Source organism: Protopterus annectens, chromosome 4.part0, assembly GCF_019279795.1.
Source record: "Protopterus annectens isolate FY-2018-M chromosome 4.part0, PAN1.0, whole genome shotgun sequence".
NCBI classification, from domain to species: Eukaryota; Metazoa; Chordata; order Ceratodontiformes; family Protopteridae; genus Protopterus; species Protopterus annectens.
In genome coordinates, this window is record NC_056733.1 from 533828444 (window position 1) to 533900532 (window position 72089).

Here is a 72089-nt window from a genome sequence, read left to right on the forward strand (position 1 = left end):
GAACCCCCCTCGGCACCGACAGTGATGGCTCCGAGGCCGATGTCGGAGCCGAACTCACCAGCGCCGAAGCACCGAGAGGGAGAGGGGGTCGGACAAGGGTCCGATGCCACTCACCCCCTCGGAGCCGACGAGGGAAGTCCGGCACCGAGATTCTTCCAAGGAAGAAAATGGAGCCGACGACGGAGCTGAAGACAATTGTATCGGCTCCGACGCTAACACAGTCTCGGTTCCGACACGACCCGGCTCCGAGCTCAAGAGAGTCGAAGGAGGAATATGTTGATGGACCGGGGCAGGCATCGACTGATGAGTCGGGCTCTGAAGCATCTGGGCCAGTGCCTCGGACTTAAGTAGTCGACTCACTACCCTCTGAAGGTCATGATCCGACAGCCTCGATGACCTAGAGGAGTGAGATCTTTGGCTCCGTTCAGACAGCAGGGGAGATCCTGGAGCCGAATGAACGGAGCCAAGAGATGGTGACCTGGACCTCTTCCTAGTTGTCGGCTCCGAAGGTCTGGTCGGAGCCGACACGGGAACTCTACTACCTCGGCTCCGGCCGAGCCGAGGGGCCACAGAAACTGTGGACCGAGACTTATCGGCTCCAGCCGGAGCCGATGAAGGCAGAGGTTGAGAAACCTTAGGTCTCGGCTCAGTTGCGGGCGAAGACCTAGATGCCTTAGAGGGCTTCCCTGTTGAAACAGACAGGGAATCCTCTGGCTTGAGTAAGCCTCTGAGTATCAATTTATTCTTTCTTTCCTGCAGGACCCTGGGGCTGAAGCCATGGCACACAGCACAGGAGTCCTGCAGGTGCAAAGGCCCCAGACAGTAGACACAAGAAGTGTGAGCATCTGTCAGAGACATTTTCTGACAGCACGCATCACACTTCTTGAATCGAGACCTTTGCTTCTTTAGACATTTTTTGAACAGGTGTACACAAACACACACACAAACACACTAGTTACACCCTGTCAAGTTAAAATATAATAAAACCAGTAACTAGGATTTTAAAATAAAATAATACACACACACTCCACTAGGGAAGGAAAGGCCTGTAGGCCCAAGGGAAGAACCTAAGGTTCTTGAGGGAAAAAAACGGAAATTTTTTTAGAAGGGGATAAAATTTTCTCTAAACTAAGGGAATTAAGTAAATATATTAAAATTAAAGGGGTTTTGAAAGACTAATTTCAACAAGAAAAGTCACTCACCAAGAACCGGTAGAAAAACCAACCTCGAAGCTGTAGCGGCAAACGAGATCTGAGGTAACTCTCGCCTAGCATTGTGGGATATAAGGGGAGCCTCGAGCCGGTGGAACCAACTCTCGAGCTTTTAGAGTGGCCGAGTCGGAGCCGAGGTCGGCTCCGAACCCATCCAGCAAGAATGAAGGCGAGATAGACAACTTAACATCTAAAGATTCAAAGCTCCAATGGCAGCGATGAATATCCACATACAAAAGATTAATTTTTAAGCCCTTTCATTCTTTAATTTCATTACAACTTCTGACGAAGTTCTAATGAAATCTGTGGATATTCATCACTACCAGTGGAGTTTGTTTGAGTCTTCATATTACTCTATTTTGCTTAAAAGTTAATAGAACATCACATTTTGCATCAGCATGCATTTTCAAAATTTTAAGATGTTCAAAACTCTAAAGCCTGAACATTATTGCACTGAGGCAAAATTAGAGCCAGTCTGCAAAACTGTGGACAGTTTAGAGGTATGACTACAACCATTTCAACACTCAGCCCACCCCCTCTATTCCCATAAATTTGCCAGAAAACCACATATTTTATAATGAACAGAGCAAAAATAAGAGTCAAAAATCTGGTCTTTTTGCAAAATTCTGGACATTTGAAAGATAGAGTACCAGCATTCATTTAGGAATGCCAACAATGCAAATGCACCATACCTCTCAATATCTTTGCTCAAGACATTTAGACAAAAGAAAATATAATGGGGAACAACTTCCCAAAACTGGGAACAGTTTGTAAAATATTACTTAAATTCACATAAATTTTAATAGAAAGCAGAATTTGCATCAACATGCATTTTCTGAAAAATCTGAAGTATGAAACTCTGAAGTTTGGCATTACTGACTGACTGACTGTAATGCACAAAAATTGACCCTAAAATCAAAAATTCTATGCAGGATAGGGCAACGATATCAGACAAAACCAATGAGGAATCTTCTGCAAAAAAGGGACAGTGGATAGTGTTACATCTATTTTGAAATAACAACACATATAAGTGTCAAAATTAATTTTGTCTAGTAAAATTATTTCAGACATTATAATTGAAAAAATGGATTTCTGTATTTCAGACCAGAGAAGTTTACATCAAACGGTATAATATTCCAAGCTAGATAAGCATCATAGTACTGCTTTGTTCTGAAACAAAGGAATGGCCTTGATATGTTCTCTCACCCATGACGGGTACAGTTTGTTTGTGTAAATATATGAATAAAGTCAAGAGAAAGTGCAGAATATGTGAGGAATATGCTGACCAGCATGTTCTGAATAATAATTTCATATTTGTACTGCCAATCAAGATTGTGAACTATGATTGGAAGGTATGTTCCAGAATGTCTTTATCCATGTGCTTAGTTTTGTAGATTTTTTTATGATAGTGTCCATCTAATCTTGTTATTAGTATAGTTTAGATTTGCTGTTATCTATTCAGAAAATAAATATATTTTTTGCCTAAACTACTTTCATTGTCTTCCTGGTTTTATACTAATGACAGATAGTGATAATAATAAGAAAAGACTTCTTATCATTTGGCAGAAAAAGCAGGAGTTCATGGATGCAATAGCAAAGCATTCCTCTATTGAAGGACTGATGTGTTTACAACAGAATTCAGCCAAAGCACCTCCAGAAATCAGTGGCAAAACAGGAAGGATAAATGGGATACCAATGCTTTAAACTAGCCAAAATAAATAGACCCTGGAGAATCTTTGGTGAAGGTGGATTGAGGGAGGCTAGGGCAGCAGGAAATCAACTCATAAAAGGATGCATCATGAAGAAATGCAACTGTGGTATGGTACCAAAGTTGCAAGGACTGTGTGTCAAAGTTTTGAAAGAGAATTTCCCTTTGAGATAAGAGCCCAATAATTGATGCATTTTGGTCCTAGAGAACATTAATGACATGCTGGATGGTTTAGTACAGTAAATGGTAAAGAAATCCCTGGCAAGCATCAGGAACAATAAGAGGAAAGATATACAAAGAAATCTCTATCATGCAGACAGGAACTAATAAAGCACAAACATACTGATAAATGTAAATGCTCAGGATGCTTAGAAGCTGTTATGTTAAAGACAGTACTCTACCACTGAAGCTATTATGGCAAAAGAAACGTTTTTTTTTTTTTTGCAGTATAGCATTTAGCCATGAACTGGTTAAAAAAAACCTCTAAGCAGTAGGGCATGTGTGAGTTTATCAAGTGATCCTTGTTTTTTTTTTTTTTTTAGTTCCCCAAGGAAGACAAATAAAAATGTGATATAATTTACATAAAGACAGTATTCTGCCTGGAAATCTTCTTCAGTGCTTCTACTCTCAGATAAATTAAAACTGAAATGTGTCTGGACAGTTTAAAAAATCAATCCATTCTACATTCCTTTTTGCAAGAGATAGACAGTGTACCATAAATCCTAAAGCTCTGAACAGATGCAGAGAACTTTTGAAAAACAAGAAAAGAGAACTTTCCACTAATTTTCAGTTTTAAATTCTAAGGCTTCAAACAGGAAAAGTATTTTGTAAAATGCAGCCAAAGAGACATTTGTACTACTTAGAGACTGGTTGTATTTTGGATCAAGGGAAAAGAGAAGAGAAGAGAAGAGAAGAGAAGAGAAGAGAAGAGAAGAGAAGAGAAGAGAAGAGAAGAGAAGAGAAAAATAAAGTTTTGCACAGAAGGAAATTTCAATAATGTTTCTTTCTTTTTACAGATTCTTTGTGTAGTGACATTTTAAAATAATTATATTTAGGTGGGTCTTAATTTTATACAACAAGTCTTTAAGCTAACAGAAATTTTTCCTTCTAGGTTTCCCAAATCATTAGCAAGTAATAATGTCCATATTTGGGCACTTTGCCAAATGTTGTCACAGTTGTAAACCACCAGTAACTCTTCTTGAGTTTAAAAGAAAATTGATCTCATGGATGTTTAAATGTGATATTACAGGATGCTAAATTTAATTACTCACACTTCTATAAAGTTACATTGAGGAACTTTATTTAGTGCAAATGTTGTACTGTTGTCTTAATGACATGGCTACAGTTGCAGAGTGTAAAAGGTATAGCCAGTCACATGGAAAATGCATATTTCATGAAAGCTAATGTGTCCTAATACTTTTAACAGGAATTATTTTGTAAGATATTTAAAAGGCAAATGCACACAGGCATGTATATACATGTACATGCATGCATAGAAATACATGAACTGTTGCTCCCACCCCCATACATTGGAGGAGACAAACTAAGGTTAATAAAGGTATCTTTGAGTTGTGTTTCATGTAACATTTTAGTGCTGAAGACTTCATAAAGAAAATATGAGTTACTTCTACAGATTAATGTTTTTCAATTAAGCACACAATTTAATTGCAAAAATGCATGCACACAAGATTGCTGAGTTATTGATAGAAACTCAGGCATATTTCAAATATGATTTGCTGATTAACATCTGCAATGTATAAAATGTGGAATTTATTAATATTAAACAGTATATCAAATGGTTTTGTCTATTCTGAAAGATGCAACAGGGAAAAGAGGTCCTTTAAATATAACAAAGACATTTGATTTTCATCTGTAGCATTTCCAAAGAGGAAAAAATGAATAGTATTCAGATTTTCTGGTAAAATGTGATTTTCACAAACTGCATTTGTTGATAGGAAAAAATCAACAAGTGGGTTACATGGTTATCACTCACATCTTGGTAAAGACTTTCCAGTTATAGATGCACATTTTATGGTTGCAAGATTTAAAACATGAGAATGTAAAGTTATGTCACATAGTGTAGCCATGGATCAAATTTAACAAAATAGCATTATTTCCAAATGGAAGTAAATGTGAAAATGTTAATTATTTGAAAAAGTTGTTTTGACCAAATTCATAATTTTTCTTATTGTCAGAAGGTAAACATCCCAAATAAACTTAAATCAGCAGTACATTTAATGAAGCATTACAAGAGGGACAAGTTTGTACATATAAAATATGTGGTATTAAAAACAGCAATTTCCTGATATGCCATCACATGGTGGAGGCATAAATACAAGGTAGGCATGTCTCTTGAAAATAATTATTTACTGACCATAACAAAGACTTCACTGACGTTTGGGTGGATTGAAAAGAAATCATGGTTTAACACATTGCACAAACAAAAAATTAAAAAGTCATTAATGTTTAATTTCTAAGAACTGTTTAAAGAAATCAGTGACAACTGTGGAAAAACAGAGGACTGTGATAGGAAAAATTGTTGTTTCTGTTATTTTATTAGCTAGAGTTAAAATCTAAGCAGACAAGAATACGTTGTTATATGGCTGAAATGTTTAAAGCTACAATGTTTTTGTACTTACAGTAAAAAACAAGTGAATCATTTATGGTATGTAAATAGGAAGATTCAGGGTTTGATTCCTGGCTACCTTGTAACTGCTATTCAGACAAATAAGAGCTGAGGTATTTAGCAGTGTATAGCAAGTTTCAGTAAATTTATTTATTTTGTGTAAGGAAACTACAAAAAATGTTTTCTTGTTTTTCTTTCCATGGTTTTTGAAGAGAGATTGAAATGAAATTTGTAAAATGATTTAAACTTTGGTAAAAATGTGGGAAGACATATGGAAACCTTCATTTGTGTAGAGAGTGGTAAACAACAAGAACTGGTAATTAGTTCAAACCAATAGTAATCAGTGTATTTTAACTGTGCCTAATCATCTTACAGATATGCACGTGTACATTTTAAAAAAAGTAATTTTCCTAAAATTATATAAAACTAGATAACATTCAAAAAGCAGTTTTCATGTTCAGATTTTTTTCATGCAGGACTTTGTGTTATTAGTAATTCTCAAATCCTTGTGAAAAAATATAAGTAAAATAAGACCAATTAATTGATTAGTTTGTTAATCAATTAATTAATCAATTAATTAGAATCAAAGAGAGAAAGAGTAAGCTAGTTGCAAATGACTGGGAAAATAATGAAAAATACAATGAAAATCAGGAGACAAAAAGGTAGCAGCACTATTTTCAGAGTTGAATGTGATGCATCAGACAGCAAAAAGGATATTTTTATTGTCTGTGCATCAGGTGAAGAATTATTTAAGAAAATACGAGGCACATTTAGTGGTTCCAGATTTATTTGATAGTGACATTAATAAAGGGGATTAATTCATTTTTAAAACAGAGTTGATTTTTTTTTTCTTTTGAAGAAAAGGGCATCATGAATAAGTCTAGAAGTTAGCAGAGAGGGTTAAGGCTATGAATTGCAGTTCTTTTGGTACAGGGTTTGATTTCCATAATTTTCATTTTTCTACTGTGTAACTTTGAGCAAGTCACTTAACCAGACATTGCTTTCTGGTTGTTAATAGAAGGAACTGTGTCTCCAGTGAAACTATCTGTTCAACAAATGGGTGTTATTAGGACATAACAAGATTTTGGTATAATTCTATTAGGAGAAAATATGGTTATTTTATAGGTTCATAATTTCATAGGAGGTTACTAGGCTATTGGCCCTATGGCATTTATAAGCCTAGCCATGTTACACCTTGTTCTCTTATTGACCAAGTTGTATGGTCTATATTTGCAGCATGATTCTATGATCATCACTGACTGCCCTTATCCAAGAGGGACACAGATGACACCCCCAGGGTAAATGTACAGTCTCGCATCCAGTTGTCTAAGTTACACTTAAACAGGGTCATTGAGGAGCTCTGTTTTACATGAATTGAGAGTTTGTTCCAGAGGACTGGCAGTCTCTGAGAGACACATCTGTCTCTCCAGCATCTCCTGTTAATGTCACAGGCTAGGTTACGATCCCTAGAGTGAGTGAATCTTGTCCCATTTGACTTGTGGATGTGCTACACTTCCATTAGGGCAGGGACTGAGACTGTTCTGTAGGCCAGGCACAAATCACCTCTCAGCAGCTTATAAGATACAGAGAATAGTCACAGTGCCTTCAGTCTGTCCATAAAGGTCATGTGTTGAAGGCTCTGAATTTTCTTGGTGAGAAACCTCTGGGGTCTCTCCAGCTGTTGCAGGTGTCTGGTGAGGTACATACAGAAGGGAGCATTGTACTCTATTAGTGGTCTGATGAGAGATGAATACAGGGAAGTTATAACATCCTTAACTCTGGATGTGATGCTCTTACTTATGAAATGTGCAACATAGAAGGCCTTCCATACCACTGTAGATACATGGTGATCGAAGCTAAGATTGCTATCAACTTGAATTCCCAAATCTCTCACTACAGGGTTTAAGCTGAGGGGGGTACTGTTAATATTTTAATTTGCAGGGACTTCCCATTTATTTATTTTATTTATTTATTACAGTTTGATGACCAGGATAGTCCCTTGGGCCTGGAGGAGCCCGTTTTCAGTTGAGGCCCGAGGAGAAAAGCTCCACAGAATATAGGCAATTTTACAATAGTTATACAAAAGTATAACTTTATAACCATTCACCAGAAGGGATGATAATGCATTGTTTTGTGTTTATTTGAAGTTCATGGGTTTGGCACCAGTCATTTGTCTGTTTAAGCCCTTTTTGTAGTATGTCAACATTATTGAGAGACTCAGTGTTTGCACCAAGTTTGCAGTCATCGGTGAACTAGGAAAGCCACAGGCCATTTTCTTTCACCTGGACTTCTGAGAAATAGATTCCAAACATTAGGAGGCCCAGCACAGATCCTTGTGGTACACCACTGGTAACTTGTCTGCTGGTGGAGGTCCAATCCCCAACTTTGACTATATGCATTCTGTTGGTGAGCCAGTTGGCTACCCATCTAGTTACATATGGGTTAATTCCCAGCTGGGTGAGTTTCTCAATGATGCCTAAGTGGAGGATTGTGTCAAAAGCCTTGGCTAAGTTAAGATAGGCTGTGTGCAATGTTTTGTCTTTATCCAGGGATTTGGTGACATTCTCAAAGAAGTCCACCAGGTTTAATAAGCATGATCTACCCTTAATGATGTAAATTGGGTCAGGTCAACAGTTTTAAGGTCACCTATGTCTTTGTTGATAAAGTCCATAATGAGTCTCTCCATGGACTTGCAGATGAGGCTGGTTAGACTTATGGGTCTATAGTTCCCAGAGTCTGTTGATGGACCCCCTTTGTGCAAGGGAATTACTGTTGTTGTTTTCCACTCTCCTGGCACAAAGTTAGGACTTAGACTGTGGTTGAAGAGAGTGCCAAGTGTTTCCACTAGGTCCTGTTATAAACCATTTAGTAGGCAGACTGGAATATTATCTAGTCCCATATAGGCTTTGTTTTTGGCCATGGAGATTGTGGTTATGACCGTGTCTTTGGTGATACTATGTAGAGGGCTTGTGACATGTATACTTTGGGAGATGTCTGGTGAGGACAGGGGAGTAAAGTTTGTCCCACATCTGTCTACTAGTAGGTTGGTGATGTCCTCAGGGTCAGTATGAGTGGTACCGTCCACTACCAGTTTGGCACAAAGCTGGGCCTTCCGTTTTAGATCACTGACATAACTAAAGAATGCTTTGCAATTATCCTTATCTAGGGATGCTATTTTAAATTTGTAGTTAGCTTTAGAGGGCTTTACTATATATCTAATTTGCTTGTTCAAGCTCTGGAGGGTGCCCTTACTCTGCAGAGTCAGTTCCCTCTTGTTCTTAGACATTAGTTTCTTCATCTTGTTGTATAACCTATTTACGTGTGATGTCCACCAGGGTGATTTGTTTTTTTTTTTGTGTGGACCTTGTTTTGATCCATTCAGGTACAGTTGAGTCTATAGATTTGCATAGGTGTTTATATAGGGTATTTGTGTACACCTCTGTATAGGAGTAATTGATGACAGTGGTAGCATGGGGTTTGAAACTATTTATGCCATCACTTAGGAGGCTATAGTTTGCTTTGGAGAATTTTTTTGTCCTTTTTGTTTGGGGGGAGGGTCAGGTATGATTGTTGGTTCGAATGAGACTGATTTATGATCAGACCTTACCAGGTAGGGCAACGTACATGGGGTAGTGCAGAGACCAGCTTTGTTCATGAGTAGTAAGTCTAAGACATTCGAGCCCCTTATGGGGTGCAGACTATCTGTTCCAGAGCATTTGTTAATAAAGTCCAGAAACCTCAGAGCAAGTGTGTTTGTGCTCAGATATGACTCCCAATTGATGGAAGGATAGTTGAAATCACCCATGATGAAGGTGTTTGGCTGTATAGTGAGTGACTCAAGTAGGTCCAGTTAGGCAGAGTGGTTCTTGTGGTTATGGTCGGGGACCTATAGCTAATAATGATATGGAAGGGGGACTTGTAGTAGCTCTAGGGAGTACTACTTCCAAAGACATGCATCTGGAGCATTTCTCCCCGGGCCTCCGCTGAAAACAGGCTCTGAGGAACCTAGTCGGACTTTCCCGGTCAACAAATGATAAATAAATAAATAAAAATACTGTTTGACCAGTTTTAAGGTTTGTCTATAATGAAGAAGAATACACCTCTGCCTTTGGTTCTTTCATGCTCATTTTGAGGTCTGAATGTGTGGAAGGCATTGTAGCTTTGCATGGCTGGGGTGCTCTCTGTGGCCTTGAACCATGTCTCTGTGACTGCACAGATCTACATCTTCCAAGGAAAGGAGTGCTTCCAGTGAGTTCTGTTTCCATTTTAGACTCCTAGCATTAAGCAGCGTAACCTTGAGTCTGTCTCTAGTGGATTTTTTACCTTGGGGATTTTGTTGCTATGACATTACCTAAAAAAAGCACTATGGGGGAGGCAAGTACCTTTGCCAGTAGCCAAAAGCCAAGAGACAACAGATGAGGAGCATCTCTGGCAAAGCAGTGTGGATTGCCGGCCATATCTTCCCAGGCTGACAGACACTGGATCTCCCTGGATCTACACCAGCAGCTAAGCCAATTATTGAAGTCAGCCATTTTTTTGTTAATGTTGAGCCATCATCCTGGGGGAAGGTCGAATGCTGCACAGAGTTAGGGACATACCTGCCTGGGACACATAATCTGAGAGCTCAGTCATATCTCTCTTCATATAATCAAGTGAGGTATGTTTCAAGTCATTCACTCCAACATGGACAGTGACAGAGTAATAATTGTACTTATTGTTGAGACACTTGAGTGTGTGAGTGATCTGATGGATCCTGGCACCTGACAGGCAGCTAACCACAGTCTTCTGCTTGTCCAGCCTGGTGAGAGGGACATTTGTGAGTCTCACTATGGAGTTGCCTATGACCAAGATATTTGGTTTTGAGTTATTTTGCCTTAGAGGCTTGTTGGCTGAGACAAGATTGTGTCTATTATTATGTATAGTGGATCCTGTTGGGTCTGCAGTGCCCTTGGGAGGTCTGTGATCTTTAGGTAGGTTTCTAGTAAGTACCTCCACATATGTGGGTTTATGTGTTGTGAGCTTGTTATGTCCAAGACGTGAAATGTCTGCTGACAATGTGTTTGATATCTGGTTTGTTGTTATGTGAGAGAATTGATTCAAAATTCATAGTATAGGTACATCTCTCACATGTTGTATTTGTTTGTTTTAGGAGTAACTGGCTGTCAGTATACATGAGGCAATTGCTACATTGCCTCAGGATGCCCATGTCAATCAGGCTGGCTGGAGAAATGGTGGGAAACTGTCCTTCCATTATGGCAGGTATATACTGTAGTAACTAGTAAGGATTGGGTTAGATGGACCAGATTTTGCTGTAAGACTAACAAAAGGTGGCTATTCTATGAAGATCAAGGGTAGAAAACTGTGTCAGTGTTTCACAGTGCACAACCGAGTTGCTTGCAGGGCAGCATTGCAGTCTCTGAGCAGCTCCAGTAAACTGAGTGCAAACACAATGTGTAAATATAAGTGAAGTTAAATGATTTTAAACAAAGTAACCAAAGGGAAAGCCCAAGACTGAGCCTTATTCCAGCAATCTCCAGCTCAGGTGGGTCTTCCGCTGCACTTGTTTGTTACAAGGGTGCAGGGGGTCTTTTTAACGTAAGATGGGTGGTTTTAGTGCTCAAATTATACCAAGTAGTCTAGATTCAGCAATCCTGAATCTAGCCTATGCTATAAAATGCAGAAGTACTAGAAATTCAAAGTGCAGAAAACCAAAGTCACAACAGCAAAAAATATTTAAATAAAGCAGTAATTCAGTAGAATACTCCCAGAAGAATGTAGATCCCAAACCTTCCTAGTGTGAAATAACTGGTCTGGAGCCCACGTGCTTAAACCAGAGCAAAGACACTTAGAATAGCAGGCAAAATAAGCCTTCACTAGCAATTCCTAGCTTAGAAGGGTGCAGACTACACTTTCTTACCACAAAAGTCTAGACCACAAACCTTACTAATGTAAAATAACAAGTTTGGAGCCCAAGTGCTTAAACCAGAACTAAGACACTTTCAGAATAACAGAGGCAATAAGCCTTCATCCAGCAATTCCCAGCTTAGAAGGGTGATAGGCTATCCTTTCCTGCCACAAGAGTTTAGACCACACATTTACCAGATATTTTTCACAATATGCACTTTATGTGTATATAATTTCCACAAACTGCACTATTTGTGTATATGTTTTTTACAATAAGCACAGAATGTGCACATGATTTTTACAATATGCACAAGAAGTGTATATGATTTTCATGATATGCATAGCATGGGTGTGTGGCCAAACAGCTTAATAGCTGACAGTATTCAAATGTCAGTTTGAAGAGTAGAAACTTGTTCATTGTAATATGTTGGTTAAAATGGAGAAAATTCACCCCTGGGATAACTCCAGTAGCTCTACTCAACAGAAGCACTGGCAAATAAGGTCGGGTGGCACGATGCAAGGGTAATCCTATGGCTAGGCTTGTAAAGGCCCCAGGGTCATTAGCCTAGTACACACCTATGTGCTATTACTACCTGAGGAACCAAGCTATAAAGTTTATTTAATGACATTCAGAATATTGTAGACTGCGCTTCAATGTGTAAAATATCATATGGAAATAAGATAATACTAATAGGATACAAAAGACATTATTTTAACACATGGAAGGACAAAAAAAGTAAGATATACATTGCAGAGTGGCTAGTGGAAGAGACGAAATGTGGGGTGTATGCAAAATGGTTGTTACAAGCAACAAGATTCATGGCGGTTAAGGCTTGACCATGGTGACATGATTTCAGATAGACAGGTACTTCTGGAGTTAGCAAAGATAAATAAAATGTATTATTTCACAAAGAGAAAGGGGTGAATATGTGAGAAAATACTGTACAGCTATTTCAGGTAGTGAAGTGAAATTTGAAGATCATTTGGATACATTAAAGTTGTAAATGTTCTATATGCAAAATGAGGTTATGACTCACTATGGCATGGCTAACCAATCTATTTCCATGTTGGGGGAATGCTATTTTAAATGGATATTACTTGCAGTATTTATGACTCTAACCTTGCTAAGCTTCATGTGTAGGACATTGATAAAATAGTATAAAACAGGGACTAGTGAATTAATGATAATAATGGAATGGTTTACTATCAAAATATCGTATAACAATTGCATTTCCAGTCATAAACATGAAAGGAATGCCCAAATTCAAAATAAAGTCTGCTCACAACATCCACTCAAATACACGACAACTACAGAGTCGATGTTAATGTTGAACATAAAACACTACAGTGCAAACATTCAGTCCATCTTCACAGGGGAGGCAAGCCCCACTGCACCCCCCACACTCTCTGCTAACTATATATTCCAACTCCGAGATATCACTACAGTGAGGAAAGGGATGAATGTCCTAGTCTGCACTGTACTGCATTCTCTACCCCTTAGATTGACTTTATATCAGTGAATGCACAGTGGCATTCGCTGATATGAACTACCGACGGTCAGCAACATGGCAATTGCCCATCTGCCATCCGATATCCCGTTTGCAGAGCATCTGCATTCGGGATTTTTATAGTAAACCATGTAGAATATATATGCATATAAATGCATGGAGTTAGTGCTACCGTTCAAGCATGCTACCTAGTAAGTGTGTTTCTGACCTGATGTTCATTTTTCCTATACCTCATGTCTATCCTACTGAGTTATTTGTCACTTTCAGTCTGAAGAAAGAATAATCAAATGGGAATCTTAAGTAGTGTAGACTCACATCTCTTATACCCACTTTCTTAAGGAGATACAAGTTTGATTTATTGATAAAGGATAAATCAAAGGGAGAAGTGTTACACCTATACTGAAATATCAGAAAATATAATTGTCAAAACTGATTTTCTCTAGTATAATTATTTCAAACATTACAACTGATAAAATGGATTTCTTTATTTCAGACCAGAAATGTTTACACCAAATTGCATAATGCAAGATAGATAAGACCCATAGTACTGCTTGTTCTAAAATCAAAGGAATGGCCTCTGTCTGTTCTTTATTCCATGTTGGGTACAGTTTGCTTGGGAAACTACGCGAATGAAGTAATGAGAAAGTGCAGAGGATATGAGAAATATCTGACCAACATGTTCTGAATAATAATTGCACATTTCTACTCCTTATTAAGGCTGCAAACTATGATTAGAAGGAATGTTCCAGAATGCCTTTGTCAATGTGTTTTATTCTGTTGTTCTGCTATGTTAGCATTCATCAAAGCTTGCTATTTGCATAGTTTAGATATGCTGCAATCTGTCAGAAAATACATATGTTTCTGCTTAAACTGCTTTCAGTGTCTTAGTGGCTATATACTAATGACAGATGATGATAAGAAGAAGAGTAAATTTCTTAAGATATGGCACTTTAAATGTCACAAGCTACTTGTTACATTTGAATAAAACAGCCTGTTATGGTTTCAGAGTACAGGAGGTTTTTTTTAACTTTATCCAGGTGAAGAACTTTTTCTGTGTGTTTTTTTTTTTCTCACTCCTGAAGCTGTCAGGGGCTGCAAATGGCAGGTACTGATGGTACAGAATAGTAGTGTTGGTATTTATTGATGAAATGCCAGTATTTTAACAAAAGCCAATATTGCATTTGTGGTCATGGCAGAAGAGCTAAAGTGCTCAATGTACGTCAGATTGACTGTAGAAAGATGCTTGTTGCATTTGTAGCAAGCTGCTTGCTATAGTCTCAAGAAAAAACTTTTTTTGCCTTCATAATGAAGGTTTTTTTTTTTAGCTATGATTCTGGCAAGTGTGGTGGCCCTCCTTAGATGTGGGGCCCTATTGTGCCTAGTCAATTCAATCAGACTAAGGCCTGCCCTGAACTTAGAAACATTCTTATACCTTCTCATTGTAGTTATTCACAGCAGAAACCCTGGTTTGACAAAAATTATAGAAATGTCTCAGCAAGCATACACAGAATTTCTTCTCTGTGTGGGTGGGTATTCACTTTATAATCTCAAAGTACATAAATATTGAATTTCAGTAGCTCGAGAATATAAAGCCGAAAAACCAAAACGACACCCCAAAACCGCGAAAGTCAAAACAGCGAACGTAAACACACCATACACCACACAAGACATACACCAACCTCCCCACATTACAACAAATAAACAAAACACACACAAACAAAAAATACAAATAAATAAACCTACCCTACATCTAAGCAGGGGGGCAAGCCCCCTTACACCTCCCATGTGATGGGCTGTGCACCCCACACCCCCACTACTTATATATACTAACTCCGAGGTCGCACCAAACAGAAAAAGACAGTAAACTCACCACTACAAACTCTACAGTCCCCACGCACACACAACACAAATGTACAAACACTACCACTTTCAACACTTACACACTCATACTCTGACCTACCTACCCTAACCCACACCTACAACTTCCGAACACACTCACATACACTCAAATCCCTACCCAAAACCCTAAAAAAAATATTCGCTTACCTGAATCTCCAACCATATCCACATACCAAACCGTAAATCAGGCACACAGTACATCCCACATCACGTAGCACACCACCACAACTGCGAATTCGACATTTCCAGATTCACGGTTATGGGGTTTCTCTATTTCAGAAGTTCGGCTTTATAATCTTGAAATACTGACATTCGATATTTCAGTATTTCGAGATTATAAAGTGAATCCGTGGGTGGGTATAACATCCATTGTGGAAACTATCTCACTAGGTATTAGCCTTGCAGGTAGCAATAAAGAAAAACATAATATTGTAGTTTGGTATAACCTCAGCCAAACTGTGCCCACTGAAGCAATGCCAGTGCAGTATATACTGTATGTATATAAAGTAATACTGGACACTATGCAATAGAATAAGTGCACTTTTATTTACAGTGAGGAATAATAATAATAATAATAATAATAAAATAATAATAATAATAATAATAATAATAATAATAATAAAATGAAAGCAGGCTTAACTCTTCAATAAGAAAACAAAATAAAGGGATGAATAAAGCCTGCACATTTTTTTTTCCATGTAGGCATCACCCTGCGATGTTAACATGGAGGCAAAAATTTTGAAATTCAGTAAATGCTGCTGAGTGGCATGCACACACATGAAAACACAGAAACTTCCATGGCACGCAAATCACCTCATAAGCAGGTGAATCTCATGCAAAGGAGGCAGGTAGAGTGATCCAACAAGCAGAAAGGTATCTGTTCAGACCCCATGTCAGTGTCCATATTGTATGCAGAAAAAATCCATGTACAAAAGTGCAGACAGACAAAAGGGGGTGTAAAACTGTAGATATATGGACATAAATCTCCTGAAAATGTAATACCACATACAATCATATATGAGCAAAACTATTATCCTGTATGTCAGAAAGAGTAAAGGACATAAGTTAAATTACATTTTTTTTAATAATCATGGCATATTTTGCACTGTGCTCTGCAGTGTGCAAACATGTTTTATAGAAAAATAAAAAAAAATAATTGGAAAACAAAATGTAATATGATGTGACAGAAATGTATTATAGGACCTTGTTGTGCAGGGTCCCTACAATGGTGCATTGTTGTTGTTGCTAATGTGATAAGACTATGAAGCATGTAGTTTTCTGGCTGTAAGCATGGATATGTATGCAAATGAAGTGGAGTTACTGAATAACAGAAAGGAGTAATCACATCCACATATCCCCTTCGTGTAGGCTCTTAGACCTATGTTGATGTTTACACAGCATGTAGCTGACATCAGGAGGGAGGTGTCCACTGACATCTAAGCTCTTTTAAGCTTTGGTGTGCATGTTTGCATGGCACACCACCTTGCTGAGTGTATCTGAAAAACGGATGTATTCAATTACAAGTTTTGACTTGTTTAAGCTATGTTGCACACTGTGGCGCTGTGCTAAGCCTATTCTAAATTCCTAGAGTATTTCTACATTTAGTGTATTTAATGTTCCTAAGAATGGCATTAGTTCAGACTTTAGAAGCACCTTTCCTTTACCCATTACTGTAGATATGGGTATAATTAAGAATATTATTTTTAATAATTGGAAAGTTATTTTAGGGAACAAAGACATGACCGATATATTGGGTAGTAGACTATTGGGTAGAAGGCCTTAACATTCAAACATTATTAGAAAGACTGAAACATTGCAGGAACACTAACAGTAATAGATTAGGGACATTTAAGTGTGGCAAGGGTAGGTACTGCTGCTTCATAGATAACTGTTCCATTATCCACACTGAAGTTATAGGACTATCACATCCAAGGGTAGTCACATATGAGTCCTGTGGAGTTGTGTATATTGCACGGTATGAGACTTGTTCAAGGTACTACATTGCGAAAACACTATGTAGGCTAAATAAAAGAATATACAGACGTTGGCCATTCATAAAAAATATTTAAATAATGCTTTAGCCAAGTACTCCTTAAATTGTAACAATTTTAGGAAGTTTAGTTTTTTTTGTTTTAGATCAGGTAGAGTTACAAGACTTAATTAGTAATCACAATGTATTGTTGGAATGTTGTGAAGCAGAATGGCAACTGCACCTACGTGCTGATATGAAACTAGGTCTTAATGAGCACATCAATTTGAAATGTTTTCTATTAGCACAAAAGTTATAAAATTATTTAAATTTATTTTTAATTTTCATTCATTTATTTTTTATTGTGATTTTGCAGTTTAAATGCACTAATTGAGTTTCATGCACTTTTATATGTCTTAGAACCTTTAGTTATGTAAATGATGTACATTGTTTTATTTTATTGGATGATGGTCAAGTGATTTTGTGTGACTCTCCTTTTAAATGTGGTTTAACATTTTGTGCTTTGTTTTCTGAAGAAGTTCTGGTATAAAGAATTAAAGAACAAAAGCGCTTAAAGCTACACTGGTCACTGAGTTCTGCCTTCCTTTGTTTTTTTTTGTTGTTACACAGGATGTAGCTGACATCAGGGGGATTGTCCACTGACTTCTAAGTTCTTTATAGCTTTGGTGTGCATGTTTGCATGGAGCACCACCTTGCTGAGCATGCCTGAAAACTGGGTGTATTCAATTAGAAGTTTTGACTTGTTTAAGCTATGCTACATGCTATGGCACTGTGCATGGCATCACACACTTAAACAGGGACATTAAAATGTGATGTTAAGTTGTCAATCTCGCCTTCATTCTTGCTGGATGGGTTCGGAGCCGAACCTCGGCTCTGACTCGGCCGAATACTAAAGCTTGAGAGCTATTTTTTACCGGCTTGAGGCTATCCTATGTCCCATAATGCTAGGTGAAATATACCCAGATCTCGTTTGTCACTTCAGCTACGAGGTTCCGTTTTCACTGGCTCCAGGTCATATATTATTATTAATAACTTTTGAGATAGTTTTTTAGTCAGTTTTTTTCCCTCTTTTGTCCCTTTAGTATTAGTGAAGTTAGCGACTAGTCTTTACCCCCTTTTTAGTTGCTAATTTCCCTTTTTTTCCACCCTTAAGGTGGTTGGGCCTCTGACCCTCCACCTTAGTAGTACAGATTTCCCTTAGTTGTTCTGTGTGTGTGGAATTCTGTCCCTCTGTTTAGCGGTAGTTCCCCCTCTTTTCTGCTTATTGTAATTGTTATTATAAATTAGTGTATTGTGTATTTTTTTTACATTAGTATGTCTAAGGATACTAAGGTATTGGGTTTCAAGAAGTGTGACTCGTGTGTCAGAAGATGTCTCTGACAGATGGTCACACTTCTTGTGTGTATTGTTTGGGCCCTCTGCACCTGCAGGACTCTTGTTCCATCTGCCATGCTTTTAGCCCTAGAGTCCTGCAGGAGTGCAGAAACAAACTCATTCTTAGAGGCTTGTTAAATCCTGAAGGTTCCCCGGCTAAGACCATGACTGGGAAACCTTCAAAGCCCACCAAATCATCAGCTCCATGTTCTGAACCGGCGCTGAGCGGTGCTCTTGCTGCCTCGTCGGTTTCGGCCGGAACTGAGGCATCTAGACCTCAGTCGGCTTCAACTTTAGTGTCGGAGCCGTCCCCGAGCAGAAAGCCCTCCAGGTCTCCGTCTCTCGAGTCGGTTAGATCGGTTCTGAAGTCTCCACTCTTGTTGGAGTGGAGCCATAGATCTCATTCCTCTAGGTCTTCCAGGCTTTCGGACCATGACCTTGAGAGGGTAGTCAGCCAACTTTTGAAGTCACAGGCACTGGCCCAGTTGCAACATAGCCCATCTCAACAGACAGGGGCTACCCTTACACCTGCTCAAGTTCCTCCTCTGACTATTCTGCTGAGTTTGAAGCCGGAGGTCATCGAGGTGAGTACTGTGGGGGCATCGGAATCGATCCCCTTGTTGTCGGTTTCTTCATTGGCTCTGATCCCGTCCTTGGCTCTGTCCTTGGAGGGATCTGGGTGCTGAGACTCCCTCGTTGGCTCCGAGGGGGCGAGTGGCATCGGACCCTTGTCCGACCCCGCTCTTCCTCTTGAAGCCTCGGTGCAAGTGAGTTCGGCCCCAACATCGGCATCAGAGCCATCCATCTCAGTGCCGGGGGGAGCGCTCATCTCCTTGGAGTTCGGTCCTTCTTCTCTGCCTGACAGGGGCGCCTTTGAGGTTTTGAGGAGTGTGCTGGCTTCAATACCGGCACCATGATCGGCCTCCTTGGCCCCTCCCTCTACGGTGCCTGCTTCGGCCCCTGCCTACATCCTGACTCCAAGTGAGGAGAACCGACGCTCCAGGCTGCCCCATTGGGCCTTTTTTCCTCTTCCGAGGCCTTCCCTGACCCTGCGGGGGAGCCCCCTTGGAAGAGGACATGTAAGAGGAAACATGTTGACTCTCCTGAGTCAGTGACAGCTGACACCAACCTGGATGATTTGGAGGGGTCCCCAAGGTCCCCCTCCGAGGATGTCTCCTTTTCTGACATCTTAGAGATCCTCAAACAGAGGGGGAACTGGTCTGCCCTTAACCCATCCGAGGACAAGTCAGTGTACCTGGATGCCTTCGGTTCTCGCCCTTCCACCTACTGGGTGTCCCTACCTTTCGACCCACTTATGGAGGTGGTGGCTCGGAAGGCATGGACGGCTCCAGATACTATGGGACCAACTCCCCGGAGGCCCACTAAATTTATTACTGCTCCCACAGATGAGCAGTTTCTCTCCAAGGGTATCCTCGTGGATGCCACGGTGGTGGCGGCAGCCACTAAGAAGGAGTTGGCTGACCCTTCAGTACCTGTCCATCCTCCTAATAAGGAATCTAGGACTATGGATAGATACGGCAAGCGGATGTTTTCCTCAGCGACCTTTGCTATGCGGCCGCTGAACTATTTATGCCACTTCACCCGACTTCAGAGGGACCTTCTCAAGGAACTGGGTGAAACATTGCAGGACCCAGCAGCTGTGGGGTCTCAGGAAAAGACCAACTCCCAGCTAGGGACCCTGAACTCTATCGTTAACTCTTCCATGCAGCTCATCTCTTATGCAGCCAATGGAGTGAGTAGAGCCGCAGGTACGGGTGTTGCTCTAAGGAGACACGCCTGGATGCGGCTCTACAATTTTGCTGACCCCTTCAAGGCATCATTCACTAACACCCCCTTTGATGGTTCTGCTCTTTTTGGACCTCAAGTGAAGGATACCTTAACCAGGTGCGAACAAGAAGGCAAGACTCTCTCTGCCATGGGAGTCTGTTTTTCCGCCCCTTCTAGACCATAGTCTAAGGGTCAAAAGGGCAGGAAAATGTGGTTCCGCAAACCTCAAGGGGTTCTGCTGGATGCACATGGTGAGCTTCCCTCTAGAGGCAGAGGAGGGAACAACAACAGACGCCATCCTAGGGGCAGGGGGGTCCGCAGAATCAGGGTAGCAGAGAATCTTTCTCTGACAAACCCTTTCAGCACCCCTGAGGAGCTGCCCGACTGTCCACCTTCGGAGGCAGTCGGAGAAAGACTTTCGCTGTACCCAGAAACCTGGTGCTCTCTTACGCAGGACAGATGGGTACGGTTGATCATATCCGAGGGCTACAAAATCCCCTTTATCCACACCCCCACATCAACCAAAAGGGCCTCTTCCAGACGTTCCACCCAGTCTGAGAGACCAAGCAGCACTAGAAATTTCAAAGCTGCTTTTAAAAAGAGCCATCCAGTCAGTCCCGGCAGACCAACAAGGATCCGTAATCTACTCCAAATTCTTTTTGGTACCAAAAAAGACAGGGGACTGGAGACCTATTTTGGATCTCAGCAGACTGAACAAATCGGTTCAAAGAACAAAATTCCGGATTGTCACGCTACAGTCCATTCTTCCCTTTTTGGGTCAGGACAATTGGATGTGCTCTATAGACCTCCAGGATGCGTACTAACATATCAAAATGAACAGGCGCTACAGGAGGTTTCACCGCTTCGGCTGGGAGCCAGTCACTACCAATTCAAAGCCCTGCCCTTTGGCCTCACCACAGCCCCCAGGGTGTTTATCAAATGCATGGCAGTGGCTGCGGCTCACCTGAGACATCGAGGATTCCAGGTGTTTCCATATTTGGATGACTGGCTCCTTACTGCCACCACCAGGCACCAGCTACTTCAAGCCAGGGATTACACTGTACAAACCTGCAAAGCGCTCGGCATCTCTATAAATTTTGAAAAATCTGCCTTGCCACCTTGTCAGCATATTACCTTCATAGGCGCCATGTTAAACATGGTAGAGTTGTCAGCAAAACTACCTACGCAAAGAGTATACGACATTCGCAGTCATGTTCAAGTCCTGCTACAGGAGGACAGGGTCCAAGTCAGGCTTGTACTGAAAACGCTTGGTCTGATGACTGCAACAATCACCTTGCTCCCCCTAGCTCATTTTCATATGCGGATACTACAGTGGATGCTTTTTTCCCAATGGTCTTTTCAGCAGCTTCCCATGTCACACAATATTCTCATCACTCAATCTTGCAAACGACACCTATCTTGGTGGATGGTCTCACCTCAGGTGCTTCAAGGCAGACTGGTTGTTCTCCCCCCTCCAGTTGCCACCGTGACAATGAACACCTCCCTGATCAGGTGGGGGGGCATTTTCAGGGCAGGACAGTCCAGGGCACATGGCAACCCTTCGAGTACCACTTGCACATCAATGTCCTGGAGATGAGAGCGGTGCTGTTGGTGTTGCAGGCTCTCCAGAACTCTCTTCCCACTGGGACGATTGCAATACAGACAGACAATATGTCCGTAGTATGGTACATCAACAAACAGGGCGGAACCAGGTCCTACTCTCTTTCTCGGGGAGCACTCAGACTCTGGCAATGGGCGATCTCTTCTCAGCGGTTTCTGGTAGCAAAACACATTCCCGGGAAGTCCAATGTCATAGCAGACAGGCTGAGCAGCGACATTCTCATGCCCTACAAGTGGTCTCTCAACCAACTAGTAGTGGACCAAATCTTCAGAAGGTGGGGCCAGCCTTGCTGCGACCTTTTCGCAACCCCTCAAAACAGCAAGTGTCAAGACTTCTTCACCCTCTTCCCTCTTCCGGGTCTCTCTCCCAGAGACGATCTAGTCCACGATTGGCCCAGGGGTCTCCTTTATGCTTCCCCCCCCTTTCCCTTAATTACTCAGTCCAGAAAGCAACTGCCTTGAGATCCAGGATGATCCTCATTGCCCCTTACTGGCCCTGACAAGTCTGGTTTCCATTCCTACAACGTCATCTACTGGAGCAGCCCTGGCATCTGGACCCTGTGCCAGACCTTCTGACCCATCAGTCAGGCAGGCTGCACCAATCCCTTTCATCTCTCAACCTCACAGCTTGGTTGCTCCACTTCCAACCCTAGCCAGACTTCCCTCAATTTCTCCGTCAGTACGTCAGATTATCCTTGCCTCTCACCAGAAGGACGTACGCAAGTAAATGGAAACGTTTTTCTATTTGGGCAAAAATGAACCAAGTTGATCCCTTTACTGCTCCTGTGCAAACAGTTCTAGATTTCTTGGTGGAACTCTTTCGAAAAGGTGCTTCTTCAGCCATTATCAAAGTCCAGTTGGTGGCTATTGCAAATTTCCATGTTGGCTTGTCAGAGTCTAGTATTATGTCCCACAAGCTCTGCAAAGCCTTTCTGAAAGGTACCCTATTACTTAGGCCCCCAGTCAAAGACCCTCCTCCACCGTGGGATCTAAATTTGGTACTGTCATCATTAATTCTGCCTCCTTTTGAGCCTGCTGCCTCCTGCTTGTTAAAACTGCTCTCATGGAAAACACTTTTCTTCGTAGCTATTACCTCAGTGAGAAGGGTTTCAGAACTAAAAGCACTATCTGTGCGCCCCCCCCCCCCCTTATCTTGTTTTTCACAAAGATAGAGTGGCTCTTAGGACAAATCCATCCTTCTTACCTAAGGTACTCTCAGAAAAAAATCTCAATCAGATCATTGATCTCCCAGTTTTCTTTCCAAATTACACAGATAGTGCAGAGAGGATTACATTGTTTGGATGTTCATAGGCAACTACGTTTCTATTTGGATAGAACCAAGCTAATGAGAAAATCAGAGCAACTCTTCTTATCTTACACCGAAGGGAAGCAGGGCCTTCCAGTTTCTAAAGTGACCTTGTCCAGATGGTTGACCTCTCTTATCTCTTTAACCTGTCAATTGAGGCATAAGGAGCTCCCTACCAAGCCTAGAGCTCATTGAATTAGAGCATTAGCTTCCTCAGTTGATTTTCAAGCTGGATTACCTATGGATTCTATTTGTGCAGCGGCCACATGGGCCTCTCCTCATACCTTCTTCTCTGATTACAAACTGGATATTGCCTCCAGAAATAGGGCTGGTTTTGGTTCCACTGTACTCAAGAGTCTGTTCCATTGAGCCACCCAGGACTAAGGTGCTAGGGACGCAGTCTGATCCAGCAAGAATGAAGGTGAGATTGACAACTTAACATTAAGAAGTTATGTACTTACCATAACGTTCCATGTTAGTTGTCTTCTTCTCGCCTACTTTCTTGCGTCCCACCCTCCATCCCCCTAGCTTGGAAAGACCTAGAGTATTGGGTGAGACTTTCCTTGTCACCAGGATTATCCCTTCAACTAGAGCTCTTGTTCCCCTTTGGTAGCCCTGGTGAAAGACAGGCTGTAGGGTTTATAGTTCTATATAGCTCATAGTTTTATCTTTTCTAGTGGTGGGACATGTCTGTCCATAGTGTTAGCTATCAAATGAGATCTGGGTATATTTCGCCTAGCATTATGGGACATAGGATAGCCTTGAGCCGGTAAAAAATAGCTCAGGAGCTTTAGTATTTGGCCGAGTTGGAGCTGTGGTTCGGCTCTGAACCCATCCAGCAAGAAAGAAGGTGAGAAGAAGACAACTAACATGGAATGTTATGGTAAGTACATAACTTCTTATTAATTATATTCTAGGCAGGTGGAATGCATTATAGTTGGCCAATCATACATTCTGAACCTACAGCAGAGCAGTATAAAGCATAAATCCATCCTACATTCTTATGTCCCCCAATACTTTGCATCATTGGAGTACAGACTTGGGAATCTTAACTGAGATAATGCTAGGGGCTGCTGCAAGTCTGCTACATCTGTATGTGCTAGATGCTTAAGTCAATGATGTTAGTGCTGCTGACAATAGGCTTAGACAGAGAAGGAGAAGAGTGTTCAGTCCCAGGGTAACCTTCCAGGAGATACATGAATTGGAGATTGTAGAAGAGCACTACAGGGTGGACAGGGAGATACTACAAGAACTCACTGAGCTCTGCCACCCTCAACTCATACCCAGAGCCAACAGAGGAGAACCTATCCCAGTGGAAACAAAGGTATATGTAGCCCTTAGGATACTAGCTAGAGGTACTTTCCAATGATGAAATGGGGACATGATATGGGTCTCATAGGCATCTGCATCCAGGGTACTACACCAGTTCCTGGATGCCTTGCTACCACATGCCAGTGAGCACATTTCTTTTCCCCTCACCACTGAGGTGAGGCCATCAATATGCAACACTTCTACTGTGTAGCACACTACTCTGAAGTACTGAGTGCCATAGATTGCACTCATGTACACATCAAGGCACCACCTGGTGAGGAAGGTAGAATCTATGTCAACCACAAGGGGTACCACTCCATCAACTGCCAGGTCAAGTGCAATACCCAAGGAATTATCCTGAATGTGTGTGCCAGCAACCCTCAGAGTTATCACGAATCCCATATCTGGCATACATCACAGCTGTACGAGATGTTTGCTAGGGAAGACATCCCACATGGCCATTTAGTGGGGGATGCTGGCTATGCCCTGGAACTGTGGATGATGACACCCATCAGAGATGCACACACACCCATGGAAGAATAACATAATGAACCAAACTCACAAACTAGGAACATCATAGAGCATGTGTTTGGGCTTTTGAAGTCATGGTTCCAATGCCTAGATAGATCTGGTCAATCCCTGTAATACTCTCCAGCCACATTTGACCACTGTGAGACAGGTTAGTTTTACACTACTGATGATCTGTTGTTGCAATAGTAATCCTGCTCAGTATGAGAGGAACTGCAGGTTCAGACATTTGGTTTATGTGCTTGGCTGAGGAGCCAGTGGTGTGAAGCTACCATCGGTGGGATTATAACTTGAATGCCTCTAAGTCAGAATCCTGCCTAAATATAATGATACCGCAGCACCATGGATCTCCGGTTGGCCAGGAATAGCCGGCTGCAAGGTCGGCTAGGAGCGCCGCTCATCACTGAGTTGGAGCGCAGATGGAAGGGGGCCACCTCTTGCCAGCAGTGCACCACACATTCATGGGGAACTGGGTGCTAAATCATTTGTTGATGACCTGATTCTGAGTCAGAGTTTCAGGGTTCCTATTAGAAGAACAAAAGTCCAAAATATTGAACGGCTGTATATGCCAAAATGCCGTTCATCTATGTGTTTTTTGTGAAATCGTGGTACAGTGAAGATTGTGACATTTGCCCTTTCCTCACTGTAGTGCAATCTCAGAGTTGGCATATATAATTACTGGGGGTGTGGGGGCGCAGCCCCCCACAATAAAGGGTTCGAATTTTGGCATTTTCGCTGTTTACAGCATTCGATTATATGAACTTTCGTTCATATGATATAGATCCAGAATTTCATACATAGTAGAGCAGCAAAAACTGTGATCTATTGAAAGTCAGTCATTTGCTCATATAAAAGTGTAACCAAAATGTGTGTCGGGAAACAACTAAGAAAAAAATGTCCAATAATTCAAACACACTAAATTCGAGCACTGAGTTGTAGCGCAGATGGAAGGGGGCCGCATCTTGCCAGCAGTGCACCACACATTCATGGGGAACTGGGTGCTAAATCATTTGTAGATGACCTGATTCTGAGTCAGGGTTTCAGGGTTCCTAGTAGAAGAACAAAAGTCCAAAATATTGAACGGCTGTATATGCCAAAATGCCGTTCATCTATGTGTTTTTTGTGAAATCGTGGTACAGTGAAGATTGTGACATTTGCCCTTTCCTCACTGTAGTGCAATCTCAGAGTCGGTATATATAATTAGCGGGGGTGTGGGGGCGCAGCCCCCCACAATAAAGGGTTAGAACTTTGGCATTTTCGCTGTTTACAGCGTTTGATTATATGAACTTTCGTTCATATAATATAGACCCAGGGTTTCATATATAGTAGAGCAGCAAAAACTGTGATCTATTGAAAGTCAAGTCATTTGCTCTTATAAAAGTGTAACCAAAACGTGTGTCAGGAAACAACTAAGAAAAAATGTCCAATAATCCAAACACACTAAATTCAAGCACAAGGAATCCAAGTAAGGATCAAAACCAAGGGTTGTCACACAGCTATTTTATTAAGACAGATGATTTAGCACTTTCATCAACTCCAAACGTTGACTTCATCAGAATACTTTGCTCCTGTAAACAACCCACTTAAATATCTCTGAAAATTGGTGCCAACAATGACAACCGATAAAATAAATCAAACTGTTTAAAGGAACATTTGGATATGCAGACTGTTTACCATTTCAATACTAAACTTTAAAAACATAAACTTGTAAATGCATGACTTCATTAAGCCTTAATATAAAATCAACAGGGTGCTACCAGAACAGGCTTAATAGGAATACTGTCATTTAATCCAAGGGGCGTGGTGGCATCCAATAGTAACTGCCATTTCACTTCTTTTTCCCCCAACATACTTTTAATGTTCCCACCCCTTGAATTATCAAAAACCTGTTTCACAATAGCAAACCTAAAAAAAAAAATGATCATCCCCTTTTTTCTCAAAGTGTCTGTAAAGTGCATTATTCAAATCTTTTTTTCTGATGTAATATAAATGATCATATATTCTGTTCTTAAATAGTCTGTCAGTCTTCCCAATATAATACCCCGAGCAAAGCATACACTTTGCAAGGTATACTAAATGTCTGGTGTTACAGCTTCCCTTTCTAAACCTAACTTTAGTTTAGTTCACATTGTCCAGTATAATACTATCCTTCTCTAGTATGTATTGACAATAATTACAACTACCACATTTTTGTGTGTGGCCAGCCTTATTATTCCTAGTGAAGCTTCCATTGCCCATTTCCAAAGGGCTGTTAATGTTCTTGTCCATTTTAAAGGTAAACATCAGAACTGGTAGCATGCTATTGATTTTATATTAAGGCTTAATGAAGTCATGCATTTACAAGTTTATGTTTTTAAAGTTTATTATTGAAATGGTAAACAGTTTGTATATCCAAATTTTCCTTTAAACAGTTTGATGTATTTTATTGGTTGTCATTGTTGGCGCCAATTTTTAGAGATATTTAAGTGGGTTGTTTACAGGAGCAAAGTATTCTGATGAAGTACGTTTGGAGTTGATGAAAGCGCTAAATCATCTGTCTTAATAGAATAGCTGTGTGACAACCCTTGGTTTTGATCCTTACGTGTATTCCTTGTGCTCGAATTTAGTGTGTTTGGATTATTGGACATTTTCTTCATTTGCACATATGTTCACAGTATGTGCTATGCTACACAATATGATCCTGCGGAAACAGCTGCAACAGAATCCACAAAGGGAGGGGATACACAGCTCCCCACCAGTACCTATGTCACCACAGCCACAGTCATAGTATGACTCGGAGGAAGAACCCGCTGCTGATATCCCTGTAGTCAGATGTAGACATGCTCTGTATGCCCTGGCTTTAGCTAAGAGACAATGCAGAGCACATTCACTGACAACCTAGGGACCTAGGGGCTGGCACCTTACTCCTATTCACGTACATATATTAAAATTGATACCAGGTAACCCACACAACCTGTACTTATCCATGTCTCAGCTGTGTACTTCTTGCATCAGCCCTGACATACAGTTCTGTCAACTGCTACATTCACAAGGTAAGTCTGTAACCTACAGAGTACTTGTAAGGCTTACTATGAAATGATATTGTATGTATGGATTTGCTGCATTAATGCAAGTAAATATAATGGGCTATTTGGGCAGAAGTAACATCCACATGGGACTACAGATACCCAGTTCACTAGTATGTGTTCCTTAATATTCAGTCAAGGGAGATGTTAAACAATGGGGTCACATGATATTTGGGCTTCTGTATATCCCATCAGAACATGTGGTGTTCCCCCACCCACAACACAGCAGTGTTCCCATATAACTGCTTTAACAGTAACTCATCAGTGGTATGTCAGCAGGCCAGGCAATCTCAGGGCAGTAACATAGAAACTGATCATACATTTGTATGTCTCACTTAATGCAAAAATAACAATAGCACTGAGGTGTTCTGTTTGCAATTAGGCAGGGTTCTGTTTCAAAGGTGCATTAAAGTCTGCTAGACAGATTTCTCCCACCAGCATGTATTACTAATGTCACATAGTAGGTTAATGTCCTTAGAGTGATTAATCCATGTACCATGCCACCTAAGTTATGCAGCATTTATAATCAAGCAGGGTCACACATTGCCCCATATGCAAGCAGGGATCACTTCTGAGTAGTCTATATGCCACAGGCTACATTGACAGTGATTTCAGATGATTCCCATTGAACAGATACTGAAGGCATGAAGTTCTCTTGTGATGGACCATACTGTTGTGTGAAATTCCCAGCAGTGCTTGGAAAGGTACATTACCAAATGGCCATTGCACTCAGATATTGGCATGCTGAGGGAAGAGTACATGGAGGTTAAAAGTATGTAAATTATGGGTGACTGTACCCTCATTTATGACATATGATTCCTGTCATACCACTGGGGAGACATGGTGATCTCAGGCACATTAGGTGTGTGTGTGGCCAGGCCTGTGTGCCCACTTGTTTCACCCCTGAGTATGTACATCACATGTTGCGACTGATTTGCTACTTACCAGGTACATAGGTTTTTGTTCTGGAAATACTACATATATATTTGCATGGAGTTTATGGGCATTAGTATGTTAACAGGCATTTGTTCATCAATACCCTCTTGTAGAATATTTACATAACTCACAGACTATGAATGCTCACAGTTTGCAGGCATCAGCCAACATTGTTAGCCACAGACATTCAGTATTCAGTTGTATCGTGGTTAATGGATTTCAAGGAGTAATGAACCCAGGACTGAGCCCTGTCGAACACTGCTCTTTACAGATCAGCTATTGGAGTTGTCCCTATGCTGAGTATGTGTGCCATCAATGGGCCACTTAGTGCGCCCTACCATGATATTACAGTGGATGCCTAACTGGGTGCTTTTGTAAATGATGCCTGAGTGGGGGATATAGTCAGACAGATGGCTTGGCTAAGTCTAGGGGGTTGTATGCCCTGATGTCCCCTCATCCAGGTACTTGCTGAATTTATCGGACATGTCCACCATGTTTAACAGTCATGATCTCTCTCTGTCAGACATCCAAACTGTGTACAGACAACTGTGTGTAGATCACATGTATGTGTGCTGATCAGTTGCATGATAATTTGCCCTACGGGCATACAGATATGGATACTCAGGTAAGAGGTCTATTGTTCTGGTGGTCAGTGGATGCACCACCTCTGTGCAAGGGCATAACAGTTGCCGTTGTCCAGTCATCTGGGGTGCAGCCAGTGTTTTCAGTATGATTGCAAGGTGTTCTCATGGTGTTAGTCATCCTTGTCAGATCCCATGTAGGATGCAGCCTGGGATGTTAGCATGTCCAATAGATGCTGTGTATCCCCCATAGAGAGGCCAGTTATGACCTGCTCTGTAGATATGCAAGGTATGGGATAAGTTGTAGTAATGTCATGTGGCACATGTGGTGGGGACAGGGGAGTGAAGTTGATGCAGAACCTGTAGAAATACAGGTTAACTATGAGTACAGAACCATTATATGTGTTGTAATCTTGGCCTGTCCTGTGAGGTTACATATGTAACTACACTGTGTGTTGTGGTTCTGCTTTGTGTGGGTGTCTAATTCTGTCACTTACTGTGTCTACATAATATCATAACAACACTATGTGTTTGTTGTAGCTTAGGTGGTTCTGCCTCCATTTTAGGGGGGCACTCTCACCCCAGCTGTCACATAGCAATTTTCACCTCTTATTGTACAGCCTGCTAATGGCAGTTGTTCACCAGTTGTTCACCAGGCAGGTTTATTGTGCCATGAGGACCCTGTGTTCCTCCTGTCAGGTACAGTCATGCCCATACAGTTTTATTTATGCTTGCATAATGCATGAATGTAGAGCTTGGCATACTTGTTGTCCCATCTGAGGGGGAGGTGCAATCAAGCTATGTAAACCATCCCACAGGAGGTAATAAATTGCTTTGTTGAAATATATGTCTATATTGTCTGTAAAGGGGGGTTAGTTCTGCTAGTTTTAATGAGACTGATCTGGTGACAGATCCTACCAGGGAGGACCTCACAGTGGTTACCCATGTTGGTAAACACATGATGCAATATGTTGGTTCCCCTTGTGGGGATGTCACGACACTGCTTCAGGGGATTGTTGTTAAGGACATGAACTAACCTTAGGGCAAGTGAGCTTCAGCATGACTAAGCAACACAGTTGGTAGTTGCTTAATGTCACCCCAAACCATGGTGTAATGATATATCTTGAAAGGCACACATACATCCAAATAAGGACAATGGGTGTTTGGATTCATGGAGCTTCTTCTGTAGCTGGCAATTCCTTGATTATGTGCCCTTCCAGTAATAAATGGCAGTATCTCTGGGAAATTCACAGTGTTTCACAAAATCTGAATGTGTATGTATTCTTAATGAGTATGTATACACCATCTGCATTACCTTGCACACTGTCATTTTGAGGTCTGAACATGTGGAAGGATGTGTAGTCTGGTATGGCTGTGGTGCTGTTCACAGCTTTGAACCAAATGTCCTTGACTGCACACACGTCTGCATATTCCAAGGTGGGGACACCTTCCACAGAGTGGGGTTCAGTGTTGCCATTCCCAGCATGTAGCAGCATAACCATGTTGTTGTATGAAGATGTTCTCATTGCAAAGTTTTCCATCTAGACAGTGCATATAAGATGCATTTTGGAAGTGTCAGCAGTCTTGGCCACTCCAAATCTCAAGGGTGAGAGATGAAGACTATTACTGGTGAAGCACTGATGTCTGTTGAGGAAGGCATCCCAGGCAGACATGTAATAGATCCCCTTACAATGACACCACATGCTAAGGCAATTACTGACTACCATCAATTTCTGTGTGTATGGAGCCATCATCCCAGGTGAGGGTCAACTACAGCTGAAAGCTATGCACATACCCATGATAGACACAGACTGTCTAAGCTCAGTCATGTGTCTCCATACAGTCTGGTGATGTATGTCCCTATTTGTACACACCTGCAGGAACTATTACATTAACTGATATTCCTTGATTTGCAACAATGTGTCGTATAGTGTATTGTGTCAACCCACAGACATCTAACTCTGTTCTTTCCCATATGTAGCCTGTTGAGACAGACAATGTGTCTCACAATGTAATCACCTATGAATAAAAGGTGTGATCTTGTGTTTTGCCTCAGATGTTTGACCAGTGAGAGAGTGGCACATGCAGTATTATGTGTACTGCGCTTTACAGAAGCAGGATTTTCTGAGGTGTCTGTTGCTTGGGAATGTGTCTGATAAGGTGCTGCACCCATGCAGGTGTGTGTGTTGTGGGTGTAGGTGGTGCAGGATCTGAACTATGCATGTTGGCAAAATGCTCATTGCCATATGTAATGACTGCTGTTGGAGTCACCAAGGAAGCAAGGTTTGAAATGCAATGACATCTGTAGCAAGCTGTGTTTGTGTGTCATAGGCGTAGAGGCATGGGAACACTTTTCATATCTCATCAGCAGGTCCTACAAAGTTAGGGTCATGCTGCCACACCCTTGTGGTCGACACCCTGACATACAGTGTTTGTAGGCACTCCTTGCAGTGAAGATGTGGATCCCTGTGCATGCATAGAGGACTTGTTCAACTTTGCTGACATTACATTGGCCTCGCAAGCATATGATGCCTGCCAAGCAACCAGACAGCACACTGGTTGTTGTGTGACATGCGGGAACACAGACATGTGCTTTGGGTACATAACTGTACAGTATGACATGCCTAGGACGTGTGGCAGGTGGACACACATTGGCAAAAGGTGGCCAGTCCACTGTAGTAAGCCTCACAACCATGTCATGCAGATATCCATTATTAATCTGCTGAAGGGCAGGATGCATGACTTACTGTGAAATTGTCACCTATGATGGATCACCGCCACTGTGCTGCTTGTTTAAGCAAGGCTTGATGACTCTGTCACTGGATATTGCACATTATATTGTGATGCTGCAGCAGTGCTCCTAATCACCATCTTGTCAGTTCCCTAGTGACATACCACCAACCCTGGAACAGAAGGCATAATACATGCAAAAGCCAAATGAGTCCCAGGTTGCTAATCAAGGCATCTACCTGGAGAAAGGTGTGCAAAGCCTACAAAGCCTTTCATGATGTGGGACAACTATGTGGATGAACAAGCAGGCTGTGTCCAGCTTCTCATCATGAGCTTCATAGTAACGTTTTGCATGTGATGACAATATATCACAGCATGGTATCCTATGAGAGAGTGGTTTTGGTAACACCAGCATTAGTAGTTGCCAGGCATGAACAATTACGTAGACTCCCCTCTTTTCCTCAGTCTTCACAAGGTAATTGTGTCCTCCCAGTACACAGCACTTGGGTAGTGTCCAACTGCAGAATACCTGTATAACACCCTTGCATTACCTTCACAGGGTATACATATTACACTTACCAAACATGTTTGTCTGTGGTCTGTACAGACACTTTGGATGACTCTGTTCTTGGAACATAATGGAGGTAACTGCAATACTTAGTTGCACAAAGGAGAACTACCATGCAGTGCCAAGCAGTGTCCTCAGATCTCTGAGTCATTTGACATGAAATGCCATGAAAGGAATTAGCATGGAAATGTGCATTAACAATGTTGTACACCTACTGACACTGGACCAAGCACCATTTGTTTTGCTCAAGGACAGATCATGTCTACCTACCATAACTGGTGGACCTCATTGAGTGTGCAATGATGAGGGGAATATGACTCATTCCACCTACCATGACTTGACAAGGTGATTGACTATACTAGGCCAGCAGGCTTTGCTGAAAACTGTATAGGTTATTTACAGAGTGGTATGTCAGTTGGTGGATAGGCAAGTGTCTGATAGTCATAATCTGGGAGGATAGCATTGTGAGACCTATGCTACAATGATGCCAGTCATCAGTGGATTTCCCCAGACATCATTAATGGAGTACCCTTTCTAGCCATTCCCTTCTCTGCAGTCACGGCCACTGCCAGTGACCTCTGACTGACTACATTAGCAGGTGATTGCATATTAGGAGCTGTCACTGAATCCCACACAGAACCAACAGTTATCCAGGTTGGCCTGAGACATACATTCAGTTGTTGACAGAGCCACTGATAAACAGTAAATGCCAACAACTGCACAATACTATCCTTTGGAAAGTCATCCACCCCTGGAAAATATGGTAGTGTCTGCACACCACACACAGTTGAGCCATTACTCATGGAGTTACGGACACAGAGAGTAATGTAGCCTTTGACTTTCACTCGTCGGTAAGATGTGGGGATCCATTCAAATTTGTACAACCTATACAGAAAGGTATGGCATGTACATCCCAGACTGTCACTGTTATAATGAATTTGGCACTCATCACACCTATCATTGAGAGGAATAGCATCTTTGCTATGTCACTACAAAGGCATATCTTACAACTGTAGCAGCCACACAGATTCCATGATAAACCAATACAAATTGTAGATAACATGTCCTATTCAGTTCATTCAAGATGGTACATATGTAGTCTGTCTCTTACATGCTTTGGAGGGGATGTGTATGGCTGCCATACAGGGAGGGATCAGATCCCACTGTGTCCCTCCCACATATCCAAAACATGGTTAACACATGTCTTACCTGTTCTACACACCTACGCTGTCACTGTGGTATAAATAGTCCATGTTGGAAAGACAGGTATGTAACACAGACACTACACCCTATAAGTAACAGGCCCCCATGCATGTGAAGCACACATCTGCTGCAACACACCTCATGAGCAAGTTACACGGTGAGATGCAGAATAAGACAATCATAACTGGTGTAGGAAAAATGTCTGTAATGAACACAGAAAATTTGCAGATGGGTCATCTCCATTGCCACTGCTTGTAGATGTGTTAGCTCCTGAAACCCTAGTGACACTTATCAAGGGTATCATACCTTTTCATAAATTAGAGATGCATTAGTAGGCAGAATGATGCCATTGTCCTTGTTAGCCTGTTATACACTTGTGAACCTATGGAGCCATGCACCTATAGTGCTGTACCTTGCTGAAGACATATTTTTTCTGTGCTGACTTTCCATCCTGTGCTGTGATGTCTATGGGTTTATTGCCATTTTGTATCCATAGGTGTCCCCTACAGACTCTTGAAAATGAAACATAAACAAGTACATGACACATCTTTCATTGAGTAAGTATACAGCCATTACAACATCATATAACATAAGGTATGCAAAATTATGTGGCTTATTCTTTACAAGTGTCATCATACAGTATCTGTCAGTAACCACTACAAGTGGCATGGCAAAACAACAATGAATTACACAAGTGCATGTTAATTTATATAGTCACCCTGTGCATCAGGCATGAAGATTCATTTCCCTGCATCGATGATGAAGATGACAGAGATGCGTCACAGGTATCATCACTTGCACAGGGTGTTGTGTGGGTGTGGAGGAGGCCTAGGCTGGCCCAATAGGTTGAAAGTATGTATGTGAGTCAGGAAGGGAAGAAGACAAGATGCTTGGAAATGTACCGCGTTTGTGTCTGTAGGTGACCTGAATTTCACAGTGGTGTGTTTACCATCTCCACCCCGTAACATGGGAATTGTCTCTTACAGGAGTTGCATTGGAACCTTCATGCCCAAGGTATGAAGTGGTGCTAGTACGTGATGGTGACTGCTGTCTGCTGGGACCATGTCCTCCATGGGAACACCCAGGACTATGAGCCCATGGCCTGCCATGTCTTGGTATGGGCAGCACACTCCCCTCTGGAGTGCTGAATGCACTGCCACTATGGAAGCATGATTGTTCATGGCCATGAGGACTCTCAGCAGATGCGGTTGCTGACCTATGTCCATGAGTCTGACACTCAACTCCAACCAGACATTCCAGCACAGACAATGTGCATTCCAAGACAAATCTGCGATCTGTCTCAGACCAACTTCTTTCCACTGTATCAGTGAATCGATCCAGGGTGTCACCAATGCGGTGGAGACAGTCATGGATGTCAGACTATGCTGCATCCATAACCCTGAGCATATGTCTGGAGTTCCTTTCAGAATATGCCTTTGCCTCCATAATGGCCCGAAACATACGCCGAGTAAACCATGATGTGGCACTTGCAACAGGTGGTAGAAGGACAGCAGGCCTCCTACAAGCACCCCTATCAATCTGCCTGAGTGGAGCCTTGGCAGCTCTCTGGCTATAGCAAGTGTCTACACTCACTGGAGCCATAGTTGCCACACATTCCTGTTCAATGCCCCCACCCACTGACTGCCCGATATCTGTGGCCACCAGGAGCTGGGTATTTGTAGGCATACTGACTGTATGCAGTGACAATGAAGGAAGAAGTGGGATGTCAACCTCTTCAACAGATTCAGCCCCTGAAACCCCCACCTGTGCCTCACTCTGGCCACCATCATCATCAGAGTCGGAAGAGACACTGATATCAATTGTGTAGGGAACAGAGACCAACCCCCCTGCTCACCTGTGATAAGAAAAAGAAAATCAGTACATTAATGCCTGCACTATTATGCTCTGCAGTACTATGTTGCAATGGGCCTACTTTGATTCACTGAAAACTCATTTCACTGAATTTCAATTCGCCCTCAAAAAATTGCTGAAAGCTCAAATCACTGAAAAGTCATTTCACTGAATCACATTTCACTCAATGTAAGTGCTGTTGGGCAAATAAAACATTTATGCCCTTTTCCCACTATAGTGTGATCCTGGAGTTAGTATATATAGTAAGGGGGGGTTGTGGGGGCACAGTCCCCCAAATTGGGGGATGTACTTAGCTTTTATAATTATCAATGTAATTTCACTGAAAGCTAACAATATAAAACCAAAAGTAGGTAGGGGTTATGTTCCCCACACCCACAAATATAGGGGTATGTGCCCCCTATACCCCCATAACTATATATACTAACTCCAGGATCCCACTACAGTGGGGAAAAGGGCATGTACATTTTATTTGCCCAACAGTGCTTACATTCAATGAAATGTGATTCAGTGAAATTACTTTTTAGTGATTTGAGCTTTCACCGATTTGATGTGAGTGTTCTGAAACTCAGTGAAATGGGTTTTCAGTAAATTAAAGTAGACCCATTGCAATATACATAAATGTCTATACACGGTTGTCACTAATACAGACCTGTTTAAAACCCAACCTCATATAGTAAGACATGAGAACATTACTTTTCCCCGCAAACAACTGTAGTTACTTGTAAATAAAAGCTCTTTACACACCAACTCATCAGCAACAATGAGGTACACTGTTGACATTTGTGAAGACTCTGCACAGCTGACACATATGACAATCTGTAATGTCCTGACAATACTGTCACATCTATCAGGGTGGTCACACCTACAAAGGTTAGGTATGACTCTAACATGTGTACAGTCAGAAAATATCTGAGCAGTTGGCAATCATGCTGACAGTACAGCAATCCAGGCAGCAGGCCTAGGATGGCAATGTAGGGATTACATTGCTGTAAAGCTACATCTGTAAAAAAAACAGTGTCGTGCTTACCAGGAGCAGGACCATGGCCTTGTCTGATACCTGACAGACCTGTGAAAAGTTGAGGGGGAGATAATGTAAGTACTACTACATGTTGCACTATAACAAGGTAATATGTCCATATATCTCATATTTACAGTAGCTAATGTGTTAATTGTTATGCTGGTCAACATCTGAGCATGAGATTCAAACTGTAGTTACCCCCCCCCAAAGAACAAAGACCTGACACCCACATAAAAATATGTACACCCTGACACACTGAATGCGGCAGTATTTCAGTGCTGATCAAACTAAGCTTACCTGCACACTCCTCTGCCACGGCACCCACATCCATGATGTACGGTGTGATGGATGCCTGTTAGCTGTTGTGTGCCACTAGGTTTGCCAGGAATTCCTCAGTGTCTAAGAGTAGTTATTCTGCTGTGGGCAAGGGAGCCCGCAGGATTTTTTGCAGGAGGGTGCAAACCCAGAGCCCCGCCCACTCAGCCCCACCCCCTCCACCCATGCAGCCCCACCCCCTCTGCCCATGCAGCCCCCCCCCATCCATGCAGCCATTCCAGTGTCTCATTACTTGGCTATTTCTCCCCATTTGTCATAGACGCTGTTAGAATCTCTCAGTGTGCATACTGTGTTATGCTTTACTTCTACAATGATTACAGATATTTGGATTTCATTTACAACTTTTATTTTAAATTTTATAGCACAGACAGACATTTACTATACCTAAACAAAGCAATAGTCTTACAATAAAAACAGCCTTAGCATTAAAACTTCTCTACCTTTGAGACCCACGTTCACTGAAACTGCATTGAAACCCACATTCAAAGAAAATGCATCTGGCCAGTGGCAGGGTAAGTTTACCTTTGGGCTGTTTTCAAATCATAGGCTCTTTGCACACATTTTTAGAAACATGTAAAAGTTCTTTGATTCACCTGCCTGACTGTATTAATTATACTATATAATAATTCCCTTGTATAATACAGCACCACTTGTTAGAATGTGTTTTAAATTTATAGTTCTGAACATTTTCCTTTAAGCAATGAAACAACTCATATGCACCAATAATGACAACCTGCCCAATTCAGAACATTTCAGCCATAAAGGGCCACTCAAACTTCTGTCATACAATCCACCAATATCAATCAGAATCCTCTGCAGAAGTAAGTTATCTGAATAATTCCACATTAAAGAGATCTGAAACCAATGAAGAGGTTGTTGCTAGAAAACAACTTTATATTTCAGTGTTTCATTTACAAATTCAGTGCCTGTTGCCCTTGAAGAATAAATTGCATATGTTACATTAAAAGAAATGGTAAGCTGGTATACTGCAATAGGGAATGGGTGGCAAGCTGAAAAACAGGTTCATAGTTAATAGGTGTCTCGTCGAAAGGATGACATGCTAAGGACCGCAGTACCATACCCCCTTAAAATACAAATGTACATGCTGTAGGTATAGAACCTACAGCCCTTTGCATCAAGATGCAGTATGCTACTTGCTGTGCTAACACTGCTTTAAAATTCTATACCACAATAATGATACAATTTGCGAAACAAAACAGTTGCACATTTTGAAGCAGACTTAGCATGAGCAACAGTAACCTTTGCTTCCTTGAAGCTCACAATCCCTTGAAAATACACTTGAAAATAAATTCCACCTGCTAGATCTAACTAGGGCATCTCTCTCTTTCTCTCTCTCTTTCTCTCTGACTCTGTCGGTCTCTCTCTCTCTCTCTCTCTCTCTCTCTCTCTCTCACACACACACACACACACACACACACACACACACACACACACACACACACACACCTCAACTTCTTAGTGCAAGAAATCTGGACAAAACCTAAAATAAACAGGGACAGATTATAAATATTGCTTTCATGAACTTATAAAATTGTTAGAACAACAGGATTTGTGTTGGTATGCATTTTTCTAAAGGATATTATGTCTAAAACTATTTAGCAACTTCAATCTTTTTTAGGAGGAATATGGGGCAAAAAATTGGACATTCTGCAAAAACCTGGACAGCCGAGGGGTATGTTACCTCCCTTAGAGACTTTGTCAAACTGTCCTCCTTTCCACATATTTTACAATGTTTACTCATTCCAGCCTTGACAGTGTACATAAATAGATTTTGTCAAAGTTACAACAACTTTAAGCTCTGTGTGAACTTGGTGTTTGTTTGTTTTTTGACAGAAAGGTATAAAGGAACTCATGGCTATGTATATAGTTGAATCTCTCTGTACTGAAGTATTCCCTACCATGATGCTGCTTTAATAACTAGTGTGTTTGCATTTAGAAACTTTTACGGTTTTTATACTGAATTTTATAGCTACATGAATTAGAAAATAACCAATTTCCTTTTCAGACCCTAAGCTAAAAAGTCAACTCCTTACAAGCACCCCTTCCCCTGGAAAACGTTTATATATGTCACATTTCATGTTTTATCAATGGACATAATTGTTAAAAAGGGACAGGCATTCATTATACAACTGAGAACACTTAGATAAAAACTACATAGAACCTGGGAGTACATGCAGAGTCCACAGCTAAAAACTTAATCAGAGATGCAAGTGCTGTGAATCAGCAATGCTGTTCACTGCACCCTTGTGCCACGGGTCAGTTGCTGTAACACGCATCCTGTCCAGACCACCACAGTCAATCAGTCAGATGTTGTGTACACTGCTGATGTTTGTGGCGAAAAGTGAAATAAAATATGGTTAACTTGCTACTTTTAGATGCACTGCAATTCCTTTCCCACACAGTCTTTTTCATCAAAGGCAACTCCAAGAAAACTCAATTGCAACCGCTTTATTAACTGTGCACACCTCTTATCTCTGTTTTAAAAAAGCCACGGTAAAGTATGCCAGCTAGCTTTACACAAATGCACTCACTAGTTCTGCAAACTGAGAATAACGCCTGCTTAACTTGAACAAGTGACAGCAAAGTCATAGGATCAGAGGATATTACTAGGCTATCGACCCGGAGGTCATTTTAAGCCTAGTCATTTCATCCCAGTGTAGTGTAGTAGTGTAGCACCACAGAGGTATTAGTCAATACCCAAGACTACTTTTACTGATGACTGCTCATGCCTGGAGGGTTGTGGGTGTTATCCCTGGTAAGAATTTACTGTGCCCCATCCACTCATTCAGGTTCCTCTTGAACACTGTCATAAAGGTGCTCTGTTTCACATGAATTGGTAGCCTGTTCCAAAGATGTGGCAGTCACTGGGAGATAAATCTGTCCCTCCAGCATGTCCTATTTTAAGTCACAGGTCATATTTAAGTCCATGGAATGAGTAGCCCTAGACCCATTTGATTTACAGATATGCAGTAAGTTCATTAGGTTTGGGTCTTGGGTTGCTCTGTAGGCCTCCCCTAAGATGTCTATACTACACAGAGTATAGTGACAGGGATTTTAGTCAGTCTGTGTAAGGCACATTCTAGAGGCCCTTGATCTTCTTATTTAGAAACCCCTGAGGTCATTTGTATTTACCAACACCCAGGAGAAAGCTAACAAATAATGGGGGACAAATGGCAAAATATCAGGGACTGAGAGTGCCTTTATTTATTTTGAATGTTGTTAGAATAACAGGTTTTGCATTATCGTGCTTTTTTCTGAAAGTTATAAAGTCTAAAACTTTAACTCCTTATTCACTTGCCAGAAAAAAGTTACCAGCAGCAGAACAAATATGAGGATAAATCCTAGACATTTTACAAAATTAGGGACAGTTGAGAGCACCATTAATCCTAACTATAGCAAAATGGCTACCATTAAAATATGGACTTACTATATTTATGGTTTCTCTTATCTATAACTTTATCAGTTTAAACTCCATCCCTTCACCACCAGTAGAATAACCAACAGGGAGCTTGCATGTAACCTCAGATCTTACTTCACCAATATCACTATGTTAAATACATCTGATAATAATCAGTAGTGCTCATACCACTGATTCTCAGTACTGACACCCCAAACAGAGGATTCCCTTCCAACAAATTTAAAATCGCTTTCCATCTACCACAAATTCAGACTCTCAAGAACAGCTGTAAAAAGAAGCCCAGTACAAATGCTTTCACATTAGTATCATCACCTAACTATTGGTTATCACTAATCAAAGCAGAGCCATATACGGGAGTATGAAATGCCATATACGGGAGTATGACAAACCTAGCCACAACCTCTTCTCCAGTATTTTGTCTACCTCCTCAGCCTTGCTCTATGGTCTCCTTCCCTATTCATATTATAACTATTTTATTTATTTATTTATTTATTTTACATTTGTTAACCGGGCTAGTCTGGCTGGATACATGTCCATTTTCAGCAGAGGCCCGAGGAGAAAAGCTCCATTATCATACTAGTAACTTACAATAAAAACAATCAAACAATCAAACAAAACACAAAAAGCAAAAAAGCAAACAAATTAAAACAAAATATATAAACATGAAAGCAGATAAAGGAACAGTTATTATGTAGTTTAGAAAAATGCAGAGGCAGTTAAACAAGAGATAACAATGGAGAGGCAGTATTATTCTGTTATAATTGCTAGAGTAAGACTGCTAAGGAATGAAGAGGATTGAAAAAAAAAAGTGACATATGGAGAGTCAATAAAAATTACACTATTTAAATTTAGAATAGAACAAGTTGTGCCGGGGCACTAGTATTAGGAAAGAGATTAGCATAGAAGTGATCTGTATATAAGTTAGAAAAGAAGAGATGACAAGATGTAGTGATATAGCATGTAAAAAGGAGGTAAAAGAAAAGAAAGAAGAAAATTATGCAAGTGTTCAGTAGAGGGATAATCAAAAGTAATGAATAACCAGTAGAAGTGAAAGGAGGGGACTGGAAAGAAGGGAATTATATGCTGAGCTCAGTCACGATTAGAGCATGGGCATAGCCAATGGGTTTGGAAATAGTTTCTTATTTGTTTTTTGAAAAGGTGAGATGAGCTTAGGGTGGTCAGTTCTACGGGAAGTTTTTCCAATATGATCCAACAGTATTTGCAAATAAGGAGTCACCTGCTTTATTGTGAGATTTAAGAGTAGTTACTAGAAGCTTTCTGGCTGAGCGAAGGGAAGTAAGATTTTTATATGGGGTGATGAGGTTATTAAGTATGGGTGTATTGGAGGGGTAATGTAGAATTTTATAAGTGATGACTAATTGATGTAGGAGTATTAGGTTCTGAAGTTCTAGCCAGTTAAGTTTTTTTAGATTGAGACAATGGTGAGTACGGAATGGGGAACCTGTGGCAAACCTAGAAATATTATGGTAGGCTGTGTTAAGTTTATGAAGGTTAGCTTTAGAAATGTTGATAAAAGATGGAGAGGCATACAATAGTGTGGAGATGAGGTGAGTTTGGGCAAGAGACACTCGGGTGGTAGCAGTAAGAAAGGGCTTAAGTCTGTAGAGGGCACCTATTTTTTTATTAACAGTCTTGATGGTTAGATCAATGTGGCAGTCAAAGCTTAGCTGATTGTCTATAGTAACGCCTAGTAGTTTGGTGGAATAGTCAGGTTTAATGATAGTGCCATTACAGGATACAATGGAAAATGAGATTGGGGCAGATTTAAGGGTTGGGGTGAAAAGTAGTAATTTGTTTTTTTTGGGATTAAGGAGGAGACAGATATGTTGGAACCATTTTTCTGCTGCTGTAAAGACTTTTTGGGTGGAGGAGTGGAGTTCTTCTGGAGATAGAGCAGAGCAAATGAGAGTTGAATCATCAGCATACTGTATACAAGTGGATGTAGGGAGAGAAGTAGGCAGGTTATTTATGAAGATGGAGAAAAGGAGGGGACCTAAGATGGATCGTTGTGGGACGCCGATAGTGACTAGGAGCTAAGAGGATAGATGGCTGTCCCAGAGGACTGCTTGTTTTCTATTTTTCAAGTAAGAGTCAAACCACTGTAGTGCTAGTGAGTCAAGTGAGAGGGATTTTAAAGTATCTAGGAGAAGTTGATGGTTGACCATATCGAAGGCTTTAGAGAGGTCCAGGAATAGTGCAGAGGAGAAAAGGTTGTTATTGTGATTTTTGTTGATCACGTCTGTGAAGGAGAGGAGGGCAGTGGAAGTACTGTGGTGGGGCCTAAAACCATGTTGTGAGTCTACGAGTAAGTTATTTTGCAAGAGATGATATAAGAGTTGATGGTGTATGCAACGTTCCATAATTTTAGATAGTGGAGATACTATAGGCCGGAAATTAGAAAGTTCGTTGGAGTTACCTCCTTTATGGAGGGGAATGATATGGGAGATTTTCCAGCAGGATGGGATACTGGATTTGGTTATAGTTCTGTTAATTAAGATGGAGACTGGGTAAGCTAGTTCAGTTGCTGCTAGTTGAAGATATTCAGCTGGTAGATTGTCGGCAGAAGGGGTGCAAGGTTTAAGTTTAGAGAGTAACTTATGTATATAGGTTGTGGAGACTGTATTAAATTTTAATGTGGGGGTGCTGTTTTGAGGAGAGGTAATTTTAAGGGAATGGGGGGGAGTCATGGTGTTAGCTAGAGAGGCGACTGTTTGAGAGAAGAAGTTGTTGAAAGTATTAGCTATTATATTAGGTTGGGTCTGAGCTAGGCTAGCTGGTGTTCTGAGCTAGGCGTTTTGGTGTTCCCTGGATGGAGCAGTTTATTGATTCCTGACCAGAATTGTTTGGGGTTTTGGTTTTGGTTTTGTTGGTACTGGAGGTAATAATTCTTTTTATCCAGATAGGTGAGTTTCTTTGTTGTATGTCTCAGGTGTTTGAAATTTTGATGGTCAGTTGGGTTTTTAGTGGATCTCCATTTTGTCCATAATTTATTTCTAGCTAGCATTGTTTGTTTGTTTTTTTTGGAAAGCCATGGGGCTGCTTTGGAGCCTAGTCTAATTAATCGAGACGGGGCATGATGCTGGAGAATTTGTAGGAAGGTATTATTGAAGTGGGTAACTGCTTCATCAAGTGGGAGGTGTTTTAGAGTTGACCAGTTATATTCTTTGAGTTCATTACGAAAAGATGATAGGTTAAAATTTGTTTTGTTGTGTACAGTACGATAGGTAGCCTGTTTGGGATTGCTGTATTTTTGTTTAGTGATATAGGTGAGGAGATGGTCACTGATATTGTCAGGCAGTATTCCAGTTTTATATGAGAGGGGATTGTTGTTGATCAGTATCCAATCCAGGATGGCTTGTTTATGGGTTGATTTGTGTATTCTAGTAGGGGAGTTTATGGTTTGTTGAAAGTTAAAGAGATTCAGGTGAATGGTAGGTTTAGGAGAGATGCAGGAGTTCCAATCAATATTAAAGTCTCCTAAGATTATGGTTTCCTGATGAAAGGTACAGGAGACCCAGCTAAGAATATTTTCCAGTGTATTGAAGTTATTGCCTGGAGGGATGTAGGAGCAAATTAAATAAATGGCTTTGTTCTTATTAACTTGGAGTTTGGTACAGAGTATTTCAGCATTGGCTGGGGAGGGAGGCAGGGAGTCGATTAAGGCTACCTGCAGTTGGGATTTGTATAATAAGGCCACTCCCCCGCCCTTTTTGTTAAGACGATCTTGCCTTAAGGTGCTATAGCCTGGGGGAGTGATTTCGTTGTCTTTGGTACCTGGTTTAAGCCATGTTTCAGTGAGACAGAGAATATCAAAGGCATAAAAGTCAATTAAAGCATGGAGTTGTGTGATTTTATTGTTTCTGCGAATATTTAGGTGAGCTATTGAGAAGGAGTCAGTAGAGAAAGGTGAACTAGAATTATTAGCAGTTTGGTTAGTAGGGGTGTGGCTGAGATGATTATCGGGGCCAGGGTTGGGGTGGATGTCCCCGTGAATCAGTAAAAGTGTTTGTGGGACTTGAAATACCTTTGAGTTTTTGCAGGGTATTAGATAAAACCGTCTAGTGGTTAGGAATCTGTTATGGTGTAATTTGTGGTAGAGAGGGGGAAGGTAGGGACAGGATGATAGGATATTAATATGTGTTTGTTCAGCTAGAGGAAGTATAGAGGTTGTGTGTTTGGCTACATTAGGAGACTGGCTAAGGATTAGATATTCGTAGGAAGTAAGGTTATAGTAAAGAAGTAGGATGTTAAGGAGTAGCAGAGAATAAAGTATTTTAAGGCTTAAAGGCATGTTATTAGTGAGATGAGGTTAACAAGTTTAGGACTAGGTGGTTTAGGATGGTAGAGAGTGGGGTGTGGCAGTTAGATAGGACTCTGGAGAGTGGGTGTGGTGGTAAGATTGGAGTATAGAGTTAACACGTGAGAGTGGGGCAGGCAATGAGATAGGATGTCAGTAAATTGGGGGTGTGGCCGAGCAAGTATAAGGGTAGGGCCCCCTGGGGGTGGGTGGAATTTGGGGGTAGGGAGGAGAGCGGAGTGAGCGGAGCGAACGGAGCGGGAAGAGCCAGTGAGGGGATCAATGGCAGTAAAACAATCAGAGAAGAAGAGAGAAACACTATATAAGGTGTAGGGTAGGGGTAAGCTATAGAGTAAAGTGCAAAGGGGATATGTGGTGGGTAAGGGAGAGTCAAATAACTATATGGTAGCTAGGTAGGCAACAGAGGTGGTAGCAGTAGGGTAAGATAGAGGGGGTTAGACATAAGGGATAGCAGGAGGCAGAGATCTACTGTGGAAATATGGGAACAAATAGTGTGTTTCTTAGTACAAAGGGCGCCACCTGGTGGCCAAGTCTAGGAATGATGAGAGACAGAGCAAGCAGAGAGTTCACCAAGTGAAATGTCTGGGTAGGGGGGAGAGTTTCCTCAAGGATAATGCTGAAGAAAGGAGGGAAAGAGAAAAGTGATATAAATACTACTGGAGGGGGGGTAGGCTGCTGGTTAACTTGGGAGGGAAGTCGAAATAACCTGGAGAGTAAAATTAAACAGTATAAGAGTAGGACATACTTTCCAAAAAGGTCTACTCTGGGTAGACAGTCTTATTGGGTAGGACGTAAAATCCTATTCAGGATTGTGTTGCTTAGTATGATGTCCACAGGGCCTCTTTAGCAAGGGTAGGACAGGAACTCAGGTGTACAGGATTCCAAAAAGGTCTACTCTGGGTAGACAGTCTTATTGGGTAGGACGTAAAATCCTATTTAGGATTGTGTTGCTTAGTATGATGTCCACAGGGCCTCTTTAGCAAGGGTGGAACAGGAACTCAGGTGTACAGGTTTCCAAAAAGGTCTACTCTGGGTAGACAGTCTTATTTTCATCTTGCCTCAGTGACTTCTCTTATTATCTTTGGTCAATGGACTCAGTACCTTCACACATAGTACCTGCACTCCCCCAATCAGTAGCATATCTTGTAGACTGTTAAACTGTGTGATTAATGCAAATATACTTCCTCCAAACTTTGTGCATACATCTTTGCTTATTATGTGACTATTGTGTGTAATTTAGTTATTTGTGTCTCTTCTTCCTTTGTACACTCAGAAATTGCTTTCTCAAACTCTGCATAGTAAAAAGTCGGGCTATGAGGATCACAATCACAAACAGGTTGCCAGTAAACTGGTAAATTAGAATCATCAAAGTAATTTTTATCATTGCTGACATAAAAAATAGAAACCAAAATAAATAAGGAGTCTTTAAAAAAATAACACACAAAAAAAGACAAAAGCAGAGCATAGACCCTTGGGCTAGGTAGCTAATCATCACCATTTTGCCCTCCAAATTTAAATCATCAACAAGCCAGGTCTCCGAAACAGAGTTGATGTCAACCTGGGTATCCAAAAAAAGATGAAAAAAAATATAGGACTCAGTATGAATCTCTGATGATATCAGTGAGACTGGACAACTGACCACCTACCCTTATTATTTGTGTTCTTTCTGAAAGCCAGTTGGTTGTCCAGCAGATCATGTTAAGTATTAACTGTAAATGCTCTAGGATTGTTTGTGATTCCCATGCGTGTGTGTGTGTGTACTTTAACAAGATCTAGGTAGGCAGCATGCTTTGACAAGCCACCATGTAGGGTCGCTGTGACTTCCTCTAAAATGGTGACGAGACTTAGTAGGCATTACTTTTCCTTAACGACATGCGTGAATGGGCATGCCTTTGCTGAAGGTTGGGCATCGGGCTGGCAACTCGGCACCGTAAAAATCTACTGCCAATCATTCGCAAACCGGAGTTCTACTTTGGCGACCCCTAATGGGAAAAAAGCCAAAAAGACCAACAACAACAAAAGCATAATGGTCCGCATCTTAGAGTAGTAAATCAACAATATACTTCTCACGCAATTCCACTTATAGCTTCTTCATAACCTTGCAGATGTTACTTGTAAGGCTAATAGAACAATGGTTTTCTGGATCATTAGTGGATCCACCTTTGCGGATAGGAACTACAATGACCAGCTGCCACATTATAAGGAAAAAATCACTGGGATGCTTTGTTAGTAAGATACCAACTTGATCTATGAAGTGTTGTTTAGTACAGGCAATAAAATGGCAGGGATATTACCTGGATGCATGAATGACTATAAGAGCACTACAATCCTAGGAGCTAATGAAAATTCTCCTTATATAGGTACAGGACATTTCCCTATGTAAATTTAATTTCAACCTTTTCACATGAATTGGTAGCCTGTTCCAAAGATGTGGCAGTCACTGGGAGATAAATCTGTCCCTCCAGCATGTCCTATTTTAAGTCACAGGCCATATTTAAGTCCATGGAATGAGTAGCCCTAGACCCATTTGATTTACAGATATGCAGTAATTTCATTAGGTTTGGGTCTTGGGTTGCTCTGTAGGCCTCCCCTAAGATGTCTATACTACACAGAGTATAGTGACAGGGATTTTAGTCAGTCTGTGTAAGGCATATTCTAGAGGCCCTTGATCTTCTTATTTAGAAACCCCTGAGGTCATTCGTATTTACCAACACCCAGGAGAAAGCTAACAAATAATGGGGGACAAATGGCAAAATATCAGGGACTGAGAGTGCCTTTATTTATTTTGAATGTTGTTAGAATAACAGGTTTTGCATTATCGTGCTTTTTTCTGAAAGTTATAAAGTCTAAAACTTTAACTCCTTATTCACTTGCCAGAAAAAAAGTTACCAGCAGCAGAACAAATATGAGGATAAATCCTAGACATTTTACAAAATTAGGGACAGTTGAGAGCACCATTAATCCTAACTATAGCAAAATGGCTACCATTAAAATATGGACTCACTATATTTATGGTTTCTCTTATCTATAACTTTATCAGTTTAAACTCCATCCCTTCACCACCAGTAGAATAACCAACAGGGAGCTTGCATGTAACCTCAGATCTTACTTCACCAATATCACTACGTTAAATACATCTGATAATAATCAGTAGTGCTCACACCACTGATTCTCAGTACTGACACCCCAAACAGAGGATTCCCTTCCAACAAATTTAAAATCGCTTTCCATCTACCGCAAATTCAGACTCTCAAGAACAGCTGTAAAAAGAAGCCCAGTACAAATGCTTTCACATTAGTATCATCACCTAACTATTGGTTATCACTAATCAAAGCAGAGCCATATACGGGAGTATGAAATGCCATATATGGGAGTATGACAAACCTAGCCACAACCTCTTCTCCAGTATTTTGTCTACCTCCTCAGCCTTGCTCTATGGTCTCCTTCCCTATTCATATTATAACTATTTTTATTTTCGTCTTGCCTCAGTGACTTCTCTTATTATCTTTGGTCAATGGACTCAGTACCTTCACACATAGTACCTGCACTCACCCAATCAGTAACATATCTTGTAGACTGTTAAACTGTGTGATTAATGCAAATATACTTCCTCCAAACTTTGTGCATACATCTTTGCTTATTATGTGACTATTGTGTTTAATTTAGTTATCTGTGTCTTTTCTTCCTTTGTACACTCAGAAATTGCTTTCTCAAACTCTGCATAGTGAAAAGTCGGGCTATGAGGATCACAATCACAAACAGGTTGCCAGTAAACTGGTAAATTAGAATCATCAGAGTAATTTTTATCATTGCTAACATACAAAACTAGAAACCAAAATAAATAAGGAGTCTTTAAAAAAATAACACACAAAAAAAGACAAAAGCAGAGCATAGACCCTTGGGCTAGGTAGCTAATCATCACCATTTTGCCCTCCAAATTTAAATCATCAACAAGCCAGGTCTCCGAAATAGAGTTGGTGTCAACCTGGGCATCCAAAAAAAGATGAAAAAAAATATAGGACTCAGTATGAATCTCTGACGATATCAGTGAGACTGGACAACTGACCACCTACCCTTATTATTTGTGTTCTCTCTGAAAGCCAGTTGGTTGTCCAGCAGATCATGTTAAGTATTAACTGTAAATGCTCTAGGATTGTTTGTGATTCCCATGCGTGTGTGTGTGTACTTTAACAAGATCTAGGTAGGCAGCATGCTTTGACAAGCCACCATGTAGGGTCGCTGTGACTTCCTCTAAAATGGTGATGAGACTTAGTAGGCATTACATATCCTTAAAGACATGCGTGAATGGACGTGCCTTCGCTGAAGGTTGGGTGTCGGGCTGGCAACTCAGCACCGTAAAAATCTACTGCCAATCATTAGCGAACCGGAGTTCTGTTTTGGCGACCCCTAATGGGAAAAAAGCCAAAAGACCAACAACAACAACAACAAAAGCATAATGGTCCGCATCTTAGAGTAGTAAATCAACAATATACTTCTCACGCAATTCCACTTATAGCTTCTTCATAACCTTGCAGATGTTACTTGTGAGGCTAATAGAACAATGGTTTTCTGGATCATTAGTGGATCCACCTTTGTGGATAGGAACTAGAATGACCAGCTGCCACATTATAAGGAAGAAATCACTGGGATGCTTTGTTAGTAAGATACCAACTTGATCTATGAAGTTTTGTTTAGTACAAGCAATAAAATGGCAGGGATATTACCTGGATGCATGAATGACTATAAGAGCACTACAATCCTAGGAGCTAATGTTAATTCTCCTTATATAGGTACAGGACATTTCCCTATGTAAATTTAATTTCAACCTTTTACAGACAATAGTTTAACAACTTTTTTTAAACTGAGTAATATATTTGTTGAAAACAAGCAAAATACATAAAGATGCATTTTGTAAGCCCCCTGCACCCTCATGTGGGACCACCTCACCCCCCACACCCACATTACCTTATTTAAATGTACTAAATTTATGAGTCCACAATGGTGGGGATAAATGATAACTTTAGGGGAAAAAAACACAAATTGTGATTTTCCCTATGCCTAAGAAAATAATCTGACTTCCTTTTGACAAAACAGGAAATTTCAACAGAAAAAAAATACAACCAAACACAAACCTTAAAACACATCTCAACTGACTGCAGGAAAGCTGGTGTCTGAAAGCCTCACAATTATATTCAATCTTTATATTGCGGTATAGTTCAGAGAAAGAGCTCATTTCACAATTTGCTTTTTAAGCTCTTTTTGGCTAGATTAAGTCTGGAATGCTAGTTACCTATTTACTTGAATGACTAGCGATTCTGATCATGATACCGAATTGAAAACTTAATGAGTGCTGATGTGCAAGTCTAGAAATATCGTATGTTACACCTACCTGTGTATGCGTGTCTGTACCCAGACTTCCAATTAAAGCTATCCTTCTACTAGACAGTGCTTGAACCCATGGAGGAGTAGACTGCATTTTGAGCATGATTTTACATGTGTTTTTTTCCATTAAATACAACAAACAAGCACATGTATAGGTTCTCCTGTGCATCTCAACTCTAATATTTTTTATCATACCATCATCTCCAATAACTTAATTATACACAAACACACACACACACACACACACACACACACACACACACACACACACACACACACACACACACACACACACACACACAGACACACACATATTTATATATATATATAGAGAGAGGGAGAGAGATGTTTATATATACACATATATGCAATCATTTCCAATACCTTATTTACTTATATGCAGTAAATTATCATCAGCAATGCTTTAGGTGTGTAGATAATTTGTGCTAAAGTACTGCCTGATTCAGTGACTTGCTCACGGTGACACAAAAGGCAAATTAAGGTATAAAGATTCAATACCTGTACCCTTGGCACAAGAGGCAACTCTTTAACAGTCCAGAGCTTCAGTCCTTTGTTCTAACTGGTAAGCAATATACAACCTCTAGGGAACTCAAACCTACAACCTTCACCATATGTAATCTCCAAGTCACTGCATTTAAGTATTGAGCTACATCAGAGATCAAAAGAAACTCAAAAAAAGCCTGTGCCCTTTGCACAAGAAGCAGCTCATTAACACTTCAGAACTTTATACCTGTGTGCTAACTGCCAAACAATATGTAACCTCCTAAGGACTTGAATCCACAACTTTCACCACCTATAACCTCCAAATCACTTACATTTAAATGTTGTTACATCAGGAATCTGAGAGAAACACACACTAATGACATGTTGCACACCTGCAGAATCAAAAAGAGAACAATATCTAACCTCTAGGAGACTTGAACCCACAATCTTTATCAATTATAACCTCTAATGCACTGCATTTACCTGCAGAGGTACAACATGAACCCTAATTTCTTGTAACTGAAAACAGATTATAGTGGCAAGAGTGTAGACCTAGTAAACAACAAAGAGAAAACACATAAAAGCCAGTCTGCACTGAAGAAGTAAAAGCTGTCTGTGAAGTGCCAAAACGAACATCCACTAGAGATGAAAAATAGCTAATGGATATTTGAATATAATTTTTTCAGTATCAGAATAAATTATATTCAAATATTCAGTGGCTATCTATCATCTCTAGTGGATGTTTGTTTTGGCACCTGACAAGCAGCTTTTATTTCTTCAGTGCGGACTGGCTTATGTGTGTTTTCTCAACCTTATTTGCTTCTTTCTCTCTCTCTCTCTGTAAATATAAATATATATATCTATATATATATATACATACATATATATATATATATATATATATATATATATATATATACATATATATATACATATATATATTTATTTATAGAGCGAGAGAGAGAGGGAGAGTGACTATCATCTTCAGTACCTTAATAACTTACCACATACCTTTTACCTTAGCATCATTTGCATTTACCTCTGCTTATCTCTATTCCCTAATCTGTACACAGCCTAGTTGCCTTCATAGATTATTTTCAGTTTATCAGTTAATGATTGCTCAATGTTACTGCAGCTAATGATTTTGACTGTATTGTATGATACTATGCAATATTTATTCCTGTTATTTCTGCATGTAACTGGTCTGTGGCTGAAGGTAGTCTGTTATAATTCTTACATGACCCAGTAAACAAGCATACATAGATACATACATAAATAAATAAATACATATATACATATATACACACATACATAATACAAAGATGGTAGAACATGACAGTAAAAAAGAGCTCTCAAGTCTTGCAGCAGTACATAAACATGCAGTTGAAACTTTGCAACATGAGACACAACATATTACCCATTTGTTTAAGCAATCATTAACTTTTCTCTTTGCTTATATTCAAATTCTCCACTGGCAGCATGTTCCAGGAACCAAATGCATTCTTTAAAATAACACTTTCACTAGTTTCTATAAACTGTCCCTTCTTCTCAACAATATATTTTCTGTTCAGCTGCCCACTTCTATCTCAGTCCTAGAAATTGGTGTGCCATATTGCATATGTCTTCGCTTTCCTGTTTTATAAGATAAAAATGCCAGTCTGTCTGAGTCTTTCATTCTTGCTGTCAGTACTTTAGCGCATCGTTATTGTATGGCCTCTATCATATTAATCTCATTTTCACTTTGTAATTGCTAAAAATCAATCCAGCATGCCAGATGTGGCCTTAACAATGCTATTTATCAAGGGAATGTAATTATATATCACTAGGGTTTATTTCTGTGGCTGTGTAACCAAGTTTTGTCATGGCCTCTTGAACTGTTATTGCATGACATCACGTTTGAGAATATATATTCACAAGATCTGCTCTTACTCACGCTACCTGTAATTTGTACATTCGTCCGTGATTCTGAACTCCAGTCCAAATGTTGTCTTCTGTATTTCAAGTTTCACGCTGATGCAGAAGTTGAAAACATAAAACATCAGTCGTGATGGACTTGAATGACGTTCTTAAAGAAGAACGCCCTAAAAAAAAAAAAATTGAAAGAAGATTTATCTACCAGCGAGCCGATTCCAGGGGTGTGCAAGTGCACCCCCTTACACCTGCCTGTGGGCACCCTTGGCTGTGGGTCCTACACCAGTGACACCATGATCCCTGGCTACATTTGCTGCTCTTCTGCATGCCGCATTAATCATGTCTGTTGCATGTTGTTGAGCCTGCTTATATGTCCTGCTCTGATGACCTATGGCATTCACATCATGGACAAGGTCAGCCCACAATGCTGCCTGCTATTCCAAGTTTTGCCTCTCCCTGGACAGTAGGAATTCATGGAGGCCTTCCATTATTATATCATTCTCTGTACCTGTGAAAGGGGCATGGCATCTGGGATACATGTTTCCTGAAAGACAACAAAATGGGAACATATGTCAGGATCACATACATGGAAGTACACAATGTAGAGATACAACAAGAACATCATGGCTGGCAGTATCCACTGCTTGATCACACATGTCATATTCCACAGTGTGCAAATATACTAAGAGTGTGGATGCAACTAAGATACTAGTGGTAGTCAGCTATTCCCATGTGTGCCATGACAGATACTGCTGTATGATCATATACCCAACACTGGAGTACATTGTACTGTGTCCCCTAGGGGCAACCTCCCTGAAACTATGTCAAAATAACAGTGCCAAACAAATAGCAGTGTGCTATTACAACCATTGTAAAGGGAAAGTCCCAAGAGACCAGTCTGCCACATTGACAAAAAGCATTCCACCCTTGATGTATTGTAAGTCCTCTGTAAGTGTAACAAATCTGGAGATCAATGACATGTCATTATCACAGTTTTAAGAAAGGCTTAATGCTGTAAACCCCATTCCCTCTAAGTACATTCACACATATGCATCATGTTGTAAATAAAAATGAGAGAGCTTCCATCAAGCCACTGCTTAAGGAAAGAAGGCTTCAGAAATGAAAACCTTATATTATACTATGCCCCATTATAGTATATTATTTTATTTTATCTTGCTACTTTGCTACTTTATTATATAGAGTAGGAAGTATTTTTATGTTTTTATTATTAACAATGGTTATTGTGCTTATCTGTAATGTCTTCTGCAGAGTTCCCTTTTAAATATTTAATTATTTTATTAATTGATTTATCTCTATGATTGGATGTTGAAATTTGAATGCTTATAAATGGAGTGTCATTTTTGGTTTTAGTAAGGTCTGATGAAGCTTGATTGCGAAAGTGCTTACCGTTTGTTCTTTTTAATAAATATATATATTTTGCATACGTGAAGGATTCAGAGATTCTGTTTTTTTCCTGCCTGGTCACTCCACTGTGATATTGTTATTTTATCACTTTTATTTTTATTATTTTTTCACAATGGAGTGTTTACCCCTTGGATTATACATTATTTTTGTTACAAAAAGGTTACATACCTGATGGAGTACAATACTTCTCTGTCAATATGCGCAGATATATAACGTTTTTGGCAACGCATTTACTGTGTGAAGAAATTATTATACAGACTGGTTCCCCATAGCCAGCTGTTTGCCTTTTTAACATGCTTCTCATTACCTCATCACCAGATGATTACCTCTTAACCAATCTGTGGTTCTGAAATGCTAATTGCAGCTAGCACAGCTGATTTACAATATCATCAGTCAATGACATCCAAACACTTAACAAGATATAAGGCCTTCATGTAGATTAGAAGCCCTTTCTGATACATTCTGCTGGACATTACTGACATCAAGAAACTACATCATCACAGAGGGTTGGTCTGTAGCAGCTACTTCTACAAACAGATGTGTGTGCTACAGGCTGCAGCTGCTGCTGCAGACAATAAACAGAGGCAGAAAGTGTGAACACTTTGGAGGACAACAAGCTATAAGAGTAACTATGGGAGTTGTGACAGCCTTGTTGTAGAAGCAGAGCCAGGGTGAGGGCACCCCTTGCACTCAAATTAAGGCATGTGTTTAAGGTAAGTATGTTAGGCAACTCTATCACTAACAGAGTACCAGGCAACATGTTTTTGTGTCTTTGAGCAACAATGTGGGTAAATATAGCATTAATTCAACCACTTGGGCAACTGTCAGGCCATGTATTACAGTGGAATGTGTATGCTGGCAGTCATTGTTATTAGCAGGGGCTTCATATGTGTATGCTAGTTGTGCAGCTGTGCTAATCTGCAATGTGATCACGAATGGATTGTGTGTGGCACTCTGATATTAGTGGGCCTGATTTGCATTACCTAAGTTAAAATCCTCTGTGAATACATATTAATGCATGATCTAACACTTTATGCACTTATACTGTTGCTATAGGGATATGTAAAGTGTGTTCCTATCTGCAGGCCTGTGATTTCCATTAGTGAAAAGCAGATATTTCATTTTGAATGCATTATGTGGATAAAGAGTGCATGACTCCGTCATTAATTGCTGGCTTCACAATAATGTAATTTAAATGCTACATATCACTGGATTTGAACCCAGGACTGTGCGTGGCAAAGCTTACTGTTTACAGAGCATTTAACAGACTGCGCTACTGAGTCACTGTCACAACAGGTGTATTTGTCAATATATAAGTGCACGCATACGGGCTGTGCCATACATTTTTTACATCCATCATTAGATGAATGGCTTTATATGGATGCATTTTTCTACCAGAGTCCCAGTTGAGCATGTATGTTGTCATTAATGTTTTCACAGGTGTCTTTCTAAATGTTGCTGTTAAATGTGCACATTTATCAGCTATTAGAGAATTCACTTACACCCATTATTCTGTGTCTGCCTTTCTACTGGTGAACTTTTGCACCAGACTCCAAGTTACACTCTCATTTTTTCCATTACTCTTTAAGCAGGTTTGCACAATGCGGCATGGTGTGCAGCTCTGCTTAAACTCACTTAATGACTGTAACTTGTATTTACTATATTTTGCTTAAACCACTTGTTTTACTTAACAGCTGTGTGGTGTGGCATGTCAATGTGATGTTCTGCAGGTGAAATGGTCTTAGGTTCAAACTAGGAGACAGGTGTTTATTTTGTACATGTTTATTATCATTTTAAACACATATATCAATATAGCTCCATTTAGCTGAAATGCATAATGCTGCACAACATGATGTGCCGTGCAGCATAATGCAAAAAAAAAACTTTAAATAAAAGAAAACTAGGGACATAGGAAAGTGGTGAAATGGAGTGCAGGGAAAAAACATACTGAAAGGCAGATAGGTATGTGCAGGAAGGGTGTAGGAAAGTACCATAGCTATCCATTTCTCGTACAGCAACAACTGTGCACTTTGACAGAATTTATAGATGAATTTGGACTCTGATACCCAGAAAGAGGGGTGAGGACTACATAAATTCATTGTCAATCCAATTGGACCAAATTACATGTGTCCAGTGGACATATGTGCAAAATGGAAAGCTATGTATGGAACAATATATTTTTGGGGGCAGGTGCCCATTTTTTTAAGGTGAGAGAGGAATGTTGGGAAAGGGACATAGGTAGGTATAGGAAAGATAAGTTGGGTTGGCGAGGAAGCTTTTGCAGACAGACAAGACAGACAAGACAGTAGACAGAGGTGGTGTGTGACACAAGAGGGGGGTGAACACCTTGGATGGGGAGGGTATTGTAGAATCACAGTCTCATGTGCCTCCACATGTTAGCAGTCTGACTCAAGTCCCCACTCACTGGACTGTTAGCACTGTTCCATCACTGCCCTAGTGGTGGCAGTGGTAGAGGCTGGGATCCAGGCTGAGCCTGCCCCACCAGGGTGGCCAGCATACTCTCCATCTGGCGCAGGCAGTGTCCAAACCCATGAAGCATGATTTTGTACTCCAAACCTGGCTGTTCATCATGGGTGACAACTCCCCCTCCACTACAACTCTCAGATGGTGGATGAACCCCATCCTGAGGGGCAGAACTACCTGATGCTGCAGGTAGTGCAGGGGCAGCAGAGGGGCCACCACCAGGCTGGGTCCTAGATGTGCTGTGTTCTCGTGTCACGGCCGGCAGAAGCAAGGTAGGTGGATCCCTGGAACCGGCCTACCTTAACAAGTTGTAGTAAATTTGTTAGAATTTGTGAATTGTGAATATAAGGTTGAAATTAATTCTGCTATAAATATATGAAAGAAAAAGAATAAAATAAAAAGTGTGCTTTAATGTAGGAATATAGCTTAGCAATTTAAAAATGGCATTCATATTGTATGACATAGCTCTGGCTGAAATAAGTGAAAAACAAAGAAGCTCTACTAATGAACACAATATATTTCCTGAGCAGTTTGTTTCCTTTCAGACTTCTGACAATGGACATGTTTTTATAGTATGTGTTTTCCACAAGATACATGTTTGTCACAGTATTAAGAAAAGTTTGACGTAATTCCTCATAGATAAATGGACATGGCTTTTTATAGAATCATCAGAAAAAAGCCTAGAAAAGCAATTTTGGAAAGCAAGTATTATATGCTTTTCTCATGTTTGCAGAACAGTTTACAAATATCCATTAACAGACAGGAACAGCAGCAGAACAGCTTGTACAGATGTTTCCTTTCAGATTTCTGTTAATGGCATCCTCACATCAGCAAAAGTACTTACAAGTAAATCACAAAAGGACAATAGAAAAGTCTACCAAGAGAAAAAAACAAAATCTATGTGCATGACTAGAACTGTATATAACTGTATTAATTCAGATACGTTAGAGGTATTTTGGTAGAAACACACTTGTTTTGAGGTATTGTACGGAAAAAGGAAAGTTATCATCTATACTGTTTGTGAAGAAAAACTTTGTAAATATATGTTACAAACTAACAGAAGAGTACATGTGGTTTGTTTATAAGAAGCTATTTATTGGTTACTCCTCTTAGAGTGAGATGCTGCATCAGTGTATTTTCTACAAGTTTCAGTGGTTAACACTGTGATAATTAGACTTTGATTTCAGCAGTAAACAGCCAGCAAGACTTTGTGTCTTAAGAAGACTTTGGATAACAACACAGCAAAGAAGCAGCTACATACATAAAATTAATTTTTCAAAATTAGTTATAACAATAAGTTACAGTTAGCAATAACCAAACCAATGTTAGTATTAACATCATGGAACATCATATTGATTAATCCAAATACATATGAAGGTATATTATGTGGAATACAACATTAAAAAACATAACAGTAAGTATGTTAAGAGCAAGCCAGTATGAAATAACCCATAAGGCCAACAAAACAGTTATTTTAACAGAATATATTAATATTAAATCATAATAATAAATAATAGTAAATTAAAGAAGACATGGGGTGGGAGAGAGAGAAAAACATACCGTTAGCGACATCACAGATGATATTCTTAAAAAGACTGCTAATACATAATGCTACAGGTGTACATTGTCAGTTGTGAGTACAGTGACTACAATTTTAATATACATGATGTAGCATGTACATACCTCTCAAGCTGTCAGCATGGAACAGTATGGGCCAAGTACTAGCAAATGCAGGTACAAAACTACACAGAACTGGTTCACATAATGTGCATGTGCATGACTACCAATGTGTTCTGTAAATGGATTTAAAAATACATTGCAGTCCTGGTAACCATTTATCTGATAATCATGGACCAGACAGATCGGGCAGTTGTATTTACATTATGAAAAATCGGGACAGTTGGGTGGTATGTTTGTGTACATTAAGTAGACTAGACAGACATCATGTCTTAGTTGGCAGGCATGGGAGTAGAACTCAAAAACTGTGACGGCAGGGGACATCTGCAAATAATGTAACAATTTAATGCAGCAACTTAGAACAGACATGCAATGAATGCAACCCTACTGCAAGTATTTAGACAAATTTAGTTTTGACACCACAATCCTACTTTACACTTTATTGGTATTGCTGCTAAGTGTCTGTGAAGTATACACTGGCCACATCATGTCCACTCTCCTCCTTGACCTCTCTAAGTCATTCAACACTATCTCTCATAACCTCCTTTTCACTAAACTCTCCAAACTAAATCTATCCCACCCCTCTATTAACTGGTTTACCAGTTGCCTCTCAAACAGGCAACAAGCAGTCAGATGGAAAAAAAGCCACCTTCCCTTTTCTCAGTACTCCCACATGTGTCCCCCAGGGTTAAATTTTAGACCCCCCTTCTATCCAATATATTCATAAACAATTTCTACCAAGCCATCCCAAATGCCACAATCTCTGAATAATTGGGCACCCACTGTCTACAATAACCTGCAAGGCCAAGGAACCCCCCTGAGTTGTCTTTGAGTTACAGCGCTTAGGGAAGTCTGAATGGGGGTAATCCTACTTAGAAGTATTTCACGTGAACCCATAGAAATGATGTGTCCCAGGTATTGTACCTTTTCTTGACAGAACTGCAGTTTATATTTATTTACCTTAAAGCCTCATTCAGCTAAAAACTTTAAAACTAGAAGAGAATCCTCTATTCAAGACTTAGTATCTTGTGAAGCTATAAGAATATCATCTACATATTGGACCAAAACTGAACGTGGTGGTAACTGTAAATCCTGTAGCTGTCTGTGCATCTCTCTAGAGAATAGGGTTGGAGATTCTACATATCCTTGGGGTAGTCAGGTCCAAGTATACTGCTGGCCCTTATAAGTGAATGAAAACAAATACTGACTATCTGAATGTACTGGAATAGAGAAGAAAGCTGATGAGATATCTATAACTGTAAAACAACGTGCCATAGGTGGGATACAGCTTAAAATCGTAGCTTGGTTTGGTATGATTGGAAAAACAGGCAAAACAGCTTTATTGACCTCGCAAGTCTTGCACAAATCTGTAAGCTTGTTTACCAGGTTTCCTTATTAGTAGTATTGGAGTATTACATGGACTTGTTGTAGGTACTATAATTCCTTGCTGTACCAAAGCAGAAATGAGGGGGGCAATACCAGATGTAGCATCTGCCGTCAAAGGGTACTGTGGCACCTGAGGTAACTTTGCCCTAGGTTTTAAGGTTATTTTTACAGGAGTGGCTGAAGTCAGAAATCCAACATCATTATTATGAATGGTCCATAGATGGGATGGTATTGAATTTAAATGCTTATTCTCATTGAGGTTAGACTGCTTACACATTGTTTGCAGAGTGACGGTTTCGTCTAATGTAGCCAAAATACTATTTTGTTTATCTGAAGGTACTTGTAAATATACTCCATCAGCCATGCAGAAAATGGTTGCTCCCATCTTACAGAGAAAATCTCTCCCCAATAAATTTAAAGGTGCTGAGGGTCCTACTAAAAATGCATGATTGTCCTGTAAAGGTCCCAAAGTTACTGGGACTGGGACGGTTTCAGAATATTCAATAGGAATACCAGAGACACCTACACCTCTAGTTGTGTTATTGGAGAGGGGGACATTTATTGCTGCTTCACCAGCTAACATAGATTTGGTTGCTCCAGTGTCAATTAAAAATAGGTACGGTTTATTTTTGACAAGCAACATAACATGCGGTCCATCTTGATCCACAGGAATGAAAGGGCACAACTGCTGTTGTCTTTGTTCAGGGAACCTTCATTGTGATGGCTGCCGATTGGATGGGGTCCAATTAGAATTCCACTGAAGTAATGTATCAGTGGGTGGGGCAGGTTGTTCAGCCAGATATGGACATTAATTTCCCCAGTGGCCTACTTGGCCACAATTGAAACACTCCGTCTGATTATTATAGCTTTGGGGAGGGGCTGATCATGTTTCCTGCCAGTTTTGTCTATTTTGGTTTCCCGCCTCTTGGCGTTCATCTCTCCCTCTTCCCCAGCCTCCCCGTCCACACTGCCTGAAGGCAGTACACATCTGAATCTGTGCCTTAACCAATTTTTCCTGTAAGTCCTTTTTTTCCTTTGCTAAGTGATCGGAGAGGTATTGCACTTGCGTGACCAACTCATGCAATCCAAGACTAGGCCAGTTTAAACATACTTCCTTTAGCTTATCCTGTACTTGCTGGCATAACCCATCTACGAAGGCAGCCAACAATCCACTCTGTGCTGGCCCTTCGGTGGGTTCTGGGTAACCAGAATAAACCTCAAAGGCTTCAGTGAGATGATTTAAATACTCATCCACAGGGTCATCTTCTTTTTGAAGAACTGACTTGATTTTGGACCAGTTGGGTGTGGGTGGGACTATTACTGTAATAACATCTACTATATGCTGTCTGACCACTTCAAACCCATTATCTCCCCGTGCATCATGTTTTGGAATTGGAGTAGGGACATTAGCATGGTCCCAAATTTGTTTCATCAAATCAGCCGACACAGCGTACTGAAGAACTGCCCTGACTTCTTCTATTGTAGGATTTTGTAGACTAATATGTCCCGCCAGCATACGCTGGAATTTAGCTGGATTAGTACGGATAGATGGTAGTGATTTGGTAATGGCTTGAAAATCAACCGCTGACCACGCCCTAGATACTACAATGGTTGGTGGTTCCTGTGCACTTTTAGCATGGGCTGGGTTAGGTACCTCCCTCAATGGTAACAATCTGTCGTTGTCTGACGACTCCAACTCTGAGTCTGGATTAAATTTATCTGGCCCAAAATATCCATCCCCACTGTTAGTTATAGTGGGAAACTGGCCAAAATGCCTTCGTTGGTGTAAATGTCGCCTTCCTTTTCCCTTATGATAGGGTTTAGATTTAAAGTACATTACAGATTTTGCTTCCTTATGAGTCTTACTATGGGTTCTTGGTCCCTCTTTTTTATCGCTTGTTTCTGGATCAGATTCACTAGACTGACTGTCCGCAGCTTGTTCTCCATCCCTAGTGGTGGAATCTGGCTGCTGTATTTCAGCTCCTTGTTGAGCGAGGGGGGCTGATACTGCAGGGGTGCAATAGGTGGTGCAGTCGGTCGTGGGGGAAACCAGGCAATACCGTCCTCTGAGGATTCAGTTATTTGCAATTTAGCAAATTCCTTTACAGGATAAAGCACCTTAAAGGGTGGGCCCTTCAAACATTTACCACTTACTACATCTAAATTACTGGCAGTGTGTTGTAATTCCCTCACGTTTACTACATCTAAATTACTGGCAGTGTGTTGTAATTCCCTCGATTGCTCTTTTAGTTTTTGCTGATTATTCTTTAGACTACTGATAACTGAATCCTTTTCTCTTTCTTTTGCCTCTGTCATCCAATCATTAAATGCTACCCAGTACAACCCTGACATTTTTTTCCCTTTTTTCCTTAACTTTCCTTGGAGAGTAAGCAAAATATTTTTATTAAAACTACCATTTTCTGGGAAGACGAGTTTACCATCAGCCTTAGTGAGGGCGATCCACTGACTTATAAACATACAACTGTCCCGGGACACACAAAAATACATACAACCAGCTGGTGTACCTCTTTCTGGCTCCTTTATGGTTCCCACAGTCGCTCCCATTTTCACACAATAAGCTATACTGTATTTTACAGAATTAGCTGTGATGCTTTGTAAGTGTCGTTTTCCCCACTCTCGTATCTCCTTTCACTCTTATGTTGCCAGTTTTTTGTTTTAACCCACATTCATACTGCACAATCAATAGCAGAAAAGAAATACATGCCACGTACCTCAAAACTACTGAATGAGAGGAATTATTATATTTCTGTAAAGTTATCAATACCAAATTTTAAATCAGGCGAGTACAGGAAATGAAAGAAACACCGCAAAAACAGAAAATTCTGTTATGGGCTTTTTCACTAGCAGTATTTCGTTCAATCCCCGACTGCCACAGCTGTTGTCAATTCAGATCCGAGTAAATGGCACCAATTGTTGTGTTAGCTTTCTACCTTAAATGAAGACAAGACAAATCTTCCTCTCTTTCAGTGGTATTTATTACACACGTGTGGGAGCCTCATGGAAAGTACCAGGGAGTCTCCCAGAACAAAGGAATGCATAAGCTTATATGCTGGTAATACTGCTGACAGTGGAAAATATAAACTGGACCAATTAAATTAATACAAAAGACAATTAACCAATCAGTGGTTTACCCGTAGGCTTAAAGCAGTTCACACTACTACATATTTAGGCAGAAAAGAGAAAATCGGATGCACTTCTATATAAGGCACATTTCCTACTTTCAAGCAGGCTCTTGTTTTTCAGTACTTTTCCACTATTCACAGTTTACTCGGAGTTCGTATTACAAAGTCCATCTCAATGCATGCAGATTGTCACATACTCAATTTCCTTAAACACATGTTTTGGCCATTCATATTCTACAAGCTCCACATTTTGCACAGCAGACGATAGGGGGCACTATAGCACACCATGTATGTATGTATGTATGCAGGTATGCATTTGCATATGTATGTATGTATGTATGTATGCATATTTGTATTTATGCATGTACATATGTAAATATGAATTTTTCATACATGTTTGCCTTTATGTATGCATGCATGGGTCCTCTGCCAAATCAAAATTTCAAAACTTTGAACCTCTGATTATTGAAGCCCAGAGGATCAAAGTCTTGAAATACTGAAACGTAAAAAAAAAAAAAAACATCTAAAATGTTAAAACTTCTGAAGTTACGCTTTTGCGCCATGTGGGGAGCTGCCCCCCCCCCCCACATCCCCTGCTACCTAAATATACCAACTCTGAGATTGCACTATAGTGAAGAGAATGGTAAAGTTCCCATTCCAACCTGTACAGTGATCTTCATAGTAGAGGACCATTATGCATGCATTTATTTATGTTATGTGTGTGTGTGTGTGTGTGTGTGTGTGTGTGTGTGTGTGTGTGTGTGTGTGTGTGTTTGTGTGTGTGTGTGTGTGTGTGTGTGTGTGTGTATGAATATATATATATATATATATATATATATATATCTATGGCTTTGTGCATATATACATGCACTTATGAATGTGTGCATGCATATTTTTATGTATGCATGTACTGAAGAATGCATGTAGTACTATGAGAATATATACATATATTTATGAATATAAATATATGTAGGGATGAAAAGTGCATATTCAAATATAGTTGATACATACATTTGTATGCATAAATTCTATTCACATATGTTTGTATGTATGCATATATTGTTCAACCATGTTTGAACATACATCACTATGTGAGCATTTAACTATATTGCATGCATCCATATATGTGAATCTTTGACCAAAGACTGTAATTAAGTCATGGAGATCACTGATAATTTTGCTGGCATAAGAAGTTAGAAAGTAGCCATATTCACCAGCTGGTTTGCAGTGTTCAACCTGCTCCATTCAACGGTGCAGTCTGAGTCTAGCTGCTCTTCCACGATAGTATTTATGTTTGTATATATGCATGCATGCACTGTGGTAAAAAGACTAATAGGAGCTAAGGGAAAATGATTTTTAAAAGTTAGGCATTTTTTATTATTTCATTCTTATTTCCTAGTAGTATCTCATTTGATTTGCAAAATGTGTACAACTTTGTGAGCTCTTATTTTGTAAAGGCAACATGAGATGAAAGAAAGAGAAATGTATGAATCTAGTATTTAAATATATAGCCTCTTACATTTCCTGTGCTAGTAGATCATAAAGGGTCCATGTTTCGCTACCAAATAGTAAAAAAACTTGAACTGTGAAATAATGAATGTAAAACAGTGAAAGGGACAATTATCAAACAATGGCAACTTAGAAAACAAATACATCGTATGGCCATAGATGGCCAATAACCAGGAAGTAATGTGGTGCATAAGGTAAGTGAAGAGAAACCTTTACAATTTGTCCTATTACTCACTGTACTGCAATCTTGGAGTTAGTATGTATAGTTAGGGGGTGGGGGGGTCACAGCCTCCCACATTGAGGTGGTGTGGGGATGCAGCCCCCTATCTTGGTTAGTTACATGTGTGATGTTTGCCAGCTATGGCCATTTGATGCATTTTTTTAAGTTGCCATTGTTCGATAATTGTCCCTTTCATTGTTTTACTTTCGATGTTTCACAGTTCTAGTTTTCTAGTATTCAGTAACCAAACATAGACTCGATCATAAAATGTGATCAAAGTCCACTTCAAAAAAGCTGCTGTCTAGAACTGTGTAAAGAAACCAGACATTAAAATGCAGTTGATCAAGAGATGGATATTCATTGTATTGGCAGTTCTATTATCTGTGGGTTGATCTAAATAAGCCCTTGTCCTTTACAGGTACTAGAGCTGTTTTAGTTACTTTTGCTGTGGGAAAGCCTAAATCTGGAATAAGCTATTATAATTATTTTTTTTTTCGCATAAAGAAATGGTGTCATAACATCTGAGGAGCCTATTGAGGAAACTAAATGTTTAAATGTTTGAGACTGGTCCTTCTTCTGTCTTGTCTTTGCTTGGAATATATTGAGGTGACCACTTCTTTCTAAGTTAGCTGCCTGCAATTTCTGCCTGTTATTTCCTAAGAACTTATAATAGTTAGCATTCTAAACACTTTTAAATACAGGTAGTTGGAGTTATTTATTCAACTTAGATAAGACTATTCTTTAAATATTCCTGCCTAACTAATTATTTTGATTTTCCTTGTGCACTTTCTTATTCATCACATATTTAATCTATAACTGCACAGTTTTCCTTACTGTTAAAGTTAATGTTTTCACTTTTAAGTTCTTGTATCCCATCTTTTTATTATGTATGTGTTATTGCCATGTATTATCTGAGAGGAGGGTTATCTTCTTGAGATGACACCTTAAACTGAAGTTTCATTTGCTTGAATTGGTGGTACCTCATGTGGCTGTAAAAGAGATCCCATTGCACCTATCAACATGAGTAGGGAGTCTTTATTTAAAATTCATAGTATACATTATATACATTATAGATACATTACTTACAATTATGTCTGCTTTACATATTTCCTCTACAATTTATTTACTCTTTTAATCCCCCACAGTTTTTACCATAACCAAAATCATATCTTTTTCAAGACTTCTGATAATATTAACTTTTCATTAAATCTTATTTCATTCAGTCTTTCATTCCAAATAATTTACTTTTCACTCCATTTAGCCATTTCTTCTTGTTTTCCATCTTTATAATATAGATATTGTATCATATCCATATTTGCACTTTTTAATCCCTTTACACGTTCTCTTTCATTAATTTTTCCCATAGTTGATTCATTTTTTATATTTTAAAAACACATTTTCTATAGTTTCCATTTCTCCACAATATGAGCATTCCCTTTCCTCTATCTTTTTATATGGCATGTTTGCCTTTACAGGAAGCTTATTTATGGATAATCTCCATAAAAAAATCTGTACATTCAAAATATTTTTCACACCTATTCATTCTTGCTTTTATAGCTTTTATTTTCCTTTGTTCCAAATGCTTCCATGGAAGAAATATAACATGTATTCATTATATTTTCATACCATTTCTTATCTTTTTCTATATTATATATATATATATATATATATATATATATATATATATATATATATATATATATATATATTTACATATATCAATCTTCCATAACAATATTTTCTCCTGATATATTCTCATTTCCATATCTATCATTCCTTTATTCCTTTTAAATTGTTTTAATTTCTCCCAAATATTTTCATATTTTTCTTTCATCATATTTCTACCAATGTATTCTGTTTATCTTTCATCCAAATCAATATTTTATACAAATTCAATGATGTTATGTGCACAATCAGATTTATTAAACCCAATTCTCCTTTTTTAAATACATAGAGAATTCCTCTTTTAAATGGATTTAATCTTGAGCCACATATAAATCCTTTCTCAAATTCAGTTGGTGTCAAATACACACTTAATAAATGAGCTATTTTACTTAATATAACCGTGTTAAGTAAATACACTTTTTCTATATATAAGATTGAATGTTTACCAAAACATACAAATGTTCCTGATTTTACTTTATGTTCTTCCACTGTAATAATCTCTGTTATTCATTAGCAAATTTTATTTCCAAAATTTCTGTCTCTTCATTATTAAACTAAATACATTATATTATACCTGAAAGACTTAGCTCTTTACTGTTTTCCTGATTCTTACTCAGACCTAACACCCTTAATTCCTTACTAAGAGTCTTAATAGCTGTTTTCATCTTGTCTTCATTTTTTAACACTAATACTAAATAATCTGCAAAGAAAACATTACTGGAATGTTAATTCCTTCTGCTGGCAGTATTTAGCTTCTTTTAATTTTAAAATTGCTTAATTCACCACAGCATTCATTGTTAATGCAAACAATATACTGCTTGCTGGACATCCCTGTTTATATCACTTTTAGTTCTATTTTCTCACTTAACCAACCCGTAACCACACATTTTACTTTATTTTTATTATACACTGAAAGCAAAGCATTAATTATTTTAACTTATATTATAATATCATATTCTTTTAAGATCTGCCATAATATTCAATATTGTCAAATGTTTTATTTATGCCCCCTATTAATAGTTTTGCTTCTGCTTTTCATATTCTAACATCCTCTACCATTTCTCTTATAATAATTAAAAGTTCTTGACCTCCTTTTCTTTTTCTTCCAAAAATTGTTTCATTCAATAATTTATGTACTTTCTTTTCTATTCTATTTTGCATTATCTTCATAAATATCTTATAATCAACATTGTTTAATACTATTTGTCTCCAATTCTTTGTCCGTTTGTGTCATCATTCTTTCATATGGACTTCATTGCTCCCATACATATTCTTTCATCTTGTATTCCTTTCTCTAACCACTTTCTAAAACCTCCAAAAGGCATTCTTTTTACCATTCTTGCATATCTCTATACATTAAATATTCAGTTTCATCCAAACCCATAGTGGCTTCTAGAGTCACTGTTCTTAAGACTTTTTTTTTATTTCCATCATAGTAATATTCTGCTACATTTCCACATTATCTTCTTTAGTTAGTTTTTCAAGTTCCATTTATGTCTCCCTTGAGTTTCATACATAATAATTGTTTTCCTGTACGGTGTCTTATCACATGCATTATTTCCTTCTGTGTATTAACTACATTTACTTTTCCATCTGTTAACTCTCTTAATATTGTATTATTCTCCTTTACCATCTTACTTAGGTAAGGTGTGACTTCCTCCTTTTTCCCATGTAAGAAGTATCTTTGTTTGAATAACATCCTTTTATTTTTTCTTGATTCATTTCATATAATATTGTTTTCTTTTTCTAGAAATCTTTATTATTTATGTCTTTAAATACTTGAAAAGCAATTTCTTTATATTTACGACTATCTTGTATTCTTTTGAACTTTTTGTCATTCAAAATCTCTTTTTTATATGGTTCTTTTAAGTAATCAACCAAGTTGTCCAATCTTTGTTAAAACTTTTCATATTTATATGGTCTACCCATAATTGACAAATGTATTTTCTTTATATAATTATTCAACTCTGCTTCATTTATTCTTTTGATATCTCTACCTGTTTTTATATATCCTTCCTTTTCTTGAATCTCTATCCAGATTACCACATGATCTGAAAAACCTGTAATTTCTATTCCTTTATGTAAAACCTTAAAACTCTCTGATACTATAAAATAATCAATTTTTGTTCTCAAATTACTCATTTTATATGTCCAGTGCTTGTTGTCCCATAAATACATCTTTCCACTTTTAATCATTTCTGAGATAACTTTGATATCTGCTCCTTCCTTTCTCCTATGTCATAAGTCATAGTTAAAATCTCCCACTAATATTACTTGCATATTAACACTAACATAATGAAGATTTTTTCTAAATATTATTTCTCTTTACTTTTGTAGAACATGTGCATACAATGTTACAATTCTGTAGACTCAGTTCTACAATTTTATATCCACTGCTAATGCTCTTCCTAAAATTACTAATGTATAGTCCAAAATTTCAATAATTTCTTTACTTAGAATTGTTATACTTGAGCACTTTTACTCTCATATAGTATATGTAACTTTACCTTCCCATAGTTTGATTACTTTTGTTGTCTCTTCTTCCTTTAAAACTCTTCTATCTATTAATATTGTAATATCCATATCCATCAATCTACACAATTCTAACACCCCAAGTCTTCTTTTAACATTCTTTGTATTATTCACATTTATGGATAAGATTCTCACTCTGGCAAGTATATTTTGTTATTCTTTATCCTTTTTTTTCTTATTTTTTCCTATCCCTATGTTTTTAAATTTACATTTTCTTTTACTCTCTTCCAAGTAGAATTCCTTTTACTTTTAAATCTTACCCAATTTTCTTCTCCTCTTCATTCATATTGCTTATTTCTTCTTCTTTTTCTGCTTCTTCCTCTGTGCTTCCTTTGCTATAGTTTTCTCATTTTGCTTTTGTATCACTTCTATATTATCTACTAGAACATTATTTTTTTACTTGATTTTCCTTTCTTTCCTGTGTATCTTTTCCTTTTAGATCACACAAGTGTCCTATTTTTTTAACATTTAAATCATTTTTGTTCACATTTTTTTTGCTTCATTACCAGTTTTACCACAAATAAAACATTTTCTTTTATCACTGCTATTAATTAAATGGTCATTTTTACTGCAAAAACAAAACAAAACAAAAAAAAAAACAGAAAAAAAACATGTCTTTGGTTGACCCCAGTATTTAACCACTCCCTATTTCCTCCACATTAATTATACTGGGCACATGCATTATTTTCTCATTTTATATTTGCAATATAATAACACATTCTAGTCCTCCAGTCCATAAACCTTTATTGTCATAAATCTTTGTAATGGTCATTACATTCCTATACACAGTTTTTAAATAGTTTCTTAAAATGTATTTTTCCACCTCTTTATAAAACTGAATATATAGTCTCTTTGTCATTTCTCTATTAAAAGCCTGCACAACATATAAGCTCCATAGACTTTTTTTTTTATTTTCATATTGCTCTAAGAATTTATCCATGTATTATACTTCTTCAAAAAAAAAAGTCACAGAAAGAGTCTTTATTAATACAAAGAAATGCTCCCACCTCTGTGGATTCAATATCCACTGGTGAAGTCACATTGTCCCATACTTCATATCTATCAATTTTTTCCATCTTGTTACTTACTCTAACACAATGCTTTCTTTTCACCTCTATCTTCTTTTCCTCTTACCATTTGTGCATTTGATCTTTTCTGCTCTTTCCTTATTTCTTGTACCCGTTCTTCTTGTATTCTTTCAATAATGTCACCCCACGATGCTACTTTCCAGTTCACTCTTTTCAAATAAATCCTTAATATATATACATCCTGCAACCCTCCCAACTGGAAAGTTGTAATAATACATCCTGCCTGTGAATCTCCTTCATCATCACATAGTTTCTGTTGAAATAGTATTTATGTATCTTGTACCAACTCACACTTCTGTATGTCCTCCTTACACTCCTCATTCTTCTCCAAAAATATACATTTTTTTGAAATCTCACTTGTTTTCTCCATCTTCCATCCTTTTAACGTTGCTCTCACTGGCATCTTTCCCGTCCATACTGCTCCCTGCTTCTCTGAGCTGCTTACATGCCTGGACCAGAATCAGGAAGTTTCACTGAAAATTGCATCCCTGTACACTAATCAAGTAGGGTTTTTTTATTGCATTTACAAATATATACATATTATGTACAACTTTTCAACACATATGTACATTAGTTACAATATTTACAATATTTATAACATGATTCTTACATTTATATCAAACTTTCAATTTTTAACCCCCAACTCTTCTCCAGAACCAAACTTTTACTTCAAAATCTCTGATAATAACTACTTTCCATTGTATTTTACTGCATTCATTCTTTTTTCCCCATATTATCCATATTATACAGAATAATTTTGCATCCATTTTGTTAATGCCCTTTTGTTTTACATTTTTGTAATGTCCGTATTCCATAATTTCCATATTAATGCATTCAATGTTTTCCAATTCTTTAAATAATCCTTTGTGATATATTTCCTTCCACAGTTTAAATGTCCTTTTACAATTTATAAAAACATGTTCAGTTGTCTCTAATTCACCACAATGTAAACAAATACTATCTTTTATTGTTTTATATGGCATGTTTGCCTTGACTGGTAACTTGTTTATTTATAATCTCCACAAAAAATCTGTATATTCTACATTTCTTGTACCTAATAATTCTCATTTTTACTGCTTTGATCTTCTCTTAATTTATATGTTTCCAGTGATGAATATAATAACATTTGTCCATTATATTTTCATGAAAAATGCGGATCAGTAGACACCTGCTGAGAAAGGCTCGTACACGAGAGAGTAAAAATCAATCCTTTATTCCACAATTGTACAGTTTAGCGCTTTCAAGTAAAACCCAGTCTTCTTCAGAACTACTTGAAAAATACTCACATCCTGATATATATAGTCAAAGTGAGTCAATCAATAAAAAAGTCCGCCAAAACTTTTAAAGGTGTACTTCTCACTTAATGACTTGTTCAAAGTCACAAGATGGAATATGTATATATAACATATATATGAACAATAAAAAATAATAAAAAATGTGTACCTACTTAAATAACTCAGAAAAGTTGGTACATAAAAGTTGCATACATAAAAAATGTGTAAAAATATTGTAAATTTCGATCTAATCTCAACTGAAGCATTTCACAATAACAAGTAGTACATTATTCTAAAACAGGTGGATTAAAAAGAATAGTTCCAAATTCACTAACAATAACAAATGCAGTACAAATCTAACCTATAAATAATAAAGTAGTGTATGAAAAATATAAAACATAAGAAATATATATAAAAAAATATGAATGTGAATGTAAATGGATCAAGACTTACTGGGAAAGTACTAAAAAAGGTTTGATGCTAATACAATCATTCAGTCCAGGGGGTCTGGTGGCATCTAATATAATCTGCCACCTGCTCTCCAATGCAGCCAACTGCATCTTCCAGTTACCTCCAAATAATGTACTCTTTACTTGGTCTATAATGGCAAAACGAAATTGATGCTCTCCCCCATGATCATTAATATGTCTGTATAGAGCATTTTTGGTATCTTTTTTCTGAATACGATAGAAGTGTTCATAAATACGTTTTTTTAAAAATCTTTCAGTTTTGCCAATATAGTACGCGGGGCAGGATGTGCAGGAGGCCAAATAGATCACCTGACTAGTGTTGCAATTCCCTGTTCTAGTCTTGATGCAAGTATGATTGATGTCTTCAAGTCGAATAAATCTATCCTCATTAATATGGCTGCACTGTTTGCATCTAACACATTTCCTAGTACCTTTATATATATCTAATTTGTCAATGTTATTACTAGCCTTCTCCAAAATTAAGATTTATACCTGTCTTGTATACAAATTTGGGTAGGGGTCCCACAATTTGGTCCAAATTAGAGGCTATAATAATATC